The sequence below is a fragment of the Dreissena polymorpha genome, chromosome 10, assembly GCF_020536995.1.
Source record: "Dreissena polymorpha isolate Duluth1 chromosome 10, UMN_Dpol_1.0, whole genome shotgun sequence".
In the NCBI taxonomy this organism is placed as follows: domain Eukaryota; kingdom Metazoa; phylum Mollusca; class Bivalvia; order Myida; family Dreissenidae; genus Dreissena; species Dreissena polymorpha.
In genome coordinates this window covers 60,415,474-60,487,562 of record NC_068364.1, presented here as the reverse complement: position 1 = coordinate 60,487,562, position 72,089 = coordinate 60,415,474, and the positions used below count along the sequence as shown (strand labels likewise).

The 72,089-nt window shown below is 35.4% G+C and overlaps 3 protein-coding genes across 13 annotated transcripts in view; 1 reads left to right on the top strand and 2 right to left on the bottom strand.

The window, feature by feature from the left end:
• Positions 1-28,559: 28,559 nt before the first annotated feature.
• Positions 28,560-38,356, bottom strand: LOC127848617 (uncharacterized). The gene is made up of 3 exons (XM_052381178.1): positions 38,044-38,356; positions 32,840-33,012; positions 28,560-29,636 (listed from the first exon to the last, which is right to left on the bottom strand). Exons 2-3 carry the CDS (start codon positions 33,002-33,004, stop codon positions 28,827-28,829), a joined length of 975 nt encoding a protein of 324 aa, XP_052237138.1. The 5' UTR covers positions 33,005-33,012; positions 38,044-38,356; the 3' UTR covers positions 28,560-28,826.
• A 105-nt stretch (positions 38,357-38,461) lies between these two features.
• Positions 38,462-55,996, top strand: LOC127847048 (uncharacterized). 3 transcript variants are annotated; one of them, XM_052378578.1, is made up of 8 exons: positions 38,462-38,583; positions 42,170-43,575; positions 44,660-44,811; positions 47,366-47,533; positions 47,901-48,036; positions 48,425-48,583; positions 48,896-49,081; positions 52,207-55,996. In XM_052378578.1, exons 2-8 carry the CDS (start codon positions 42,195-42,197, stop codon positions 53,100-53,102), a joined length of 3,078 nt encoding a protein of 1,025 aa, XP_052234538.1. In that variant the 5' UTR covers positions 38,462-38,583; positions 42,170-42,194; the 3' UTR covers positions 53,103-55,996. The 3 variants fall into 3 exon arrangements, with proteins under 3 accessions (XP_052234538.1, XP_052234537.1, XP_052234539.1); XM_052378577.1 differs by having other exon boundaries at positions 48,422-48,583; XM_052378579.1 differs by lacking the exon at positions 48,425-48,583.
• A 2,006-nt stretch (positions 55,997-58,002) lies between these two features.
• The window catches only part of LOC127847049 (phosphonopyruvate decarboxylase-like), a 57,869-nt gene continuing 43,782 nt past the window's right edge, over positions 58,003-72,089 (bottom strand). For 8 of the 9 annotated variants that reach the window (XM_052378582.1, XM_052378583.1, XM_052378584.1 and 5 more), the window contains 3 exons: positions 68,551-68,656; positions 66,089-66,289; positions 58,003-61,594 (listed from right to left, as the gene is read on the bottom strand). In XM_052378582.1, coding sequence (XP_052234542.1) covers positions 61,412-61,594; positions 66,089-66,289; positions 68,551-68,656 — 490 coding nt within the window. In that variant the 3' untranslated portion in view covers positions 58,003-61,411. The remainder of the gene's footprint in view (positions 61,595-66,088; positions 66,290-68,550; positions 68,657-72,089) is intronic. The other variant, XR_008033797.1, reaches the window with a different exon arrangement.

The following is a 72,089-nucleotide window of genomic DNA, read 5'->3' as shown; positions in this document are numbered from 1 at the left end:
GACATGACGTGACTTAAGAAGATTGATGTCCATGGAAGCAAAGAATGTATATCAAACTAATGTTTATCTACTTCGGTCAGAACTTACATTTTGTAGTTCAAATACACAGTTTTTATTTTAAAGGGACTTTTCACAGATTTTGGCATGTATTGAAGATGTCATTTAAAGCTTTATATTTATAACGGTAAACGTAGGATCTAAAAAGCTCCAGTAAAAAAAAAGAAGAAAAATTATAGTAAAAAAAGTAACCCTGAACAGGGCTCGAACCACTGACTCCTGGAGTAAACGTCCAACGTTTAGACCACTCGGCCATTCGTGCTCATAGAAAATATAATGGATTTTAGACTTTGAATAAGCAATCATCGTAGTGTCACAAAATATATCGACAACAACAGAACACTCCAAATTATTTAATCGTTTGGCGTTGCAACTTTTATAATTTTCAGCTTTTTAAATCGTCAAAAAGATGCACAGAATAGATATTTTTGAGTATATTAAATGTTAAGTATTACTGTTTCCCTACAAATATCATAATTACAATTAACGTTTGCGAATCTGATTTTTTTGTTTCAATTGTGTCAATTTACCAAAACGTGAAAAGGCCACTTCAATATTTAACAAATAATTTTTATACGCCCGTATAAAATACGGGACGTATTATGTGAAACCCCTTGGCGGCGGGCGGCGGGCGGCGGGCGGAAGGCATCACTTTGTCCGGACTCTAATTCAAATTGTATTCATCCGATCTTCACCAAACTTGGTCAGCAGTTGCATCTAGTTGATATCTAGGCCAAGTTCGAATATGGGTCATGCCGGGTCAAAAACTAGGTCATAGGGTCAATAAGTGCATTTTCAAAGGGGCCACTTTGTCCGGACTCTATTTCAAATTGTATTCATCCGATCTTCACCAAACTTGGTCAGCAGTTGCATCTAGTTGATATATAGGCCAAGTTCGAATATGGGTCATGCCGGGTCAAAAACTAGGTCATAGGGTCAATTAGTGCATTTTCAACGGCGCCACTTTGTCCGGACTCTAATTCAAATAGTTTTCATCCGATCTTCACCAAACTTGCTAAGAAGTTGAGTCTAGACAATATCTAGGCCAAGTTGGAATATGGGTCATGCCGGGTCAAAAACTAGGTCATGGGGTCACTTAGTGCATTTCAAGGATTTCATGGTGTCCGCTCTCTAAATGCAGTAGTTTTCACCCGATCTTCACCAAATTTGGTCAAAAGTTGTGTCTATATGATATGTAGGTCAGGTTTAAATATGGGTCATGCCGGGTCAAAAACTAGGTCACGAGGTTACTTAGTGCATTTCAAGCATTTAGCATGGTGTCCGCTCTCTAATTGAAGTAGTTTTCATCTGATCTTCACCTAATTTGGTTACAAGTTGTGTCTAGATGATATGTAGGTCAAGTTCGAATATGGGTCATGCCCGGTCAAAAACGAGGTCACATGGTGCATTTAAAGCATTTAGCATGGTGTCCGCTCTCTAATTGAAGTAGTTTTCATCTGATCTTCACCAAATTTAGTCAGATGTTACATCTAAATGATATCTAGGTCAAGTTCAAATATGGGTCATGCCAAGTCAATAACTAGGTCTTGAGGTCACTTAGTGCATTTCAAGCATTGAGCATGGTGTCCAAAACCTTCGAACGGGCGTATCTTGTGACAGTTTGGCACTCTTGTTTCCTTTAGCAATGATGCGTCATATAAATAAAACAAACATAAAATGATAATTAGGACTTATTATAAGTGGTCTTTTCAAAAGAACTTATATAACACATAATGATATTATGAACAATACTTTAGATTACAGAGAGTAATTACTACACATTTTACATAAAATACAACATGCAGTGTTGTATGTTTACAAGTTACACATAATTACATCAGGCATAGACGAAGTTTTCATGCATAGACAGAGAACATCGATGAGAAAGATTCTCAGGGTGAATAGTTCACATAAAATAATAAAGGGATAAAGCTCAGGCAATACAAAAAGCCATATTACCAACTTAATTACATTGAATTTTTATTTGTTTTTGCTTTGTTATTTTTGTTAAAACGATTATGGTTTTCATTTTTAAAATCCATTCAATTTATTTTATATTAATGTATTAAAATGTACATGGAATTGTATTAAAAAACAACAACAGAAAAAACAGTTTTGTATTTAAGCATATTAAAACACATTTAAATCAAAACAAAATTCAGTTTTCAATTTGTTCATTGTTTTAAATTAAAACATTAAAATTCAAGAAACAAATATTAATTTTAAATATATCCATGGCCAAGAAATACACACACAATAATACTGTACACATTTAAATATTCAAACCACAGTTGCCATGACACTGAAGTGATTCTTTACACAATGTAACGTTTTCTTTGACAACATCGCCAAAATAACATCTCGTCCTACAAAGAATATATAATCACACTGTACCGACACGCTTTCTAGATCATTGAGGTGTCCATTTTCTGTGGCAGGATAAGCAGAGAGCGACCCTTCAGCTACTCTGTGTAATCCTTGATAGAGTGAGCGCTCTGGGATGCCTCTAAATAATGAGAGATCAAATAAGCCTCGTTCTCGAAAACTTGTTTTCATGCATGTGACTAAAGTGTCGCCCCAGATAAGCCTGTGCAGTCTGCATATGCTTTTAAGGAACAACACTTTCCGCCTAAACTGGATATGCGTTTAGAAAAGATTTTTTTTAAACAAAAACTCTATGCGGAGAGTATATCGTCATTGATAAGCCTGAGCCAACTGCACATGCATTCAGCTTGGTTACCCAAAACGTCGCTCAAAGTAACTTACAAAGGTATGGTCTGTAACATGTTCTTGGTTCCCTTTGCAAAATCAAGTTCAATGACCATAATATATACACAGATATACCTGATTGGTACGATGCATGTACTTGGTTCCCTTGGCCACGTCGCCCATAATTAACATGATGCTGTTGATGGGAGGATTGAGTGCAGCAGTGAATGAGAACGAATGGTTTACACGCTGTTTACAAGGCAAGGTAAAATACACCGGATCACCTGTTGTTAAGAAGGCAATTACAAATACAGCGGTTCAACTGCTGTAAACAAGGCAAGGACAAATACACCAGATCACCCGCTGTAAACAAGGCAAGAACAAATACGCCGGATCACGCGCTGTTAACATGGCAATTAAAAATACACCGGATCAAACGCTGTTTACAAGGCAAGGAAAAATACATCAGATCAACTGCTGTTTACAAGGCAAGGAAAAATACACCAGATCAACTGCTGTAAACAAGGCAAGGAAAAATACACCAGATCTTCTGCTGTAAACAAGGAAAGGAAATATACACCGGATCATCCGCTGTAAACAAGGCAAGCAAAAATTCACCGGATCACATGCATTAAGCCTTTTTTCCTAGAGAACGGCTTCAATATTACTTACGAAGGGATTTGCCTGCAGTAGATGGACACTAGTATGATCCACGGCCAGAAGCAGGGTGTTGGGCAGCGGTGATGTGGGAGAAAATGAATCATAGATTGTTAACACTCAATTAGCCTCATTCATGGAAAATTTGTCTTAGGGCATGTGCGTTAAGTGTTATTCAAGATAAGCCGATGCAGGGCACTTTCCGCCTTCACTGGATTTTTTTGTCTAGAAGAGACTTTCTTTTAAACAAAAAATAATAAAAAGGGGAAAAGACTTAATATGCTTATCTGTAACAACACTTGATACGCGCCCAGTTTTCCAGGAGGAGGCTTGACTAATGAACAAACTCTGTGGATGCTGAACAGTTGTTGGTCATTTAAACATAATACAAAGGTTGCTACATTCTTATTCATTTACTAAAAAAAATATCAACATAATTTTACCAACTTTAATACAGTAATATACGTAAGAGCTTTTAACATTGATTATAGGTTGTAAACATGCTCGTTAAAGGCACAAGGTTTTGTGGTAAAAGAGTTTCAGGTACTCACTCCTTTACAGGGGACAAATTTTCACTCAAGTTCTAAAGATCTTTTTTTTATTCCTCAAGTAAAATACTGCAGCATATGTATTAACGGGTAGTGTTACAAAGGCAAAGTGAAGAACATCTGTATGCTAATTGCTTAAAGTAACGATCACGCTCAAAAATATCGAATATTTTGTTAAATAAAGCTAACCCATACACAAAGCAGTGTTCCTTTTAGTAAAATGCTAAATTTCAACGTTAGATGTTTTCTGGTAACATTGATTTAAAGAGATACAAAATGCTCGTTCGTATATGGTTGTGTCACAAATAATTCCATTTTTATTTCCCGCAAAATATGCGAACGCGAGATTGGATACGGTCAGCATCGGATAGCTTCGGCAGCAGATTTCTGGGATAGCTTGTATTAATTATGCAAATGAACGAAGTCCGAACGATTCCGATCCGGACTCGATATCATCCACAAAACAAAAGTATATGACATCGTGGAACGATATTTAGATGCTTAATAGATGCCGAATGTTTGTATTTTTACTTCTTTTTAGGGTCTTCCTATTGTAAATAACCATCGTATGGTACTGTTTGTTGTTGAATTTTTATATTTAGCATAATACAGTACATATGTGGTATTGGTGAGCGTGATAGTGACTTTAACAGCTTCAGCAACCTTTTTATTAAATCCAACATCCCACAGACGTGGTGGAATTCTTACGGGTATTTCAAACACAGAAGCAACCAAGAGCAGCCATTGTTTATATAGCTCTATTGGTTGCACACCGGTATTTACATAAATTTAAAACATGGCAGCACTTAAGAAGGGGAATACATAAAGGACCTATATCGATAGCAACAGATATTTCAAACAAAAGAGTACCAAAGAGCTGTAATTGTTTGAGAAGTTCTATTCAAACGCAGAAGTACCAAAGAGCTCTAGCAGTGGCATGCATACAGGTAATTTAAACACAGAATCACCAAAGAGCTCTATCGGTCGCATATTTACAGATATTTCAAACACAGAAGTACCAAAGACCTCTATCGGTCGCAGGCGTACAGGTATTTCAAACACAGAATCACAAAATAGTCCTACCTGTCGCATACTTGCATACATTTCAAACACAGAAGCACCAAAGAGCTCTATCGGTCGCATACTTACAGGTATTTAAAACACAGAAGCACCAAAGAGCTCTAACGGTCGCATACTTACAGGTATTTCGAACACAAAAGTACCAAAGAGCTCTATCGGTCGCATACTTACAGATATTTTGAACACAGAAGCAACAAAACCCTCTATCGGTCGCGTAATTACAAGTATTGATATTTCAAACACAGAAGCACCAAAGAGCTCTATTGGTCGCATACTAACAGGTATTTCAAACACTGAAGCACCAAAGAGCTCTTTCGGTCGAATACTTACAGGTATTTCAAACACATAAGCACCAAAGAGCTCTATCGGTCGAATACTTACAGATATGTCAACCACAGAAGTACCAAATAGCTCTATCGGTCGCATAATTACATGCACAGATAGTTCAGACACAGAAGCACCAAAGAGCTCTATCAGTAGCACACTCAAAAGATATCTTAAACACAGAAGCACCAACGAGATCTACCGGTCGCATACGTAGATATTTTAAACACAGATGTACCAAAGCACTGTCGGTCGCAAACTTACAGAAATTTCAAACACAGAAGCACCAAAGACCTCTTTCTGTCGCATACTAACAGATACTTCAAACACCGAACCACAAAAGAGCAAGCTCAACATTCAAGGTAGCAATACTAAACATTTACACAAATGACAGTTTATTGCTTCGTAAATCAAGGTTTATGTATCTCGATGATTATTTTGCAAATTAGACACACTTACTTTCTTGATAGTAACAATAATCTACTTTGCAAACAGTTTGGTTTATATAATGGGCTTTGAACTTTTACAACAATCGACCATGCTGTCCTATTAAACTTCTTGTTGAAATTTGAATGGTATAATTCATTATTGTGATTGTAAAAGACATGTTGGGTATAAGTTTAAGATGGTATCCCATTCCAAAATCTGTATTTAAATAGTTTCTCTTTTATTCAATTTACAGATATTTCAAACACGGGGGCACCAAAGAGGTTATTGTTTAAGACCTCTTTAAACTATTCAATAAGAAAACAAACATGAACATTTTATAAAATGCAACTATGAAGGAGTAAAAAAAATCAATATGGTTTTAAGATATTTAACAGTGACCTTAACCTTGATAAAACCCATCCCCGGTAAAATCCTGGTATTGTATAAAAGGAATGTTCATGTAATGTGTTTCTTTATTTGTTTAAGCTTTTGAGTACAAACAATTCTTCAATATCTACTAACAGTAACCTTGACCTAGACCCTACTCATCCCCTATAGAATCCCATTCCAGATCTGTGCCATTTAAATACAAATATAGCTCAAATTGCTATGGAGTTACTGAAAATATTTATCTATAATTAGTAACAGTGACCATGACTACACCTGTAATTCTAAATAAAGTTTAGTTTCGTTAAAAAAATAGCTCAATTTAGTTATGCAGATGTTCCCATTTCTGGGAACTTGCTTACCTAAAAATGCCTACACCACTCTTTAGCGAGAAGAATAGCACTCTATTCTTCAAAAAAAACTATAAATTCTTACAGTAGATAGTTGAGTTCTTAAACTCCAGACGATTCTTGTTTTCAGTGCGAATGTAATATAGGCTAAACATGTTACAGTATATTGGTTGAGTTTAAACGCTTTGACATTTCTAGTTTTTGTGAGTGCAAATGTAATAGAATGAAGTTAACAGTTAACCCATTCATGCCTAGCGTCTAGAAAAAAAGGCCTTGAAAAACAGCGTCGACCCAGATGAGACGCCGCATGATGCGGCGTCCTCTCAGGGTCTGCGCTGTTTGCTTTAAGGAATTTCTGTAAGAAATATTCTAAACATAGAAATAGATATACTAGACAACCCTAATTTTGGAAATAAATTGATCCAATATAGAAGGATGTGAGAGTCCACTTATCATAAATTAGTTAAAGCACCAAGTCCTTTGATAAGTCAACCTCAAAGATGCATAGCCAATGAAAGAGTTTAATGTTATAAACTGCATTACAGACTTTGAGTTATGATTCAATATGTTCATGAGATCAAACAAGTCTGCATTTCTTTGTGGGCTCAACATACAAAGCTCTACAATAAAATAACTCGAAGCTTGTGAAAACGAGTATTTTCTTCTTAAATTTTATGGTATAAATAATCTTGAAAGCTATTCATTCTTCGCAAAAATGGTACAATAAAAGTCAACATGAACTGACAAAAAAAAACTGCTGATTGAATCTTTTAAATTGGAACAGATTCGTTTTGAAAATATCACCCATTGATTGCTTTTATATATCTGCATGGGTGAAAGTACAAAAAATGGAAATATTTAAGCTGGGGGCCAGGGGACCGCAGGTCCCCCGGTTTGTCAGGGCTCAGGGGTCTGGTCATGAGTTCAGGGGGCCGAAGGTCCCCTGGATACTCCTGAAGGATAGCAAATTTATTTGCAAATATGGAGCGAACTCAAGTATAAGACCAACATATATGTTGACATTAATTCTTGCAGCTTACTTAACATGCATACAATGGAAAACAGACAATGGTCATGTTTGTACATGTACAATAACTTTATTTAGTCATTTCATCTATTTTTTTATTAAGCATACACTATTTAACTTTAAGAATTACTAGTAAGTATGAACACTAAAAAATACAATACGCAACGCCACACACATCTATCTTTTTAAGCCAATCCGTCCATTTTGTTTGTCGGCATTGCTGGACACATGGCCTACCCCCCCACCCCCCCCCCCCCCAAAAAAAAAAAAATCTCATCGGATTTCATGATTTACAAAAGCGACCTTTGAGAAGCCAAAAAATACAGAAATCAGTAATAATACGGAAAAATTTCAACCATGTATCTAACATGTTTATGGTTGCCCTTACACTTCTTCTTAACATAATAAAATTGTGACCCCTGATAGTAAAACATTGATACTACAGCTCCTTTATTCATGAGCATAGTGTACACTCATTAAAAAAGCACGCTTGAAACGAAAATTATAAATAACATGAACAAACGGTAATGGTACTTTTTCAAATGGAAAGACAAGGGCTGACTTCATTTCTAGCTCAATAGGTCATGGTACTTTCTTGAAATGGAAAGAGAAGGACTGACTTCATTTCTAGCTCTATATGTCATGGTACTTTCTTGAAATGGAAAGAGAAGGACTGACTTCATTTCTAGCTCTTTAGGTCATGGTACTTTCTTGAAATGGAAAGAGAAGGACTGACTTCATTTCTAGCTCAATAGGTCATGGTACTTTCTTGAAATGGAAAGAGAAGGACTGACTTCATTTCTAGCTCTATAGGTCATGGTACTTTCTTGAAATGGAAAGACAAGGACTGACTTCATTTCTAGCTCTATAGGTCATGGTACTTTCTTGAAATGAAAAGACAAGGGCTGACTTCATTTCTAGCTCAAAAGGTCAGGGTACTTTCTTGAAATGGAAAGAGAAGGACTGACTTCATTTCTAGCTCAATAGGTCATTGCACTTTCTTGAAATGAAAAGACAAGGACTGACTTCATTTCTAGCTCAATACAAGGTGCCTTTAGCGCGTGATTTTGTATGCTTTGTGTGGGCCAATCTAATGTAAACACTTCGTAGCTTCAGGTAATATTTTCCTAGTTTTCTCTTTAAAAACATAATATATTTGCACCAAACAAAGACTAGTGCCCGGGCATACTCGATATTGATGGACATGAAAAAGTTTCTGGTTGATTAGTTAAGCAAATATTACAAACACTGCGGCCATGTACGTACTTGAATTCAATATAAATTGACATGCTATGTGTGGTATCTTTAAATTTAATCGTTAATATAGTTCATTATAGTGCTGTTTGTTAATCGCAACATACGGCGGAAATTGTAATTGTTAGCAGAGAAACACCACAATAAGTTTATTTGCTAGAGTACGCCTTATTTTTGATTTCATTGAAGCTTCCGCGTAACTGCTATGTGTGGGCCTCAAAATGAAAATGCTATGTGTGGGATACAACTCTCTACATATCGATATGCATGTATAGTACTTTCCGAAAATATTAAAGAATAACTATTGAGTATGCATTGCAAAGCCTTCAAAAAATGTTTTCCTAATAGTTCTTTTCAATTACAATTTCAGGGCTTTTCTTTGTTACAGCAGCTCTGTATATATTAGAATCAATACACCAGGAACAAAGTGAAAACATTTGCAGTGTGGAGTTGTGGTGGGTCTTTGAGATCGAAGTTTGGACAATCCAAAATCAAGATATTGACCGTTAAAATAACATGATTTAAAATTGTTGTAAATTATTCAATGTAATAAAAAATCATATTGCTACTTGTTATTTAATTTTGTTTAAATCCAGGTTTTATAGAGTTTTGAGCTATAAAATAATTGTTGTAAAATATCATGATTATGGTATTCGATTTTGAATGCAAATCATTATAATTAAAACAATGATAACAACATATAGTCGGTAAAAAAACTGAATTCATTACAGACTTCCGTTAAACCGTTTAAATATACATTTTAGGTAACTTATTGCCAAGAAAAAAACCTAATCAAATAAATATTCGAGAATAAATAAAACATGTCAAGGTTAGAAAAACATACTGACGAAAACAACAAAAATGTAACCGTCTATTTAGACATTAAATGGAATAAAAATACTAATTCCAAAGCAATTAATTTAGTCCATGACAACCACAGATATTCAGACACAATAATACGAGCAGGTGTGTATCCTTTAAAAGCAGGAACGTTAAGAAAGGTGACTTAAAATTTTCAATTCTTCGCCTAAATAACTAGGTCAGTCACCTTTTTCGTGAGTAATAAGCTCACAACTGATGCAGACCAACCGAACCTTACTTGCTCCAAACTACAAAATTACTTAGGAGTAACTTGACGCTACGTCAGATCCGACGCCGCATTACTCACGGTTAGAACTAACAAATTTGAATTTCTCATGACATACATTTACATTTTACAAAATATGTATATACTAAACTTTTTTTCAGATAACAACATTAGCCTATTTATATTATGACAAATATTACGTCGATTACATTTTAAATTATTTGAAATTCTACATATCAATATAAGATATGTATCTTTATATATAACTACAGCCAGTATAACCCGCTAGAAAAACAAAAACAAATGACCACGTGCAACTCGTTCAAACCATACGGACCGATATTAAATTTAGGACACCACCGAAGCGTCTAATTTATGTAATTAATAATAGAATTCACGAGTACCAGGTGAATATTGTCGAGCTATAATACAACTTTAAATTATGTGTCAATTTGATCAAATTTGAACTTGTCAGCTTGTCGGCTATGCTTTATTTATCAAACCACTCTTACGCCAAAAACACATTTATAAATAATTACAATTACCATTGGTTTCATTATTTTACATTTAAATATACTGATTGGCTAGAGAGGATATCATGTGTCTGTCTTATATTTTTCGATGAAGTAAGTTGCCTCCACATACGCGGAGCACGAGGAAATCGAGCGTGTGACTACTTTAAATGTTATGGTACGTGCGAGTTGTAAATGGCCGATACTGTGTACTGGAAATGGGAGTGGTTATGCGCGAATAGATCCTATGTTACTTTGTCTTTTTAGACAAATCATTGAAAACATATCCACAATCGAAATACATGTAATAGTTGTTACTTTAAGAATCGAAACGTTTTTCTTCGCTTCATCGATGCATGAAAGTACAATTTTGACATCTTATTTATTTATAAACGATTCGACTTTATGCATATTAGATGCCAAAAACTTACATTCATATATCGACGAAGCGAAGAATAAAGCGTTTTAATTTAAAAATTAAACGAGACTTATCGTGTAAGGTGAAGTTGAATTGTAATTCTATAAGTCATAGAGTTACGAAGGGGTTAAATGAAATTGTACCCGCCCCGCATGCGCATCAGTCTTTAAAGCAAAAATGTATTGCATTACACTTTATTTTATAGGCAAGTATGAAGTACAAATACTGCACATTTAAAATAAGCTGGGTGGGGAGGGAGGCATTGAATCCCTCCGTAATTCTATGACTAATAGAATTACAATTCAACTTCACCTTACACGGTAAGTCTCGTTTAATTTGTTAATTCTATAGCGTAATAATTACTTCGGCATTAAATGAGCATTGAAAGCAGGAATGCAAGAAATTTGTTAAAGAAATATTTAAGTCTCTACCTAACATTCAAGGACTGCCCTGCTAAAAGAATCCTTGGGCTGAACATCCTTCTGGTAGAACTAAGAAAATGTACCAACATTGGACCATCCTGCAGCATTCATTATCTCACTAATAGGCACTGAACTAATCATGGCTTTCGAGGAAGCTGCTGCTCGCACACTGTGGGACTTGTACACTGACGTGTCAATACCAGCCCTAACCATAACTGTCCGAATCCATCTGCTGATGGTATCTCTAGATACTGACGCTTAAGGTTTCACATAACTTAAGAGTAGCCTTTTTGATTTATTGTTTTTCCTTACAGTTTTAGTTCTGCTTAAATATTGTTTCATTACTGTTTAAACACAAAGCCTCCTGTCTGGAGGGTATGCGTGTAATTCAATATATGAAACTGTACACGATGGACGACTTTGCTTCAAGCGGTCGTCAAAATACAGAACAAACTTTGAACTGAACCTCTGAACATCAACAATTGACAAATACTGAAGTGTTTGTACTCTGGCCGCATGTGTTAATGCAATCAACATTGTAACTTTTAAAGTAAGATCTTTTAATGATAGCAACTTTACAGGAGATAACTTCTTGAGATTGCACAATACTATGTAAACATCTCAAATGTTCTGATATTTGGACTTTGGAGGTCGCAAATTGAAGACATCCTTTAAGAACCTCACAACTATGGGGCGCCAATCGGCTGGATACTTATCAATTCTTAAATTAATGGAGGATAAAGATGAACGCGCTGTATTTATGGCACTGTTACTATAGTCTTTCTCAAAAAGTTCTGTCAAAAACTCTACAACATCTTTCACAGAAGAAATGTGTCCCCTACTATATACAGTATCAAAAACCATTTTTTAATATAACACTGCTTTTGGCCATGTCTCTGGTAGTTTTTTTTTAGAAAATCCCTGTTCTCTGAAGTGATGCCGGATACTCTGCATGCCATCAGTGCGAGTTTCTGTGACATTGGGTGTTCCCTGTTGGAATGTGGAAGATGAAAACTACGATCCACTTTTGGAATAATAATAGGAATGTCCACTGATGTTCTCATTAGAACCGGAAACCACTGCTGAGTGGGCCAAATCAGAGCCATTACAATGCCTCTTGCTCTGTCCATCTGTAATTTCTGAACACTATGACCGAGCAAACAGAAAGGACAGAACATATACATGCTGTCAAAATCTGACCAATCAATGTTGAAACAATCAATAAACTTTGCTCCTAGATTTGGTTTCCAGGAGCTAAACACTGACACTTTTGCATTTAATCGAGTGGCAAATAGATCAATGGAAGGCTCTCCCCAAAGTCTACAAAGTTTTCTAAATATATCTGAATCCAATGACCATTCTATCTCATCCTGAAATTTCTTGATGGTTCGTCAGCTAAATTTGACACTCCTGGAATATGCGAACAAGCCAACCATATATTGTTGTCAATACAAATCTGCAAAATTTCTTTAGCAACATTGTTGCAATCCTGCGACTTGATTCCTCCAAATTTAGAGATATAACTCACTGCTTTTGGATTATCTGACTGAACCAGGATATGCTTATCTTTAAGAAATTGTAACAAAATAGTAATGGCTATATTTATTGCCAGCAGTTCTAAAACATTAACGTGCAATTAACATTCATAAACTGACAATCGGCCACCAATTTTTTGATCCTCAAACACGTTTCCCCAACTATGAGATGAAGCATTAGTCTGAATTGTTACTTGTGGGTTACCATGACATATTTTCCTGTGTTGCAAGTGAACATTTCCAATCCACCAAAACAAATCATCCTTCATTCCGTCAGTGATCACTATCTCCAAATCATAATTGCCATGACTAGTGTCACGTAATGAAGATAAAACAAGTCTCTGATGTCTAAAATATTTCTTTATTTTACTCTATTCTCTAACATCAAAATTGTATTTATAGTTTAAACATTATTTTCTAAGTCTATCTGTTGTATTTTCCTAACCCAAGCGCAGAGTGCCGCTCTCCTTCCAAACATCCCCATTTTGTCCCCAATTTAATTTGCATATTTTTCTTTTAAACTTTTGATTGGTCCTCAGCTAGTATGGTTATTATTCATTGGTTGATTCGTCAGAATATTCTAGAAAGAACACTTTTTTCATGTATTCACTTGCTTGGCGGATATACTAAAATTTAATCAATGTATATTGGTACTAATCAATTTTTATTGGTATAGAGTAATTCTGTTACTTTCGTCAGTACTATGACTTTTGTACTCCAGACAATAGCAGACCTTTTCATCTGTGCTGTTTATTGACCATGATTGTTACTTATAATCTCGTATCTATATGCTGACTCTGGACTCAATGTATTCTTGTTTGGATTTAATCAGGTCTGACTTTCTATGTTATTGATTCCAATTATACCCCACCCTGAGTGTGTTTGCTTTCTTACTTTAAATAAATCTTAACCAGGTCAGTTTTGTAAATATCTCCCAAGTTGTATTATTAATTGTTCAGACTTTATCTTAACATTGCATGTATACATTCATCTTAACTTTTCATATACATATTACTGAAATATAAACTCATAAGAATAATATATTAATTATATTATACATCTACATAATCAATTTCTAAATTTCTAGGTTCTATTTCCTAAATTAGTTTGTTAATAATAATGATATATTCATTATAACCCATTACATTACACATCTACATAATCAATTTCTAAATTTCAAAGTTCTATTTCCTAAATTAGTTTATACAACAATAACACGACAATAACAATACCATAATGTACAATGAGATAAATTCTTAATATTATATATAGTATATGTACATTACGTTACACAACTCACCCTTTCAATTGAATTTTTTCTTATTTCACGATATGAAAAAATTATGATGATGTCAAAAATCTAATCCTGAGATCTGGACGAAGATAAGATTCAAAAAATATAATTTTTTTTTTTTTTTTTTTTTTTTTTTTTTTTTTTTTTTTTTTTTTTTGTTATTGTCTATTACCAAGTTTGCGTTGTTTGTGTTCTAGTAGTATTTGTCTGTATCTCTGTATGTGTGGTAACTTTTTTTTTTTATTGTCTATTACCAAGTTTGCGTTGTTTGTGTTCTAGTAGTATTTGTCTGTATCTCTGTATGTGTGGTAACTTTTTTTTGTTATTGTCTATTACCAAGTTTGTGTTGTTTGTGTTCTAGTAGTATTTGTCTGTATCTCTGTATGTGTGGTAACCGATGTGATTCATGAATGAGGGCTATATCTGGTAATGTCAACTGTGTAAAACAAAAAGTACATACATGTGCGTTGTTCAAAGTTCTGTATGGTGTGCCGCATGTTGGATGATATGTAAGTTTACAGCAAGGTGTTTGTACTGCTGCTATACTATGTTTTGAACAGAACTCACATAAAAGTTTTGATAAAAATTGATAACGTCTTTGCCGTTGGTGGCCTTGAGTGAAATATTGTTGGATGCGGTTATGCAATTGAGTATTATCTGTTTGAGCGAATGTGGTGATTGACATGTTGCGTATTTTGTTTGGGATGGATGTTGAATATTTTAATCGACGGAATGCTTGTAGTGATTCTAAAGAGTCAATGCCGTAGTACGTGAATATTGCTTTGCAAATTTGATAATTGAGAATGTGTTGTTCGTTTGTTAAATGAATGAGCATCTGTTGATGAAGAAGAGGTATGTTGAAATACGTAATCAAGAAAATCAATGTATCCACTTGAATTTCGCCAGATCTCATCATATAAGTAAAAATTGAAACATTATGTTCTTGTTTAAGGGTGGACATTTTTCAAACGTAGTTATAAAATAATGTATTTCTTCTAATTGAGTTTCTTCAATGGGTAAAGTAATGGAAACTGGCAATTGAAAATTAAATTCTTTGTAGAATCTAAAAAATGATTGAAAGAAAATCGAATTAGTAATCCAAAAGGCAATGTGTACAAAGAGGTCAACGAGGTACATGGTTAATAAATGAAATAGATAGTTATAAAAATAATGAAATGTTTATATCCGTTCCGTCAGTGGGCAGCACAGTTCTTGTATGTTGTTTTAGTGGACAATAAAGTTAGTGTAGTTGGGCGTCGGTGAAAAATGTTGTTCTTGTAGAGTTGGCGTCAGCGGTTGATGTAGGTCTTGTAGACTGGTTGATATTGGAGCTTCTGCAGACTGGGTGTCGGCAGACGATAAAGTTTGTGAAGTTTGGTGTCAGTGAACGATGTTGGTCTTGTAGAGTTGTTGTCCGCGGATGATGGGTTTCCGGTAGATCGGGCGCGATGTTGGTCTTGTAGAGTTGGTTCCCGCGGATGATGGGTTTCCGGTAGATCGGGTGGCCGCTTCCGGTAGAGTCACTCTGCGGTAGAATAACTCGTGGAATCAAAATCATCGTTAGATACAGTTCATGGTGTTGACATTAGTCTTGGTAAATTATATACAATGTGGCGATAACACATATTTCAAACGTTCGTTGTAGATTATACGAGTGTTCAACGCATCTTGGTTAACTATAGACAACATCCTAATAATACATATTCCAAACGTTCTTTGAAGATTATACGAGTGTTCAACGCATCTTGGTTAACTATAGACAACATCCTAATAATACATAAAAATAATGAAATGTTTATATCCGTTCCGTCAGTGGGCAGCACAGTTCTTGTATGTTGTTTTAGTGGACAATAAAGTTAGTGTAGTTGGGCGTCGGTGAAAAATGTTGTTCTTGTAGAGTTGGCGTCAGCGGTTGATGTAGGTCTTGTAGACTGGTTGATATTGGAGCTTCTGCAGACTGGGTGTCGGCAGACGATAAAGTTTGTGAAGTTTGGTGTCAGTGAACGATGTTGGTCTTGTAGAGTTGTTGTCTGCGGATGATGGGTTTCCGGTAGATCGGGCGCGATGTTGGTCTTGTAGAGTTGGTTCCCGCGGATGATGGGTTTCCGGTAGATCGGGTGGCCGCTTCCGGTAGAGTCACTCTGCGGTAGAATAACTCGTGGAATCAAAATCATCGTTAGATACAGTTCATGGTGTTGACATTAGTCTTGGTAAATTATATACAATGTGGCGATAACACATATTTCAAACGTTCGTTGTAGATTATACGAGTGTTCAACGCATCTTGGGTAACTATAGACAACATCCTAATAATACATATTCCAAACGTTCGTTGAAGATTATACGAGTGTTCAACGCATCTTGGTTAACTATAGACAACATCCTAATAATACATATTCCAAACATTCTTTGAAGATTATACGAGTGTTCAACACATATATACAGTCACAATAGACGAATACGGGTGATATATCGATCGATGTGGTAGTGCACTAAACAATTGTTCGTAGATTTTAGTTTGCAAGTATATCGTTCTGTTCATTATTGACGATAGTAGGTAATATCCAGTAAACAGCCCATGGTGCTGTTTATGGTTCACAACTTGGTTGTTGACAAGTTGTTATCGTCAAGGATCATCCTGATGTTGTCGTCTGGAAGGGTTTGTTACCCTCGTAGAGACGGGTATAGGGATGACAGTGTTCTCGGTCGTTGCGGGGGTGCTGAGGGCTTGTTGACCTCAGACACGAGAGGTTCGTGCGCCACATCACAGGAAGCCACGCCCACATAACCCGGGGGACTGATTTCTCCCAGGTGCATATCATCGTTGGCAGATCGGAATTGGGCAATTATGGGACGATTAGATCGGGTCATACGTTTACATTTACAGTAAATAAGGAGTGCTGCACCAGAACTCAGAGCGGTCGCTACACCAATGATAATGTAACCCCATAATGGGAAGTCACCTGATGTCGTGTCAATGTCATTTAATTGTCTGATACTCTGCAGTTTTGTTATTAAAGCTTCCATAGGTATTTCTTTGATGTTTGATAGGTCATGAGGCATTTCGGTTTTAGTGAAATTAACGAGAGAGGTATGGAATGGTTTCCAAATGGAAGAACCCTTAAAGGTAGGTATGTCGAGTTTGTCGGTCTGAAGCCGGGTTTGACTGGAGTTAATGTACCAGGCATTTAATGTAAAGTATTCATTGTATGCGCGACAGTTCATGGGTACATTAACAATGTCTATGGGAGCGATAGCGCGAGCGGATATTTTATTTTGGGAATGATCTTGACATATCGTCACGAGGCGTAGGTCTTGTCTAGAGACTATCGCCCAGTTACCAGATCCTAAATATTTGGCAGCAGGTAAGACGGTGTTAGGGTGTATGATCACCTTGCAATAATCCTTTATGTGCTGAGTGTTGTTAATCATAATGGCTATGACGCATAATTTAGACATGTCTACTTGGTAGAATGGGGATTGTACGTCACATGTACGTCGTGCTTGACAAGTTTTCAGTTCGTTATTTGTCAATAGGCAGTAGTGATTTCGCGCTTGATCAATCAAGAAGCCTTTAGTTTCCAGTTCGTATCTAGCGGACATGTTATAGTGGATCTTATTGTCATTGATAGTTTCGTTAGCGGGTGAGTAGGGCATATCGAAATTGAATACTTCATATACCTCGAAAGAAGCTCCTATCTCGAGGAGAGGGATGTCCATTGTAATGATAATAGTAGTAGGTGACATTATGACGGTCGTTGAGGTAGATTGGTAATAATGCCATAGGTCGGTCTTGGGATTAGTTGGTAGTTGTAAATTATTAGGCAATTTTGTCGCAATGTCTAATAGTACGTCTTTCAGGTGAATAGGTGAAATAAGAGATGGAAAAAGTTTGCCAGTGCTGAGCATATTAAGTTGTCCTTTAAAAGTTTCTAGATATAGTGATGCGTGGAAAACAGCCTGACGTAATTCATCAACCATGACCTTCAGGGAGTTGTAATTAACCGTATAATCTTGAACAGCATGGGTCATTGCCTGTAAACGTTCATGTGTGTGCATGATTTTTTCGTCAAGTTGTCTGAGGGTAGATATCAGAGTGTTAATGGAGTGGCGGTTCTCAGTTATGTGTTGTTGGGTAACATTGAGAATGGATAAACTATTTTGTAACACATGGATAATAGTTTTCTGGCTTTCTTGAAGTTGATTAACGTGCGTTTGAATATTACGGATGTCAGAATCGTCAGCTGTGCCGAAAAGAAATTTAAAGAATCCGCCTAGGGGTAACAATGAGCGTTTCTGGGTATGACTGAGCGTTTTATAATCTAGATAGCTGTCAAGTACGTTGTCATGGTCAGAACGGATGTATTCGATTTCCGTATGGAGTTGTGCTAATGATTGTTCAAATGCGTCTGTTTGTAAAAGTAGATCATTACGTTTGAATTGGAACATCATGTCTTTCGTGGTATTCGTGATATCGTTTAGTCTGGTTTCAAGTTGGGTAAGAAATGTAGAGAAGACGTTGGTATCGAGAAGGAGGGCTATTTGCCAATGAGCTCTGGTCACAGACACTTCGTTAACTTTTTGAAATATAACATTTTCGTTAATCTCAAGTCCTCCGATCATGCGCAACGATAATATCAAAACAAATGATGGCAACATCATCTGAAATATTACAAAGAAGAAGTATATTATCCGATTTGGTTACTAACTAAATGCTATTTACATAACTTGGGGTCATTTAAGCGTATAGACGTCAACGTTGCTCGTGTGGTCGTTATGGTATATATTGCATATGATCAGCTATTGCCTCTAGGCACGTGAAAATCACTTTCTTAATAGATTTATTAGATCTTTGACGTTGTCGTATTGATTTTCTTTTTTTGTGCTTAATAGCTATTTCATCAATTTGCATGTGATGATCGGTCGAATCGGTGTCCGATTGACGCGGGGGTGGATATTGTTGTTCAGCCCTATCGTATTGATGTGTGTCGGATTCGCTAGAGTTTGACGCATTGTATTTGAATTGTTTTTTCCGTAAATGTTTTTGTAATTCTGCTAAGGGGATGTCTTCCTCCTCATCAGAATTGTCCCGAATTTGGCGGGTTTGCCTAGTTATGATAGGTAATCCGTGTATTGACTTATTTAAATCGCTATCAGACTCACTATTTTCGGCAAAAGCTAAATTTGCTTTCCTTATGGGGCGTCCTATATTAGTATTTGATATAGGCCACTCATTTATGTTAGCATGTCTTATTTGGTCAGCATGAACTTTAATAGTTGAGTTGTCTAATTGATTCTTTATTATGTATGTTAACGGTGATTTTTGTTCGATAATACGATAATATGGTCTCCATTTACTGTCTAATTTATTTGTACGATGTAAGTTCTTATAGTAAACGGGGTCGTTAATCTCAAATTTGATATCTTTTGTATTTTTATTCGCATATTCGGCTTGTTTATCTTTAGATTTTTGAATTTGTGCACACACCTTTTTAAATGATTTGTGTTGTTCTTCTAATATTATTTTATGATAATCCTCGCCGTGATATTTACGCCTAGGTTTTAACAAATTGTCTATTGGTAGAATGGGGTCTCTGTTAAATACTAAAAAGAAAGGCGAATGTTTTGATGTCTCTGAATGGGAAAATCGCATAGCTGCCAAAGACATGTTTAAATGTAAATCCCATTGTTGTACGTTTTCTTGAACGCGTTTTGATAGTATATTGTTCATAGTCGAGTGAGAGCGCTCATTTTTACCGTTAGCTTCTGGGTGATATGTGGACGTTTTGACGTGTTGGATATTCATGGATTTTAATGTTTCTGTAAACGCCGTACTAGTAAACTCTTTACCATTATCGGTAATTATCCTTATGGGACATGAATGACGACAATAAATCTCGTTTACTAACAGGTGTATTACGCTATCAGATGACTTATCCGGCGACGGAAAAGCCTCTATATATCCGGAAAATTGATCCACGAAACATATTATATATCTATTTCCGGAAAGCGTTGTTGGGTATGGTCCGCATATATCTATGGAAACGACCGAGAAAGGGAATGGTGGTATTGCGGTTTCTGATGATACGGGAGCTTTAATTGCTTTCAAGTTTCTAGTTTGACAGACAATACATTTCGACACGTAATCATGCAATTCTTTGAACATTTTAGGCCAATAATATTTCTCTTTTATGGTATGAAAAAGTCTTTGAGAACCACCGTGTCCATTTTCGTCATGATATTGATTAATAATTAAACCTGTCAGGTGTTTAGGTACAAAAAGCCTAAAGGTAGGTTCTTCATCGACGCTCGATATATAGTATAATATCTCATCAACCATAATGAATTTTCCATCTTCGTGTTTGTTTAGTTTCCCTAATTTTAATCTCGTTTTAATCTCAGATATGTGTGGGTCTTTTCCTTGTTCAATTTCCATGTTACAATCATTTATTTTATCGGGTTCGATTGTCTCGTTATTTATAACCGTTTGTGGGATCGTGCTATGATCAATTACTTGTCTGTGATCGATATGCGTAGAGTCAATTACATTAATTTCGCGCGTCTGGTTTTTTCCATTTATTTCCGAACTAATTGTATAATGTTTATCGTTAATATCTAATTCTATTTCTGTTTGTTCGTCTCGTTCATTCGTTATTTTGGTGTTTGGTGGTCGGCTTAGAAAGTCGGCAATTATGTTCTTTTTTCCCGATATATACTCAATTTTGCAATTGTAACCTGCTATACTTAAGGCCCATAATTGTACTTTCTTGTTTTGCATCGGAGATTCAAGAAGGAATTTTAACGGGCGATGATCCGTTTTGATAACAAATTCGGCGTTGTGTAAATAATGGTGTAATTTATTTAGACTGTAAAATATGCTGTAACATTCTTTCTCAATAGTACTATATTTACATTGCGTCGGGTTTAATCGGTGCGATAGAAAGAATATCGGTTTTTCCCCTACATAATCTCCGGTTTCATTATCCCCGCATTTTTGAGTTAAACAAGATCCGATGCATTTATCCGAAGCATCTGTATACAGAATATAACCTTTATTCGGGTCTGGATAGGAAAGGTAAGGAATTTGTGTGAACGAGTCTTTTAATTGTAAGAAACTATCTTCGCATTGTTTTGACCATTTAAATGGGACATTCTTTCTCGTGAGATTAATGAGAGGCTCTACTAAACACGTGTCACGTAATGAAGATAAAACAAGTCTCTGATGTCTAAAATATTTCTTTATTTTACTCTGTTCTCTAACATCAAAATTGTATTTATAGTTTAAACATTATTTTCTAAGTCTATCTGTTGTATTTTCCTAACCCAAGCGCAGAGTGCCGCTCTCCTTCCAAACATCCCCATTTTGTCCCCAATTTAATTTGCATATTTTTCTTTTAAACTTTTGATTGGTCCTCAGCTAGTATGGTTATTATTCATTGGTTGATTCGTCAGAATATTCTAGAAAGAACACTTTTTTCATGTATTCACTTGCTTGGCGGATATACTAAAATTTAATCAATGTATATTGGTACTAATCAATTTTTATTGGTATAGAGTAATTCTGTTACTTTCGTCAGTACTATGACTTTTGTACTCCAGACAATAGCAGACCTTTTCATCTGTGCTGTTTATTGACCATGATTGTTACTTATAATCTCGTATCTATATGCTGACTCTGGACTCAATGTATTCTTGTTTGGATTTAATCAGGTCTGACTTTCTATGTTATTGATTCCAATTATACCCCACCCTGAGTGTGTTTGCTTTCTTACTTTAAATAAATCTTAACCAGGTCAGTTTTGTAAATATCTCCCAAGTTGTATTATTAATTGTTCAGACTTTATCTTAACATTGCATGTATACATTCATCTTAACTTTTCATATACATATTACTGAAATATAAACTCATAAGAATAATATATTAATTATATTATACATCTACATAATCAATTTCTAAATTTCTAGGTTCTATTTCCTAAATTAGTTTGTTAATAATAATGATATATTCATTATAACCCATTACATTACACATCTACATAATCAATTTCTAAATTTCAAAGTTCTATTTCCTAAATTAGTTTATACAACAATAACACGACAATAACAATACCATAATGTACAATGAGATAAATTCTTAATATTATATATAGTATATGTACATTACGTTACACTAGCTTTTAACGCTATAATTTTCTGTGTTTCTAGTTCCCGATCGTGCAACTGCCCAAGCTGAACGGCCGAAAATGAGGCAACTAAAAACCCAATGACCTGAGCTTCTTTACGAATGGTAGCTCTTTGTTTGCTTGCTAAGAATTTACATTCGTTCAAAATTCTTGTTTTCTTTTCATCTGGTAAAATGAATTATCATTCATTCGGAGTCTTTTACGTTTCCTAAAAGTGTTAATGTTGTTGGCGGAATGAAAATTGATTTGTATTCATTTTATGACAAAACCAACTTTGTTCATCAATGACTTGGTGTCTTTTACATAAGTCACACATTCATTAGTCACAGAGCATCAATAAAACTAGAGTTTATATGCCCCATATTTTTCAATTTGGAGTAAACAGGTTTCATAAGCTTGGTGAATTTTCTAGGACAAAATGCCAGATATTTTTAGAAAGCATGTGAACTGGTATATTTTATGTTTTCAAATAAATCTGAGGAAGATTTGATGCTCCTCTGCTATTGGAACGCAGTAGTTTGCATTTTTTAAGTCAATCAAGGCCATGCACATGCCTCGTTTGATCAATGTAAGTGCTTGTTCAAATGTTTCCATTCAAAATGATGATACGGGATATAAGAGTTCAACTGTTTCAAGTTTAAGATCATGCGATATTCACCATTTTTCTTTGGTCTGAGAAATATGTGTTATATTGAAAACATGATGTGTTTTGATGGACAGGGTCTACATAAAAAGAATCATCTAGCTCAATTTGACAATGTTTAACCATGTCTAAAATGTTGAGGTCACTAGTCAACTTTTCCCATTTATGTACATAATGTTTTATTCTACCAGCAAACACACAAGTGTCAGCACTCATGCACCTGTTTTACTGTTTGGGATTCTTTTTGCTTGATCCCCGTCTGGGGAAGTTTTTTGGCTCCTGGTATGAGCGTTCTTGGAATCCATATGGATGGTATCTACCAGTCAATGTGTCTCTGTATGCACCCCTGCCTCTGCCTCGGAACCTTGGTCCTAGCGGGTAAAGCCTGCCTCGATAAACGCCACGGTAGTTGCGGTTAATTTTATTAGAGATCTTGGAAGTGTCTTCAATCTCTTTTGACGTTTTACTGACATCATCCCCGAATAACTAACTTGTGAAGAGCAGAGTGTTATTGCACATGTGGGCATATTCTTCTTTTAACTTAGGCTTCGCTATGTCACGCCTAGCCCATTGAATTTGACGGTTTGCTTGTCCAAGTAGAGCAAGACGTGAGTCACTTCTTTATATTAAGAAACAATTGTCAACGAGTTCCTTGAATTTTGGATTTTCAGTTTCCATCTTAGACATGTTGTCTACTGTCTTGACAAGGATAGTTGCTGCTTTGACAATGGAAGTTTTAATGTACAGGAGTCTACGATCATTAGATTTTGCAGTAGAGTACATAGCGTAAAACACTAATTAATTCATTTTCACTGTGACAACTTCGTCACATTTCCCTGGCCTGGGTTTTTTCTAAAACACCACCATGCTTATCGACCCCTGAAGGCTGGTAATGAATTCCTTCATTTCTCTACGCATCAATTTCATATCAATGTTAGTTTCATCCGGGGTTTTGGTGAACCCGCTATTTCAGAAGAGGGTTTTGGTGAACCGTCTTTTTTAGAGGAAGACGCAATGACCTTTCCCTTCGTGGAGGATGACGTAGCTTTCTTATTTTCATCCTTCGCACTATCACCCGTACATGCCGAAGTGGATGTGGTAACCTTCCATGGGAAAGTAGCTTTATTATCCATATTAGCTACGATGCGTAAATCGATATACTAAATACGTTATTGTACAAGAAGCTGTGTATACACGCGTTGAAAATGATTGATAAAAACGTTGCAGTATGAGAAAAAAGAACGATTAAAAAGGATTAAAAAATGGCGACGTCTACGCCATGCGTCGATAGTACACTGATGCGCATGCGCGGCGGGTGCAATCTCATTTAATGCCGAAGTAATTATGACGTTATAGAATTCTTTATCATACGTGTTTATGCATATAAATTGTAAGATATAATAAATTACCCGTTCATGACGATTACAAAACGTCTGCGGGTAGAACAAAAACATGGTGAGTACATGTCAAAGATGGTTCATCATTTCACAGCGATGAGTTTGTACACAATGTAAAACATGTATATATCAGAGCGAAAAACTATGATGCATTCAGTGCTTTTATTACTTCCCAGAGGGACCGTTTACATTCGAATGAATATGATTGCATAATCATAATTCCATTGATGTGCAGACAAAATATATTATGTTTGGTAGGTAAAAAGGGTCATTTCTGACAGGATTGTATGCTGAAGCATTATGAGTTGTATTTTTTGTATGTAAGATTAAATACCATTTGTGTTATTAAATAAAACAAGACATCAATTAACATCATGTTAACATATTGTATCAACGTGATATAATTGGAACATATAACGTGTCCTTTTGCTTACCCATAACACTCAGATGATTTAAATTGTATAACTTTAACAATTTGAATTTGTATACCACACATAGCATTATAATTTCGTGTCCCACACATAGCATTTTACTACTCTTAACAAAAATAATCAAGATTTAAGTTTAAAAAAACAACAAGCGTCTTGCTGTGTTTGTATTGTACAAATTATAGGTTCCGTTTCACAATATTAAATGCAATATTATTACATTTATTGGCGACAACAGAAAAAAATACAACACATAGCTTGTCAAATGTATATGCGCGGTTTAAGTTTTTGCAAATAATACGTAATTTCCGTGCAAGATACTTCTAGCATTGGTGTATTTTCACTATGATCGGGCTTTTGTCTTTGTTTGATTGAAATCGTTTAAGCATTAACGGAGAAATTATAAAAATGACTTTGGATGCGATGGTTTGTTTACAGTAAAATGTCCCACTCATACTGTCATAGCATAAAATGACACGTGGTACAGGCACCTTGTCAATAGGTCATGGTACTTTCTTGGAATGGAAAGACAAGGACTAACTTCATTTCTAGCTCAAGAGCACACAAATCTGAATCTATACTACAGAATCGACCCAGGCACACTCATTGAATGAGTTTATCAACATATGTAGCCAATAAACTACAAACAACATATCGAGTCATAGTTTACCAGATTTCTTCAAACATTAATGTGCAGTTCAAGAAGTGATTATAAGTCCCTTTGTTGACGATGCTGTTTCAGCATCGTCTAAGTTACTATACCATACAAAAAATCTTTGCAATGGCGACCTATGTGAAAGACCGAGCCAGTCCGATTGAGATAACTCGATTTTTCTAATCGGAATACCTCGCAGCGAGGTCGATTAGCAGTCAAAACGGCCCCAGGTCAAAAAGGTCCCTAGTCAAAACGACCATGTTTGATTATTTAACATGTATATCGTCTAATTAATACAATATTAAACAAAGTTCTTTGTTACAAGTTGGAGCCGTTTTGACCAACTTAAAAACTTTCTTTGGGGACGTTTTGACCAAAGTGGGGCCGTTTAAACTCGTTTTGACTAGGGGCCGTTTTGACCTGGGGCTAAATACTTAAATTACTATTCTGAAAATGATATGCCTATGACTGCTACTTCACTTGTGTGATCTCCTAAATTATGTAGTATGGTTATCCAAATTAAAATGCTGCATATTTATTATCTTTTCAGCAATGGTCAACAACATTGGTGGTCCAGGAACTTTTAATTACTTTTTGCCAACACTGAATGTTCCAATGATAAGTTGAACTTAAAGAAAATGGAAATACATGCAGGTAGGACCATTCATCAAGTGTCAACTATCACCTTTGTATCAGACAGGCTTATAAGATGCTTAATTTAGTAGGTATTTCACTGATTTATGTGATTGTTAATGTAGAACCAGTGTTTTAAGTAATAAATAAAATGTAACGTTAATAGTAAGTTTTATATCCATTTGGGATAATACATGTATTTGGTATTATTAACATTTGGATGAAGAATGTATTCAAGTGCTTGTTTATTTGACATCTGTATATGATTGTTTTGTTGAATAACATGAAGAAAATGTTGTAAAACTTTGAAAAGGCTTATTGAAGCCAAATAAAAATGAAAATACCAAATATTTTTATTTTAATAAATAAAAATGGTCAAAATTATTCATACACAATTTGCAATGATGCATAATTTTCTTCGACTGAAACTTTTTGAAGTTCTTATGTCTGCCTGAATTAAACTACTAGGCAAATATCAACTTCAAAGGAACAATGGTGTTATCTTTTCAGTGTTATGCTGATTACCTGTGCAGGAGGAATTTTCCTTGAAGTCGTAGACAGTGCTAAATATTTAGGTGTTTCCATTTCAGATGATCTTTCTTGGAACAAACATATTACCAACATTACAACGAATGCTAATAAATCTCTTGGTTTCATCCGCAGGAATATACAGACTAAAAATGAAAACATCAGAGGAGTAGCCTATAAGACCTTAGTTAGACCCCAGTTAGAATATGCGTCCTCTGTCTGGAGTCCACATACCAAACAAAATAGTGACAAAATAGAAAAATGTACAACGTAGAGCAGTCCGCTGGGTGAAAAATGACTTCTCATTCTACAGCAGTGTTACCGGTATGCAGACTGAACTTGGCTGGCAGACTTTGAAGGACCGACGTGACCTCTCCCGACTGACCCTTTTTTACAAAATTGTGTATGGCTTGGTAGCCATTTCGCCGCCATCATATCTTGAGAGGCCTATGAGGATGACTCGTCATATGCACCCACTCTCATTCAGACAAGTCCATACATCAGCCAACCACTTTAAATATTCCTTCTTTCCTTACACCATAGTTCTTTGGAACGGCCTACCAGCCTCAGTTGTACAGCAGGCAGACCTAGAGGGGTTCAAGCGTTGCCTTAGCCCCACTCTACTCCCCAGTCGTCCCTGAATGCACAAAACAGTGTTTTTAAACAACTTTTAACCTATAAATATGTTTCTTCTTGTTTAACACTATCACACTTTTATCTTCACCTCACTTTCATTCTTTGAAGTCTCCCTTTCAATGCTTTTAAACCTTTTATTCTTGCACTGACACGCGCACCTGCCAATAGTACCCGCAAGGGGGTTCCGGCAGTATTGAAAGATAGATAGATAGATAGGAAAATGAAACCAGACAGATTATGGAATCAAATTCAAGCCAGAAACAAGCTAGGAATTTGCAGTCACCACGTGTTCTTGTTTACAGTCATGTGTTCAATGCTGCAACAACATTAATATTATAGCTGGCTCTAGACTCAACCTTATGCATCTTAAAATGATCTTTGAATGTGACGGTCTCAAGAACATTTTCATAATTAATAAATCTGACGGTCAGCCCAGTGTCACCAATATCAAGCGTCTTTTGGAGACACTTATTCCATCCTGTAGAAGTTCTACAAAAACTACCATGATAATCATGTACATGTATTTGTTTTGTTTATCATAATAAGTGTAATGTTATCACTAGTATCTGTTCTCATAGATAAATTGATAAATCTATTTACATTAAAACGTGTATGATTGAGTGATAAAATGTGCCTTGTTACTTAATTTTTAATGTTCTTATTTCCCTGAAACATTTTCAAGTCTTATTTATACAAGAACGCATTTCACGTGCAATTTCAAACTAGGTAAGCAAATCTTACTGCACTGATTAGATTACATGTCACACATGATATATGAGATGAATGTATGTTAAAATGTTTATGAGTTTATTATAGGCAGAGGCTTTTCCCCTATTTATCTATTTATAATAATTTTTAAACATTTAGCTCATCTTTATGCTCACATATAAAAATCTCAAATTCAGTATGGCGTTTCTGGGTAAAAGGGGGTACCCTTGATTATAAAGCAGGAACTTTTCGTTTTCACTGGTGACCCCCATTTGTTTGTTTATTTTTCATTCAAGCATATATCCATCCTCTTCAAAAGCATCGTCACACCAGTACTGTCAGTACTTTGATTAAGATTCTTATGGAAATGTTCGTATTCAATGGCTATTGTAATTACTATTTGTACTTCCATAAACAATATATGATTCTTTATACAAACTTACACTGGCTCAACATGTTCTTTATCCCCATTTACTACAGCACATTTTGGTTGTTTTATTATTTCATGCAAAACGTTGTAGCAAAATTGTTTTGTAAGCGAAATTTGCAGATTTGTAGCTGTTTGCTTATTTGGCAAAAAGCAGATAAATGAGAAGTTACAAGAACTTAAACTGCCCCCAAAACGTTCTAAAATCTTCATTCAAATAAAAACAGAATAAATAGAACAATAATTTAATGTTAGAAAGCACCATTAATGTATACAAAACTGTTACAGTATATAACATCGAGAAGATGAATTAAAAAGGTACAGCTATAAAACCTGTGATTCACTTTGAAAATTCTATTACACTATTCATGACTTATTTCATTCCAAGCAAATTATTAAAATCCCTGAGGTTGTCATAATATGTACATATAGTACATAAGCTACAAACAACATTTTGATTCATAGTTGAACAGATTTCTTGAAATAATAATATTCAGTTCAAGATTTATTTTTCACATACTTAATAAGCTGTCTTTGCCGTATGGACCAGCCATACTCAGACTCAGGGGTATCAGGTGCCAGTATTGTTTGTACTTTAGTTGGCAATTTTTGAGATTGCAAAAACAGTAACCTGTCAGATCTACGAATGTGTGGAGATTTTGTCTCTTCTTCACTGGTTTCCGATACATGGGTATCTGAGTCCAAAACAGGGTGTCTTGCATCATCAGTACGTCCAGTGTGTTCTGTTTCCATGATATTTGCTTTTGCCACAATTTTTGGTATGCAAATAGAAGAGGAAAACGGAATGTTATCACTGAATAATCTTTTTACTGGAGCGCCAGACTGTAATTGCTCCTGATCACTTACAGCCATTCCATTCTTCTTCCTTTTTAATTTGGGTTCAAGAGATGCTGTTGAGTGCTTGTTATATTCGGCACTTCTGGTCCTACATCTAGTTATTCTCCTCTTAAAAGCATCCCAGTTTATTTCTGGGCTGTCGTTTGTTATGTCATCTGCACCTGATTGTGGAGCTTCACTTTCTGAAGCAGTGCTATAATGATCATTTATTGTCACTTCAACATCTTCTATCACACTCTGCACAGCTGTCCTGTCTCCGAGAAATTTCAGTGACCGGTACTTCCTTAGTCTATTCACCGTCTGATTATGTAATCTGTTTTCCTTGTTACATGGTTGAAGGTCTGATACCAGTGGAACTTTATGGGAAGCTATGCTGTGACGGCGGCGTCTTGTATGACGTTTCCCACAATCACTTGTACTAGCAGCAGAGTATCGAAACTGAGGGGAGACCTGTAACAAAAACACAAACAGTGTAAGAACTGTTAGAAAGAGAAACAAATATTTGCATCCCATACTAACCTTGTAGGGAAGAAATAACACAATAAGCCACAACAAGACAATCAGTTTTTTATAGACAAGAGGGCCAAGATGGCCATAGTTCGCTCACCTGAGAGGAGTCAGTTCATTCAATCTTTACCTAATGTCATACATGATCTAGATATTGACCAGACAAACATCCTGGTCAAGTTTCATCATTATTGAACCCAAAACTCTAGCGTAGGGAGTGTTTTTGTTTTTGTAAGATTTGAAATGGTGACCTATATTTTGAGTTGACTAAACATCAAACTTTGCTTACAAGGTTTTTGTATAATATAATGAAAATTTGGACAATCTAAGGGCAATAATTATGGCATTAATTATGTGATTTTGCTCATCATCAAACTTGAATGAGATCTTTCAGCAACTTTGATAAAGAATGCTTGAGAAATGTGAATGCTAGAGTGTTTACAAACCAAATGTGGACGGACGGACAGCGGACAAAGACCAATCCTAAAACCTCACCTGAGCAATCAGGTGAGCTAAAAAGTGTGTTTCACCGATCTGAGCCATTTTCCAACTTGTCCAAGAAATCAATAAAACAAATGTAAACACGATGATTAGGCAAAAAATATGACTTCTTTAGTGTTCGATCACAAGGTTTCTCTCTATATAGTCACATAAGGATAACTTCCCCACCCCCCTGGCAGCCATGTTTATTGACCCATCGGGACCATTTGCAAACTCATCTGAGATATATACAAGGCTATTGTCAAGCAATATGGTCCCCTACCGGCTACACCATTGTCAGCAATTCCACCATTTTCAGAATTTTTTTTTTGGTTGCCATAGCAGCCACAATTTTTGACGTAGGAACAAAATGAAATGATGTGCATAATGTCCATATTGCCATCTATCCATGTTGCAAAATTCATGAAAAAATATAAAGAACTTTTAAAGTTATCGCAGGATCCAGAAAAGTGTGACAGACAGACACACAGACAGACTCACAGACAGACGCACAGACAGACTCACAGACAGATGCACAGAGGCGCAAACCACAAGACCCCTCCGGTGAAACCGGTAGGGGACAATAAAACAAATCTATTCACCAAGTTTCATGATGATTGGGCAAAAAAAGTGACTTCTAGAGTGTTCACAAGCTTTTTTAACTATATAAATATAAGAAAACTGCCCCCCCCCCCCCCCTCCCCGGCAGCCATGTTATTCTAACTCAACTCTCGTATCAAGGAAACAAATGTTCTGACCAAATTTCATGGACCATTTTCGAACTCGTCCGAGAAATCAATAAAACCAATGTTTTGACCAACTTTCATGATGATTGGGCAAAAATTGTGACTTCCAGAGTGTTTACAAGGGTTCTCTATAGCCAAATAAGGAAAACTGCCCCGCCCACTGGCGGCCATGTTTTTCAACGGACCGGAACCACTTTTGAACTCAACCAACATATCATTAAGACAAACATTTTGACAAAGTTACATGAAGATTGGGAATGAAATGTGACTTCTACAGTGTTTACAAGTTTTTAATTTGTTTTTACCTAGTGACCTAGTTTTTAACCGGCACGACCCAGTTTCGAACTTGACCGAGATTTCATTGGGACGAACGTTCTGACCAAGTTTCATGAAGATCAGACAATAAATGTGGCCTCTAGAGTGTTTACGAACAAATGTTAACGGATGGATGGACGGACGTACGACGGACAAAGACCAGTCACAAAAGCTCACCTCAGCAATCAGGTGAGCTTATAAAAAATAGGAGTTTTTTTTTTTCATTTAACACAAGGGATCGCAGAGAGCAGAATGAACAAAACAATTACATAGTTTGTCCATACCAATGGAATATTTATGTCATACACATTCTAAGCTTTACCTATTTGTCAACAATGACCTCTCCATCAAATGGCCCTGTTTGCCCTTGAGTTTTGTAAGTGATTGTAAACTATAAAGCCATGATGGGCCTTGAGCGCTTAAGTGAGTTGAAGGTACACCAATTGTCAAAAATATGACTTAGTGACTGATTTTTTTTTATGCAATCTACCAATACTAAAACAGGACCTTTATAATCTCAAAAACAAAAAAATTCTTTATCAAGATTGAGTACAAGAGGCTTCAAGAGTGGTAATACGGTTTCTTTAAGATTTTACATGGGGACATAGTTTCTGACACACTTAATCAGGGTTCAAACTCGGCTTGGATATTGTCAATATATACATTCTGACCAAGTTTCATCGAGATCAGATGAAAAATGTGGCCTATAGAGTAGTATTAGGTAAGTAACCGAGCACACTTCAAACCACATACAATGTCACACTGGATAAAATGTGGGCACTATGTGCTCAGGTGAACTTAAAACTAACCATGACTTGTGTGTAGTTTCTACTGTCAGACTCACTCAGATAAACTTAAGGCAGAGTAAATAGGATACGAGCTTTGCCATAGTGTCATCTTTGATAACTGGAATGCTGCCATATTGTTACCGTTCATTGAGACTTAACTAAAACATTGACATGTATGTCATGCACATGCAGACTTGAGCAAACCAAAATTATTAGAAAAGTAACTTTTCTGTAAAACAACAGTTGAAAGAGAAGATTGGAGACAGTGGGTGCCATTAAATTGCTTCAAATTCATTTAACAATTTTCAGAATCGCCAATTCCAGCAAACATCTTATCAATTGGATGTGCATTTATCACCCGAAAAACATAGATTTAACAAAGATTTAACAAGATACAAAATGCATTTTTTTTGGCAGTACAATATATTCAACACATGTTCATGTTTCAAATTAGTGTTCGTGTGTCATATGAATAGAAATCGTTGCGGAAATTAAAATGGAATATATAGTGCCACACAAAAATAAGAATGAGCATTTTGTATCTAATTAAATTTATGTTACCAAACCACATCTAGCATTTACATTTTGGCTATTGCTATAAGAAACATTGATTGTTTATGTGTTAACGTTATATTTTTGAAATATTAGTTGATATTGAGTATTAATGTTACTTTAATAGAGATAAAATACAACATTCAAATTTTGTACAACATAATTCAGTTATCAAACAAATATCTTTACTAATAACATTATCGACATAACCATACAAGGCCACAATGTACATGAGTAACAAAAAAGGGACAGAAGTCCTGCATACCCAGGTAAGATGTTGTAAGTTCTCGACTGGCACAGTGTCAGCAGTAGGAGGGTGCCTGGCACACAACACAGGCGTTGGCACATTATGCTGGATATGCAGTGGAGATTCAAGGAACAATAGCGAGGGTTTCTTCTCCAGTATGGACTTTTTCTTCTTTCTGGGCATGCTTGTGACTACAGAATAATGTATACATGTATTAGCTATAAACATACATGTGTACTTACCAATCCTGAATTTCTGTGGCATATGTTGGATTATATCAAACATCAGGATAATTGCATAACCAATATTAAATCAAGTATGAGTTTAAGATAAAACAATTACCGTAGATCTTAAACTTACTTATCAAGCACTCTTTATTTGTGTGAAAATATTTGTCCAACAAAGTAAACATAACAATAGCTGTTATAAAGCAGAGTACTCGACTATTCTTTCACTTGTTATGCACAATTTACATCAGTTAATTTAAATGTTAACTAGTATAAATTATAATGACCACAACACATGTTAGAAATTAAATATATGTAGTAGTTAAGTAGTATATGAGAGACAAAAAATGTAAAACTTCAAACATAAAATGTTACCATTGCAAGAAACTAAATGTTGTTATTCATAGGTTTTTCGAAATAAAAAAGCTGAATGTAAATTAATTTGAAAGCCCTGTGCTCAAACTCAACTGCATCAGCCACCTACACATGAAATTACCTCCATCCCAATATAAATGAGCCTTGTTCTGAGAAATCTGGGCTTAATGCATGTGCATAAAGTGTCGTCCCAGATTAGCTTGTGCAGTCTGCACAGGCTAATCAGGGAAGACACTTACCGCTTTTATGGTATTTGTAGTTTCAAGGCAGTCCCTCCTTACCGAAAATTAAGTTTAGGTGGACAGTGTCGTCCCTAATCTGGGACGACACTTTACGCACATGCATTATGCCCAGTTTTCTCAGAACGCGACTGAAATTATCGAGCAAAAACCATGAACCTTGCAAGATGATCTACAACGCATGTGAGAAATTTCAATTGAAAATCCATGGTAGTAACAGAGTACTTGTTGCATGCAAAACAAACACATTAATTTCAATTTAAAAACAATACATAGTCTGACTTTCATACGGACAAAAGGGGGAATAATCCTATGTCAAGGCTGGTAAAAGGTATTGATCAGTGACCTCATGAAATCACCACAAGCACATGTGTAAGTACATGTAAAAATTACCTGCAAACACCTGTAGCAGAACAAAGGACATTAAAATGTTGCATGTTTAGTGGCAGTGATTTTTTTTGCTTTATATGTTACATCCTGTGACTTTTTGATTAGGAAATAAAATGCAATAAACCATAAAATTGGGAAAAAAAAAACATTATTTCCGGTAATATGATAATAAACAAGGGCTGTTTGTAAAACATGCATGCCCCCCATATGGGCTCTCCGTTGTAGTGACAGCCATTGTGTGCATATGTTTGTTGTCACTGTGACCTTGACCTTTGATTTAGTGACCTAAAATCAATAGGGGTCATCTGCCAGTCATGATCAATGTACCTATGAAGTTTCATGATCCTAGCCATAAGCGTTCTTGAGTTATAATCCGGAAACCATTTTACTATTTCGGGTCACCGTGAACTTGACCTTTGACCTAGTGACCTCAAAATCGATAGGGGTCATCTGCGAGTCATGATCAATGTACCTATGAAGTTTCATGATCCTAGGCATAAGCGTTGTTGAGTTATCATCCGGAAACCATTTTACTATTTCGGGTCACCTTGACCTTTGACCTAGTGACCTCAAAATCAATAGGGGTCAACTGCGAGTCATGATCAATGTACCTATCAAGTTTCATTATCCTAGGCATAAGCGTTCTTGAGTTATCATCCAGAAATCATTTTACTATTTCGGGTCACCGTGACCTTGACCTTTGACTTAGTGACCTAAAAACAATAGGGGTCATCTGCGAGACATGATCAATGTACCTATGAAGTTTCATGATCCTAGGCCAAAGCGTTCTTGAGTTATCATCTGGAAACCACCTGGTGGACGGACCGACGGACCGACCCACATGTGCAAAGCAATATACCCCCTCTTCTTCGAAGGGGGGCATAATAACAATACATGTACAGTACAGCCAACGCGGAACAAACATAATCCTTGGTCACGCCACGGCCAGAATGTAAGTACTCGGCGGCCACGTCATGTGTTTACGCTGCGTATCGTTGAGGAATCCGCGTATCTCCGAGGATCGAGTTCATAGATATATACCTACATGTACATTTGTGTAGCGTAGAAACCTAGATTTACACTACTTTCATAGTTATTATTTTCACGTTTTAATAAGCGTATATGATTTTTATATGATGCTTTAAAGACTATTTATATAATATCAAGTCCTCAAACATATTCGACACGTAATGCGCCATAACAAATTATCGTTGAATTAATTACACACAACTGTAAATGTTTTGTCCGATTCTCAAATGAGCATTATTCAATTTGTAATCCGAAACAGTACGCTTCCGATTTGGAAATAAAATGCAATAGACCATGATGATATTGGGAAAAAATATACATTATTACCGGTAATATGTTTATAAATAACAATACATGTATACTGATTGCTTATAAGTGCATGTTTAAATGCTTTCTAAAGTTTGTATTATATAGTGCTAGAGAATTAAATTGCTGACAGCCCTTGTATTATAATCTCAACGAACCAATTATTGAGTTAAAACTTTATTGGAAAAGTTTGGCATATTTTGGGGGGAACTTTTAATGGCAAGATTTTTGGGAAACTATTACTTTTTACCACTGGGAAACAGTTTTGTTTGCTTTTGGCAAATGGGAAACAGCTTGTAAGAGGCTGTAATTTTGGGGGGAAAAAATCACTCACATGGCAGAATTCTTAATAGGATTTTAAAATTGGAGTCCTTTGACTCCTAACTTGGAAAAATAGGAGTGCCATTGAATATTTCACACGTCTTCAAATGATCAGCAAAAAAATCCATTTAAATAAAGAATACCACTCATTTTATTCTTTATATTGTTACTTAGATAAAAAATCGTGTAGAATTTTTTTTTCAACAACTCTCACAAGGCAAATGTGCATAAAAGTGCTTAATATATTATAATATTTACAAAGACACCCTACTATTATACATCTACTATTTTCTAAACAAAACATTTTAAATACCTAGCAATCATATTTCCGTTTGGAACAATAAAACCAGTTAAATACACAAGTCTTTGACAAATGACAACAGTGTTACCAGATCACATCAATTAAACCTATGCCTAAAAAAAAATCAGCCAGTTGTTGGCAAGCATCAAAGGCCCTTGACGTGAATCCATAGTTGGGGCCAGTTTCAAGGAAGTGCACATCAGCAAGTGGCCATTTCAAATACCATTAATCAAATATTTCATTACTGGAAGCATGCACATACTGTCAGATACAGCATCCTCCATGGAGGATGGAATGTGAGAAAACTATCAGACATTTTAGAAAAATTATTTCATTTGTTTAATTGGATTTTAAACAGATGTGAGGAAATAAATTGTGTTAGCTTGAATTTAGATAGGATGCTTTTCAGGTATTGTTTTTAGCTCTACTGGCCGAAGGCCTGAAGAGCTTATGTCATGGCGTGGTTTCCGTCATCCGTCCATGCGTTAGACTTTTTCTTGTTTACGCAATTAAGTCCACAGTTTTCATCCAATTCTTTTCAAATTCGTTCAGTGTCTTTATATTAATGAGGACTCGAACCCTATTGAAAATGGGTTACATCAGAGTAAAAACTCCAGAATTATCTTACCTTGAATTTGAGAAAATTGTGAAATAAGGCTTGTTTACGCAATAAAGTCCAGTTTTCATCCAATCATTTCCCAACTTGCACAGTGTCTTTATCTGAATGATAAGTCAAACCCTATGGAAAATGAGCAATATCGGAGTTATAAGTCCAGAATTATCTCCCCTTGAATTTGAGAAAAAACATAAACATCTGTAACATTTTGCCATAACTTTTGCAATATTGAAGAAAAAGTTATGCCATATTTGGCATGCATGTGTATCTCATGGAGCTGCACATTTTTAGCAGGAAAGGTCAAGGTCATCCTTCAAGGTCAAAAAAAATAATCAAAGCAGTGCAGAAGGGGACATAGTATTTCCGACAAACGCATTTCTTGTTTGTTTACATATAAAGTTCTATCCTTTTGAAACTTCAACGGATGTTTTATATCATCAAGGGCCAGAACACCATTGAGAGTGAAGAAAATTTCTCCAACTTATTGTTGAAAAGGAGCCATTTGAAGTTTAAATTTTACGTTTCTTCTTGTTTATGCAATAAATTTCCCATTTTGGGTCTGTTTATTTAAAACTTACTCAAATTGTTCATACTATCAAGGGCTTGAGCCCTATTGATTCCAGCCAGTAGAGCAATTCAGGCCCTCATGGGCCTCTTGTTTTTTCAATGTTAATGTACTGACTTAAAAAACCCAGTAATGCAAAAAGGTGCGCTCTGTGGACCCTCAATTGGTTTCAAATAAGTGTAATTTTTCAAATGTAAGCGTAGAAATAAGCTTGATTAAGCGCTTCCGAAGCACTGCATGGTCAGATCGTTGATGAGTAGGTCACACGAGTTGTGTATGGTATTTTTTCTTAAAATTTGAACAAACATTTGCAAAACATATAGCAAGATATGTACATTTCCAGAACAGAAATTCATTTCTGCGTTAAATAAAAGTTCAAGATGGAGTTTATGGAAATCGCTGCACAATTGATGAAGTTATGGCTGGTTATAGCGATACGCCCTGTTTTCAGGTCTTTTTTAGTTAAATACCTTTCTATATATATATTTAATTGTGAAAATGTTTATGTTTTTTTCAGAGAATTTTATTTTTCATTATAATTTGATTATTTTTCATTCAAAATTATTTTTTACAAATTAATTTCATAGCCACATGCAAACCACCTGAGATGTACACTATTTTAAATTAGTGTTTTCCCTCTAGGTCAGATAAATCAATAGCATTGTTTAATGGTAAAGGACAATTTTCTGATATAACAACACCTCAGTTTATGTGTTTTATTTAAGATCCATTCAATTACAATGAATGGATTTTTTATCAATAAATCTATTGTGGTGATTATGTTTCAAAAACCGAAAGCCTACTGAGAGCCTATATTTAGATATCAATGACCTATACAATGCTCGTTAGTTACCTTATGTAATTCACGTTTCGCTTAATATGGAGTTACATGTAAACATGGTAAGTGGTAGTGCCAAAAGTTAAATTTTCTCTGGAATTCTTTTTCAATCTAGGCAACAACGGTTGATGTCTCTTAAGACGGACATAACATATAATTTACGCATATCCACTGTAGCAAAGATTGTTCATCATTATAATTAATGACATGAAGGCACTAAATAATAGTTATTTAAATAAAGTTCGCGCCATGTCAGCCGAACTTTCATGTTCAGACATATTTTTTTATTTCAATGGAGGCTGCCATTTGTAAACACAATATTTTTTGTTAAAATATCTTTGATTGGATAAAATTAAATGAACAGCCAATGGACGATGTTGTCACAAAAGAAAATGCAAATCTCGTTTCTTAGGAATTCACGCGATATTTGTTTGTACAATTTCATTGGCTTGTGGCAAACGAGGGTTCGAAATTTAAAAATGGTTGACAGCTTGTTGAAACATGCAGAAAATTTTCCGGTTCTTAGCTGCATGAACAGACACAACTAATTCTATTGTATTAACGCGTTCCATCTTGTTTTATTTATTTATTTTTACAAATCTTTTCCTGTTCAGCCTGTAATTCTAACCTAAATGTACACATGCCTGTTCACGCAACATCCAAATATTGAAACACTAAGTCCTGTCAAATTACAAAAGAGGTGCCATTTATTAACGAATCATATTTTGTTTGAATGAAAAAAAAACACAAGTTTTCATATATTTTATGAAATCATGCATTGTTTATATTGCACGTTTACATAAAAATATTCTCTTTGTTTTTCAAATAAAATTATTTCCATAATATTTATGTCAATATTCTGTAAAATTGCCTCTTGGCTCTTTATTATCGAAACTCGTACTCAAAAAGCATGTTGAGGAAGGTATTGTTCTTAGAGATTTTTTTTCAAATTCCTTAGCGTGTTTTAAACTCGGTTACAGTCAAAATTGGCCGGGTACTTGTTAGTATATTTTCCGTACCCAAGGTACATTTTAGTATACTTAAGAGTGCGCTAGGTACATGTAAGTAGCACCGGAGCGGACCATGGCAAACCAAGCTTTTATGGGTACATACATGAATGTACATCCCAGCGACATGGAGGGTCAATAGCTGGGAGTTGGATTATTGCAACTTAGAGCTTTCAACTCCCCTTTAACTTTTTGGCAGATCTCACTAAACCCTTCCCAAATGGATAACCTTAAAGCCAGCATATACATTCTTAGTAATGTTTGTTTATAACCAATTTAATGTTAATGTATCCCCAACTGTGTTTTAGCCCTTTATTTTTGTCCTATTTGAATAAGGTCCCTTCCTCCATGCATGATAAAAAACTTGACATATAAATTATAACTGTTAAACATTCATATTAATTTTAGGGAGATAATATGTAAATTATAATGAACTATACAAAAATGTTGCAATGATATCTGATATGCTACATATCACACCCCGCTTGCAGAATTGTATGCCAAAACAGCAAAGCGTGCGTAAAAAAGCCCTGTGTAAAATTCATTTATGGTAGAAAATTTGTTGATATTCAGCTTTATTTTTATCTTGGCTGTTTTCTGAGAAAACATTTGCTCTAAAATCAAAGTGCTTCCACCTACAACTTTGAAACTTTATATGTAGCTGCACCTTGATTATTTCTACACGCCACACCCATTTTTTGGTCACTAGGTCAAAGGTCAAGGTCTTTATGAGCTCTAATATAAATTCTAACACGGCACCGCACATGACTTGTTTTCATAATATACAAAGAAGGAAATCAAGTGTGGGTTATTCTGCAATAAATTATGGGCGGAGCTTTACGTTTTGATAATAGTTCAGAATAAATAAAGCAGGGGTTTTCAGCCTTATATAACAGAGGCCTATTAAAGGCCCCTTCCCAATTGAAAATTTCTTTAAAATCATGCAGTTTTCCCAAAAATACTAACTTACACCAGCTTTTTCATTTCCCAAAGCAGTTATATTAGCGAGTATTCTTACCAAAATGAGCAATTTCTTCCCAAAATCCATAGGCTAGGGCCTCTTCCCAATGAAGCGAGGAAAACCCCTGTAAAGAAAATATTGCAGTAAAATGCACATGCTAAAACCCACTCTTAAAGAAATGTAATAGATGTAGCATGTATATAAATGTACTGAAACAACAAATTGCATATTTGGTGTCAGCTTTTCAGTAGCATCAATAAACGTGACAACATTTAGTTCCTACGATTGGTGTTCTCAATGAAAGTGACGTCATTTGCAAAATATTTATAAATGAAAACGACGTCATATGTTTGTACAATTCAATGACGTCATTAGATAACAGGGTTCGACACTAAGGCACGTCCGACAGACATTGTCTAGTAAGATCGGTGGTCGGGCTAGTAAAACTGCGGGCTAGCTTGTCCGACTGGTCATCCATAAATTAAAATAAATCTATACTGATTCATATAACTATAAATAACTGCTGTGAAAACCTTTACTTTTAATGTGTAAAATTACTCTTGTATCCGTTATTTACATTAAAACAAAACTAGTATATTTAAATAAACGCGGAGCATTCACATAATTAATCGCTATTTTAGACGCAAAGGAGAGCTTCCTGTAGAAATTGCTTGTTTTAATTGGTCAAGTTGTCATGAATATTAATGATTTTCTGCAGTGACGTAAAACTGTAGAGCATGATTTTACGACTTCTATCGAAAATCGGTATCGTCAATGTAAACATTTTGTGCGTAGCAGACAAGATAATGTAATTTAAAGAATGGCTGTGTTCAAGTTCGGATTTTTGTCTGACAAATCAGTTAAAAAAAAGAATCCGACGCTTAACTGACACGAAACGTAAATATGAAGAAACACGAAAACGTCAATTTTATCCTAAATGGAAAATCGAGTCAGTTCCAATGGCTTGAATTTGACGAAGAATAGCAAAAAAAGGATTATTTTATTGTTTTACTCTATGCATAAAAAATCTGGTGTTCACTGATTATTTACTGATAAATCCTGATTAAACAGTTACATGACACAATTGTGTTCATTTTGCTATGTCATTTATGGTCTAGTAGACATCAGGTTCGGGCTAGTACATTTTAAGAGGAGCTGGTCCGACGGTCTTGCTGTAAAAAAAGCTAATGTCGAACCCTGGATAATGAACTTTGTACTAAGAATGGCGGAGTGTTGAAAAATATAATTCACATCCAAAAGCTTGAACCAAATCAATCAGAATCGTGTAAGAATCAAAATAATATTTTTCTATGATGGTTTGTTGTCGAATAACCCACAGTAAGGAGTATAGATGCGTGTTATCAAATCACTCGTGCTTCGCACTTGTGATTTAATTCCTATATATCTACATGTATACTCCTTACTGTGGGTTATTCGACAACAAACCATGATAGAAAAATATTATTTCTTAAACTTCTTGCCACTTACCTTTCTTCCTTTTCTTCTGACAAGCTTTCATTTATTCAAAACTGCACCTACAACCGAGTGTTGTGCTCTTGTATTATTAGCTTTATAAAACTGTCTTTTAAATGTTTATTTATCTAAATGTACAAAGGTTTCCCCAATGGTAGATTGATAGGGCTTTTCACCCTTATATACCAGGCCGTTCTCAATTGAAAATAAGGTCATTTTTTCCAAAATTGATAGAGGAATTTCCCAAATTGTATTTTTTTTTTTTACTTAGACATATTGGGCATCTCCCAAATTGAAAGCAATGAGCTCTAATATGATTAAGAATGCACCACAATGTGTCTTTTAAAACTTCTGCACAATGAAAAAGACCCTGTTACAAAAACGTTTAAAAACGCAGTATTCCCAAAATGAGCACTTATGGCGCATGAAATTCCCAATTTGAAAGGCTAGGGACTCTTCCCGATTTCCTTATGAAAGGCTCTGATTGATATGACTTGATGTGGTCAATTGTAAATGGAACTATAACAATAACACAGCGAAATTAGCTGAGATAGCATTAAAATAATCTATTCAGTGGCTGGCTTGTACAGGTCAAATACTTGTGGAGACAAATGTCTGAGTTGTGTTAAATAAGAAGTCAGTATTTGTCTAGAATGCTACATTACCTTTTGAATTGTTTATTTGTTATAATTTATTGTAGAAACTAGATGAGTTGGAGATGAAACATGCATGAACCCAGCAAGGAAAAGTCATGTAAACCTTCAAAGATTCTGGGAGGGACAGCAGAGTCTTTTATACCCCACGGGCAAGTACAGAAAATATCACAGGAGGGCAGTAAAAGTACATATATGATTATCCTTAGAAAGGATTGCATGAGCTCAAATTTATCAGATATAAAATCAACAGGATCAGGACAAGGTGCAAGCACTTTTCAGGATTATTGCGCAACAGTGGTTGAGGAGCCAAGAAAATCCAAGCCTAAAGTTTGTGACCGGGAAATCGATTCCCCAGCTGAAAGCGAAATTTTGTTGAGTAGGAGAAAGCCATGTCACAAGCCAGAGGACGTCAAATTAAACTTGTCAAACATTGATGATGAAGAGTATGACAGTAATCAGAGTGCTAGCAGTGTATTCCTTCGACAAGAGTCTGGCTATGTTGGTCAGGATTCTGGAATAGAGACTGATATTTTTACTTATAATTTTGCGCGTGTCAGTGACAAAGGTGCAATGAATACCTATTTCTTGAAGTCTCCTGTGTCTGCACCGCAGACAAGAAAGCCAGCCATAGAGCAACATCCATTACCATTGACTTTACAAGATATTGGCTTTGTGAGGCCAACAACTAGTGACAGGCAATCTGCTGCCAGGAAAATTGTTCTTGTAACTCCGACAGCAGCTGACGGTGTAACTAAAAGTGTTCTCAAAAAGTCCGTGACCTACACCCATGATGCTGTGCCAGTGATTGACAAGTCATCCAACCCATTTCTTACACCTGCCACATTACTGCCAAAAAACAATCCCAAAGCGGTGCCAACATTCAGCAATATTTCACCAATTAACCAGCAATTTGTAAGGCCACTTACCAGCAGATTTATACCAATAAGTCCTGCAGATTCATCCAGTCACTCTACCTCAGCAGGGCCATTAACATCTACACCAATATATATAGAGGCCAAACGGCGAGCACATAGCAAACAGGACTCGGACACCCATAGACCTGTGTACATCATACCATCGCCATTTACTCGTCAAAACACACATTTTCTTACACAGCATAGTTCTTCCCCTGTGAATCCTGTTTATACGCCAAATTTAAATAACAGTTCAGGCTTCATCAGTGGCAGTAGTAGTTTGGAGACCCCTGAATCATCATGGTCCTTTGAACAAACAAATGTCTGGAGCTCAGACCCGGTAAATAATGGATCATATAACGTGGATAGTAGCAATGAAGCACTTGAACATGTTCGTCTTAACAGGAAGTCAAGCCTGGAAGTTACAGATGGCTCAGGTGGTGTGGTCATTAGTATGGACAATGAACTGGAAAGTCTGGATCTTGGTATGGAATCGCTCACCAGTTCACAGGAATCTTCTGATAATGGAGAGAGAAGTACGTTTTATTTTACCAAATGTTCACAGCCTTAACGTGCACATCGACAAACAATTTTCAAGAATATGATTACCTTTTAATTTGTTTTTTAACAATTGATTTATTAACTAATCAGGGGTCTCTGTCCCTGTCCATCCCATCCTGTATGGAACTAATGCATTAATTCTGTATTTGACAGACTTCAGTATGTGCATGCTTCCAGTAATGTAGCATTGATTAATTCTGTTTGAAATGGCTACTTGCTGATGTGTTACAAATTTACAGTTTTAACTTCCTAGAAACTGGTCCTAAGTGCGTATTTACATAAAGACCTTTGATTTCAGCTGACAGCTAAAGCTTGCAGTTTTTTAGGCATGTGTTTAATTGATGTCATCGGGTGACACTGTTGTGGTTGTCAAGGACTTGTGTATTTAACTGGTTTTATTGTTGTTTCAAATGGAAATATGATTGCAAGGAAGTTAAAACTGTTTTTTGTGTAGAAAAAAGTAAATGTATAAAATTGGGGTGTGTATGAAAATATATTAAGCACTTTCATGCGCATTTGCCTGAAGAGAGTTGTGTATTTTTTGTTGTTTTTCTGCATCGGTTTTTTATTTAAGTAACAAGTAATAAAGAAAATATAATGAAAGAGATTCCTAATGTAAATTTTTTATTTGGGTTTTTAATAATGAAACCAACAATAATGTTATGTGTTATTTTATATTCATTTTTTATTAGAATGGATTTTTGCTGAAGATTTGAGGAAGTGTGCGATGTTCAATGGGACTTCTTTTTTTTCTTTTTTGACTCGTACTCTTCGCCAAGTAAGGAGTCTAATGAAAGAATTCTGTTTTAAAAAACTAGTGAAACCGGCACTGCTCATGTCCCTTTAACATTAACCAGGCTCTAAGGATTTTGGTAAGTGTGACCCAAATAGTCATTTTATATCTGCTGTTGTTGGCGAAATATTTTAGACGATTGCTTGATTGTTAGTATTTCATTTATTTGCAGAAGCTTTAAGGGAAGATATTAATTATATTTGACCAAGGAATTAACTGTAATTAAGTCTCACGCATTGAAGATGTAGTAAATGTTGATATTTCAGGCAGTGGCAGCGTGCTTAATCGCTCGCTGACCAACATTCAGTGGTTGAAGGGCATGCAGCTGAAGGAGAAGGAAGAGCAGGCAGCCCAGTCCCAGCCCAACCCCTACCAGAATGTGCAGTGGACACTGCTCTCCAGAGAGGAAATTGCAAAGGTTCACACATATATTGCATATTCAGGGCTGTCGCTGCCATTCGCTATTGTTGCCAAATGCAAAAGTTTTTGAAAAGCGGCAATACATTACAATCTTTCAATTTGCGTAAACAAGTGGCAATTAAAATCAATTTGATGTGTAGAATGGCTGGTCAAAACAGCAGTCTATGCCATTAGTTGTCCCATGTTCAGGTCATTCAAAGTTGAACAATTAAATGGACAATCAGGAGACTTTAGACTTCTTGAAATTGTTCTTAGATGATGCCTTGACAGCGTTTTTTTTCGTTCAAATTTGGAGCCAGTATTCCCAATGAAAAAAAGGATATTGTTACATGTATATAGATCTCAATATTTTTTTCAACTCCTGTCGAGCATCTCCCATTAAACCTTAGTGAACATAATATTGAAAGCACTTGTATTCCTAATTTTTGAAGCACTTGTTAGCGAAACGGCAACAAACTAATTTCACAATTTTAGTAAAAATAGCATGATTTTTCCCATGAATCCAAAGGGACCTGACCCCATTCCCATAATGGTGAATAAAAAACGCTGCTAGATTATTTGCCTTGTGCCATCTAACTAGACCTCCTCAAAGTTAAATGGCTAAGAAAACTCAAGAATGAGATAAAAGGAAGAGGTAAACTCTGCTGAAATAAAGGTTTTCCTGGCACTGGCAATAAATATAAGGCTCCGGTTTCAGGTCAGCTTTTGAATCTCTGCTGTTTAATGAGATTTTAAATTATTATAAAAATAAATAAAGATCAGATATTTGTAACAAAATACATGTTTGATTCAATGTTAAATTGTTTTTGTCCCCTACCGGTTTCACTGGAGGGGACTTATGGTTTTCGCTCTGTGCGTCCGTCGGTCCGTCAGTCTGTCACACTTTTCTGGATCCTGCGATTACTTTTAAAGTTCTTAATATTTTTTCATGAAACTTGAAACATGGATAGATGGCAATATAGACATTATGCACGTCATTTCATTTCGTACCTAATTCTGGTTGCTATGGCAACAAATAGACTAGAAATACTGCTGAAAGTGGTGGTTTTCTGGATCCTGGGATAACTTTTTAAGTTTCATTATATTTTTAATGAAACTTGAAACATGGATAGATGGCAATATGGACATTATACACGTCATTTCATTTTGTTCCTAGGTCTAAAATTCTGGTTGCTATGGCAACAAATATATTAAAAAAATGGTGCAATTTCTGACAATGGTGGAGCCGGTAGGGGACTTATATTGCTTGGTAATAGTCTTGTTAAATTTACAAGGAAGTAAATAAAAATACTGATTTAATCACTATTTTTTTAAGTAAATTTTCCTGTACCGGTCAACAACATACACATTTTAAAGTTCCATACAATCAATTAAAAATAAGAGAAAGAAAGGTTTTATTTACTAATGTCTTGTAATAATTTAAATGCAGCCTGTTGAAATCAACCACCCATTTCAGCCTTTATTATAGAAATTAATCAGATATTACATATTATTATACCTCACTTTAATTCACAATGCTAAACTCCCATTTGCCATCGTGACATAGAAATACTGTCAGAGAGACCCAGCGGTAAAAAATTACTGTCCAAAAAATACAGTCGCCCGCTACCTTGGCAATCACGTGCCACCAGCGGGAAAAAATTTACTGTCACAAAAATTCTGTATCCCGCTGCCTTAGCAATCACATGCGGAATGTTAAAAAATTAAACTGTCCCATTCGCCCATGCGCAGTACGCAGATGTCCGTTGTGTTTGGATAATTAAAATATCCATTGCGCTGAAACTGTGTTGTAGAATAGATTAATGCCATTATTTAAGCTTTTACAGGAGTCATAAAAAAATCAGATTAGTATAAACGACACGCTTACCTCAATGGCAACTTCGCCTTGGTTGACAGTTTTTCCTCAAGTTGACAAATTTACTGTCACCCATGTAATATTTATATACTGTTACATAGCAGATTAACGGTTAAATATATTAATGAAACTAAGTTTAATACACCAATAACACAACATTTACACTTAAATGTGTTTGTTTAAATTGTTTATATTTTTTATGTTTTCCCTAAACTGCCAAATGATGTTGTTTCTGATTAATAATGATTGGCATGATGTCACGAGGGGTTGGGGGCATATGTCTCTGACCGCGGAACTCTTGTTTGTTTGTATTGCTCAACAAACTTGATTAATTTTGTTCAACTTCAAAACAATTTATGTTCTTGTAATGCAGTTGCCAATACTGTACATATAATTATTATTTCTGTTAAATTATAATACTGATGGCTGCTCTTTTTTTTCTGAATAATTAAAAAATATGTGACATGTATGTGAACATTTGTGTAACAAAACTCATAGAGAATGTAAAATACTGGTGAGAGATTATCTTTCACAGCAGTTATTGTCAGTATTCTGCAGTGTTCATAGATGATTATTTGATATAATATTGTTCAACAATCAATTTATTTTATAACAGCAATACTACTTTTAGGCACAAATAGAAAGTATTTAAATAATATACATGTATAATGCGATCAAAATCAGGACTTCTTTGTAGATCTGTGGAGAGTTCCTTGAAGAGAAGCGTCCCCCATTCTCCTACATGGCTCTCATTCAGATGGCTCTGTGCAGCCAGCCGGACCGCAGGATGAAGCTCAAGGAAATCAATCAGTGGATTGAGAACACATTCCCCTACTACAAGCAGAATGAGCGTCAGGGATGGAAGGTACAACTAAAAACAATGCCATTCTGACCTCATGTTCTTAATTGTTATATTGTTCTTGTGATAAGATTTGTTGGAAATCAGTAGCAAATGTATACCTGTTTGTAAGAAAAATGCATCATTAGCAAATTTGTGTTGAAGAAAATGTTTGAATAATTAAACATTCATAAGATCTTAAAAGTTATTTCTTCATTGTCAACTGTTACATAACTGTCACTGTGTAATCATGTTCCTGTACCATGGACCAATTGAAGTTGGCAGAATAATTTGTATTGTAATTTATATTGATTATGATTGAGCTTGTTTTAAAAATGTATAATATAAATTATCTTAACATTAAAAAATAAGTCTATTTTGTTGTGTCTTTCAGAATTCAATTCGTCACAACTTGTCTTTGTACAATATCTTTGAACGAGAGAAGGGCAAGAGACATGGCTCCTATTGGACACTCAAGTCAGATGTGGAGCCCAAGACGAAATCCTACATGAAGCTTAAGCCCTCAAATGGTGAGAATGTCATAGTATAGTGGGCAAAGCTTCACTAATTTTGTGAAGGTTACAAAAATGAGTGAAGCTTGATAGGGGTTATAATGGATTTTGTATCTGTCTGCACAAAGGGGGACAAGGTTGTGGAGTGACCTACTTCCACATTTCTCATGCATTTTCACGATTAATTGAAGATGTGCATTAACATGCTTCTCATTCACACTGATCCACACATTCCTTATTTATTTGTTCTGGAAAGAACTGACAAAGCAGTCTGTATATATTCATCACGTTTGATACAACGCTCTTGTTTCAGTTGTACTTTTTTGTGTATCATGCATGTAAATCAAACAATATAAAATTACTTCCTTCTGAAAACTTCTTTACTTTTTACCTTAATTTCCAGCAGAGACCCCTGACGTGCAACGGTCAACGCCTTCCCTGCCCTCTCAGATTCCCCTGATCCCCCTGCACACCTCAGGGAGTCAGTTGTCTGCCATAACACCCCAGGCCTTCCATCAATCACTCAACCTGCCCCTCCCCATGTATTGTAACTCAAAGAAGAAAGGTGCGCCATGTGCATTTTGTACCTGTTTCCTCTACCAATGTTTAGTTAAAAATTTCAGTAAATTATATTTAATAGTGAAGAAAAATGCTTCCCCTAGTGATTAAGTTAAAATTCTGTATGAAAATTCAGTGTTATAAACAGGAACTATTTACAAATTATGTATTTATCAATTATGTGGTTAATTAATAAGTTGTTTGCGTTTTAAATGTATTTTAGAAGTCCAATGCCTTTGCTTGTTGGTCTATTTTATGTGCACCAACATTGCTGCCCTTATAGCATATCCATATACCATACATAATGTTGATTTTGCAGGCCCCCCTCCCATTCTTCCCCGCCCCACATCTTCCAATTCAGCGCCATACCCTGCCCCCCAGACGTACCACCTGATCCCCCTGGGCAACATGGGCGATGCATTCAGCCCCTTGCATGCCTCAGGGCACATGTACTTCAACCTCAGTGGCCACACCTCTGCCTGCCCCAGCCCAATCATCTCGGAAGGTAACGGCAAGAAATGTTCTTTTTGTTTTGTGCAATGAAAATTTTCTCACTGCATGGAACATGTTTGTGTTAAGAAATGTATGTAAAATACATTAATACAGACCATACAATTAATGTTAAAATGAAAAAAAATGCATTCACTTTTTTTAATCCATTTAAAACCAAATGGAAACCCAGAATGGATCACAGAAATATTAAAGGGTATGCTACAAGTTTACAAAACTTAGATTTGATACTTTTTGTCATGCGCAATTTTCTGACAGGTGATACATTGCTTTAGTTTTTGCTCATTGTAAACATGTATACATAAGTACTTGAACATTTAATACAGTAATAAAGACCAATTTAATGCGATATGGCTGGGAACAAGATTTTGACCCATCTGATCAATAATGACTTTCGGTTAAGCATATATTATGAAAGTGCTACATCTGACAAATCAAAACCTGAAATTTGAGCATCCAATTCCTAAAAATGACGAAGTTATGTCCTTTTTGTGTTTCCTGTCAAAACACATAAAAGCGTCATTTTGAATAAAATGACGTTATTAAATAAGCATCAGTGCATATTATGCTCATCAGTTTATTTTGATAATAACACCATTACTAGCATATGTCGATGAACATAATTGATAACAAAATACAGAATTAATTGTAGTATTATAAATCATAGATACTTGTGGTTGCCATGGAAACAAACATCATCTTTTTTCATATTCACAGTGCCCCAGATAATTATTTGAGAAATAGGGTTTCCACCCATTGATTTTGAAAAATAGGGTGATTTCCTTCTTGAAATAGGGTGAAATGATTAATAAAAATGCATACCTTTATATCACTGATGTTTTACCTTGTGGAAGATGCTCACTTGTATTGATTCAATAAAACTTTAAACTATCATAATTAACTTTAATAAACTGATGTTTCATAACATTTTTAATCATTGAAACTGTCCTTAATATAAACTTAAAACAAAAAAAATCGATAACACTAATGATCATTTGGCTCATGCTTTCTAGGTTCGAAACAGTTTGCGATAGACTGATATTTTTGCGCAACAATAGCGGGCGTCTTTCGACCTCTCTTAGATATTTGTATTTCGCATCGTTATAGAAACTGAAAGAACAGGCGCTTTATAAATACATGTACAATGAGCGACGGATAAAGCCAGATTAAAAACGCATGTAAGTCGAGGAAAATAATTTGATCAGACGCTTTATTTAACTATGAAATCTAGAACGCAGAGTTTGAATAAAGCTTGACTGTTTTCATGCTCCGTCATCCAGGCGCTTGCTTAATAAAGACGCGTGACAATAATTATTTCAAAGAGAAAATACCGAAAATAAGCAAAGCATTTTCGATTGAAGCTATTGTGTCGTACGCATCGAATTTGACAAATATGCGTACAAATCAAAATGGTTGCGTTTTCAATACGCATGTTATTTAATTTCTTTGCGTTTTTAGACATTTTAATAGGGTGAAAGACGCAGATACGAAGCTTATCTGGGGCACTGTATTCATTACCATTTTAAAGAATTGAATACAAAAACATAACAGCAAAATCACAAAAATGCCCTTGAAAGATATGGAACATCATAAACATGTTTATAATTTAAAAAAAATGTAAGCACATTTTCTGGAAATAGGTGTGTATTCAGAAATTGAACATTTTGTATAACTACGAACTTGAAACACAAATGAATAACTGCTCATGATACAATTTGTGATGTGCATCCATACTGCCAGACACATATTTTTAGTCCCCTACTGGTTTCACCGGAGGGGACTTATGGTTTTGTCTCCGTCCGTCACACTTTTCTTGATCCTGCGATAACTTTTAAAGTATTGAATATTTTTTCATGAAACTTGGAACATGGATAGATGGCTTTATGGACATTATGCACGTCACTTCATTTCGTTCCTACGTCAAAAATTCTGGTTGCTATGGCAATTAATAGACTAGAAATACTGCTGAAAATAGTGTTTTTTCTGGATCCTGGGATAACTTAAAGTTCTGAATATTTTTTCTTGAAACTTGAAACATGGATAGATGGCAATATGGACATTATGCACGTCATTTCATTTTGTTCCGACGTAAAAAATTCTGGTTGCTATGGCAACAAATAGACTAGACATACTGCTGAAAATGGTGGTTTTCTGGATCCTGCGATTACTTTAAAAGTTCTAAATATTTTTTCATGAAACTTGCAACATGAATAGATGGCAATATGGACATTATGCGCGTCATTTCATTTTGTTCCTACGTCAAAAATTCTGGTTGCTATTGCAACAAATAGACTAGAAATACTGCTAAAAATGGTGGTTTTTCTGGATCCTGCGATAACTTTTAAAGTTCTTAATATTTTTTCATGAAACTTGAATTATAGATAGATGGCAATATGAACATTATGCACGTCATTTCATTTCGTTCTGACATAAAAAAATCTGGTTGCTATGGCAACAAATATACTAGACATACTGCTGAAAATGGTGGTTTTCTGGATCCTGCGATTAATTTTAAAGTTCGTAATATTTTTCATGTAACTTGAAACATGGATAGATGGCAATATGGACATTATGCATGTCATTTATTTCATTCTGACTTCAAAAATTCTGGTTGCTATGGCAACAGATAGACTAGAAATTCAGCTGAAAATGGTGGTTTTCTGGATCCTGCAATAACTTTTAAAGTTCTTAATATTTTTTCATGAAACTTGAAACATGGATAGATGGCAATATGGACATTATGCACGTCATTTCATTTTGATCCTAATTAAAAAAAATTGGTTGCTACGGCAACAAATATATATATAAAAAAATCTGGAATTTCTTACAATGGTGGAACCGGTATGGGACTTATATATGGCTTGACAATAGTCTTGTTAAGAAGTCATATATCTACAACATTATCAGTGATTTTATTTTTAGAACACATACCAGGCATACAATACAATACATGTATATATTATTCTACTCAGCAATTTTTTTCCTTGTTTATAAAGTACTAGAAAGCAGTACTTTTCCAATTTGGAAAAAAAACTACAAATTTCCTGATTGCTGTATTTTCAATCTTTATGAACAAGCAAAAACAAAATGATAATACAAGCACCATACATCTGTTTACAGTATCGGCAGCTGTTGCCTCCATCCAAGTGTCTAGCGCCAGCCCTGTCCCCCCTGAGCAATACTGTGATCCTGCCTCGCTCAGCCAAGAGCATATCTACACCAAGAAGTCTGCCAGCATAGTCAAACAGGCCTGGATACATAGTCAGACTATGGAGTCTGCCTCCTCTGTCGACAGTGACAGTCTGCCTAATGAAACAGCCAGTTCCAGTGATGTGGCAAGTTCTGCCGAGCTTAGTGGCGCTAGAAACAATACCAAGCGCCCCAGAGTGAGGCCTGGCCTGCCAAAACCAATGATGTATAAGAATGAAGCTAATAATAAGCATGCCAAAGTGCCTGGATCAAAGCGTAGGAAGCTGAATGCCAAAGAGCTGCAAGAGATGGAGCTAGAGAGTTCGGATGATGAAGATGGAAGTAAGTTTATTTCAAAACTAGAGAAAGAAATCCTGTCCTGCACCTATGACTCTGCTGATAATGAAGACGTTATTGATGAATTGCTAACAACGTCTACACCGGCTGTCAAGAAGAGAAGGCCCCTTGACATCCAGTCATCTCCAATCCACTCCAACACTCCAATCAAAGGAACGCTCTTCGATGACAGCTTCTTAGATTCTCTTGGTGAAAAGAAAGGCCTCTCACCAAGTTTTTCCTCAGAATACACAGAAATGAAAGCCAATGATTGTCCCATGTCTCCCCTGTTAGATTTCGAAGCACTGCCCTTTTGCTCTCCTGATAAAATGCATGATGGTCCGGGCCACGAAGACAACCCAAATCTTTCTCGAATTCTCAATGAACTGGATGATGTGAACCCGGAAACTTTTCCAAATCTTAACTGGAGTGTCATCCAACAGATGGTGGACAGCATGGATACTACTGAATCTCCTGATGAACAGATATAGGCACTTGGTATCAGTATTGTTAACAGTATTTGTGAAACCAGTACTGGTTTACGCTACAAATGTTTAAAAATAATTCAGCTGTCATATGTTAAGCACGCTATTTATTTTATTCACATGTCTTTGAATGTTGGTTTTAAAATCTATACAATTGTTTGTTTGATTTGGATTTGGTTGTGAAAATATTTATTGGTATGATTGCTTTCGGTAGGCTTGTACATTTATAGTGTTGAAATATAAAAAAGCATTTACATGGAAACTCAACTGCCGTCTTGAGAATTTATCACCCATCTTGAGAATTTACTTAATCATTCAGTAAAAAGGAAATCCAGCAATGTTCAATATAATAAAAGTTCCTTGTTTGCTAATTGAAAACAGTAATGCATTATATTTAAACATAATCTCATGATAAGTAGATCAAATATATTGTTTACAATATACCCCGCCATAGGCGGAGGGATATTGTTTTGGCGTTGTCTGTCCGCCCGTCCTTCCGTCCGTCCGGCACTTTTGTGTCCGGAGCCATATCTTGGAAATTCTTTGGCAGATTTCATTGAAACTTGGTATGAGTATATATATGGATTAGAGGATGATGCACGTCGAATGGCATTGTACACCATTGAATAATAACGGAGTTATGGCCCTTTATATTTTGAAAAAATGCTTTTTGTGTGTGTCCAGAGCCATATCTTGTGTCCAGAAGTATAATGGCGGGGGATATCAATTCAATGAATTTGCTTGTTCATATTCTACTTACATTGATCATTTTATTGTCATACTATTAAACTATGAAATTTATTTTGTGATATTTATAGATCTTCTTGTTATTGTTTTATTTGTTACCTGTGTGCTTGTAAGTATTCTCATTTGATTTATATAGTTTGCTCATGTTTTTGGCTGGGGATATTTTTCAAAGGCACACTTGTTTTGTTGGAACAAACATTGTATTGTGTATTATATTGTTGCCAAATAATGCATACACACATATATAAAATAGCATTTCATGATATCACATCGATGAAAATGTGCTCAGCATAGCCATACACATAGGCTAGACCTGTGTATCCCTGTTTTGGCACTTGACTGTGATATAAAAAAAAACGTGTATATATAAAAAAAGTATAATTCAGTTCGTTCCTTCTGTCTGTTTGTCAAAGAAGATCAAATAACTGGTTTGTAACAAATGCTACCTCCACAAACAACCTGTTTGTCAGAAAAAGTACATTTATCAGCCCCAAAGATTAAACTAATTTTATTAATGAATTAACCAATTTCAGTGATATTGTTTTATTTATAATATACTGACAGACTTAAATGTCAAGCCCTTTACTTGATGTATGAATTGAGTTCCATATGTGTAGTTAAGTATTTGACATGCACTCTACTGCCAAGTTGTTGTTATGAGTGAGTCAGCACATTGTTTTTAAAAATAGCTTGGGATAGTTGTTATACTATACCAGCTGTTAGTGTACAATTCAAGACTAAAGATCCAATATTCCAGGCTAAAAATATTTTAAGTAAAATAACTTGAGGTATTCTTTAAAATGGAACAGTATTAAATTATATTATATTTTCAAGTACAATTCATGCACTTCTTCACTCTACAAATACTTGAAGTAAATTTACAAAAGAATACTTAAATTGAAGTATATTCAAAGAATAATTATTTGCTGGTACATATATCTACTAGTATTAAACAATCTTCTGCTGAAATGTATTTTTAAATGTACTTTTGAGCATTTTTCGGCACCATTTCATAGTTTCAAGTATTTGATAACACCAGGTACATGTACGCAGGCTATATTGGAACATTTGGGTATTTCATCTGTGTTCAAATTTAATGTTTGTAACATTGTCGTTTTAAAGACATAAATTATGCCAAGAGAAAAATATCTTATGTTATTGATGTATTTGTATAAAGATCATATCTGGAAAAGTTCTGGATATTGGAAGTGCTGGTGCAGCAATTTTGACAGTGTTGTTGATTGATAGTGGTATTGAATTGTCCAGTTGCTGGATCTCGTATAAGAATATTAATTTAAATCCATGGAAACAGAATCAAAGCAGTGCTTTGCGCTCATTCATGTATTAACACCAAAAATAAGTGTTCTTGGTATTTTTAAATAATAATTATTTACTGTTATAATCAATCGCCACTACTACATAACGGATATAACAATTCAATAAAATTGTAAGAGTTTATGATTTCTTTTTAAGTTAGACTATTTGAGTCGTGTTCTGAGAAAACTGGGCTTAAGGCATGTGCGAAAAGTGTCGTCCCAGATTAGCATGTGCAGTCCGCACAGGCTAATTTGGACGACACTCTGCTTTTATGACATTTTTCATTTAAAGGAAGTCTCTTAGCAAAAATCCAATTGAGGCGGAAAGTGTCATCCCTGATTAGCCTGTGCGGACTGCACAGACTAATCTGGGACGACACTTTACACACATGCATTATGCCAAGTTTTCTCAGAATGCGACTCATTTAATAAAAGTCTGCTTTACTACTCGACCAAATGTTGACGTCTGTGTATTTCTCTGGTAAAGGTTTATTTGCATCATCGCCATAGGTATATGTGCACATCTCCATATCACTGTATGAACTACAGGTATTCCATTTAAATTTAAAACAAGTCCTGGGGCATTGTGTGATGTCACTGACAAAGTTTCATTCAAATGAACTGCAATTGAGTAAAATAATGACCCTTAACACTAAGAAATTTGATTAAGGTAAATGTTTAACACATATCCATATTACTACAGGTATTAAATTATAACTTCAAATGTGTTTGGGGTCATCTTCTGATGTCACTGACCAATTTCTATAACTCTGACCTGCAATTTAGCAGAATCTTTGTTCTCCAAAAGAACATGATCAATAAAAGGGAAAAAAATTGTGCTCTTGTTTTTATGAAAATCATCTTAAAGATTTTTTTAAACTTTTCTTTTGAAAAACAATGAAATCCTAACAAAATCCAAGCACATTTATTGTTTCATAGTTAAAAAAAATGTGTGTCCAGATGCAATTGTATACTGTTTATAAAGAAACTGATTGTAACCTAGTCCTTTGATATTAATTATTGAAATAAAGACATAGATACTTTATTTGGATGATAGAAGCAGTTTCCGTAGTAACCTTAATTTTTTATGAAACTTTTTTTTTACCCTTTTAATTATATCACTCTCAACTAGTTTTTGTATATTGATATAATGTGTAAGAATGAAGTGAACTGTTCATATAATGACTTTATTCTTGAAATGAAGTGCAATAAACATCAAAAGGTTTCAATTTCTCGTCCTATTTTTTGATCTGCAGAGAGTTCATATATATTCATACATATTCAAACATATAGTTGAAAATAATGTATATTGGTTTGTCTGATACTATAGTTACTAAATGAAATATTGTCACAAAAACGAAAAGAATGTTATGCAAGTCATTTAGTCTCTGCACAATAAGCAGAAATGATGATTCAAAGCACTATACATTTACAGTCACTTCTGAGTTTTATTCAGTAATTCTAAAATATGATTCTATTATCATTATGCGTTTCAATATATATGACTATATTTGCTACATTCTAAATAAATAAACTGATTGAAAGCCATTAATACGTTGTACATGTGACTACATGATGTATGTATAATGTACTAGAATAATCACATCTCTAGGCAGTCATTTATCGGTATACTTTTAAATGCTTTGATGTGGCATGGCCAGTGTGCAATTAAACAATTATTTGCTTCCTTAGCATGTGGAAGGCGTGCAGACTTAGCATAACAAGGCTATTGTAAAGCAATATGGTCCCCTACCGGCTCCGCCATTGTCAGAAATTACACCATATAAAAAAAATTGGTTGCCATAGCAACCACAATTTTTGACGTAGGAACAAAATGAAATGACGTGCATAATGTCCATATTGCCATCCATCCATGTTGCAAGTTTCATGAAAAAATATTAAGAACTTTTAAAGTTAGCGCAGGATCCAGAAAAGTGTGCAGGATCCACCATTTTCAGCAGTATTTCTAGTCTATTTGTTACCATAGTAACCATAATTCTTGATGTAGGAACAAAATTAAATGATGTGCATAATCTCCATATTGCCATCTGTCCATGTATCAAGTTTCATGAAAAAATGTGAAGAACTTTAAAAGTTATCGCAGGATCCAGAAAAGTGTGACGGACAGACGGACACACAGAGCGAAAACCTTAAGTCCCCTCCGGTGAAACCGGTAGGAGACAATAACACTCATATGATACCACTTTTTCCTTTCTGTAATTGTTGGATGAAAATAATTCAGGTTGTCAATAAAAAACCATTTTACTTCTGCTTCAAACGAATTTTACCAAAGCAACCGCATTAACACTTGTTTTATTTGAAGAGCAAAAAGTCTTTAGATGAATAAGAATTTTATATAAACTTGTCTTGCAATAGTTAATCAAGGAGACCAGTCGTCAACTTGCTGGAGTAACCCCTAAAATATCTATATTATATAAGGACGTGTATAAAATGGTCTATACTGGATTTACATTTTGTATGGTTGCTCTTTGTTGGGGGGGGGGGGGCGTATAGATTAGTCTATTTCGTCATTCCAATTGTCCGTGGTATTTTGTTGCCTTCAGTGTTGAAACTTTACACACGAAAACCAGCCTGCCAAACTGGAGCAAGTCCATATAATGTACTCAACATAACCAGCGTGTTTGCCTTTTTAAACGAACAAAAAGTTCACATTCTTTAAATTGGGTCATATGTTACTAAAAAGTAACAATAGAGCTTTAATTAATAGAATTATGCAATTTGATGATACTTTATTATGTACTTGCAAATTGACAGTAGAAGTGATCATTGACAAAATGTCAAAAAATCAGATAATAGTGGGGTATTTAGTGAAAAGTCAAAAAAAACAACTGTTATTTATTATAAATCCATAATTGAATGCAATTGTCAATTGAATTATAATTGATTGAACTTGGAAATAGATTGATGGAATAATCATCAAGCAGGTTTGAAAGTGGTTTGCTTTAGTTATAAACAAAACAATTCAAGCAATATGTAAAACAAGAAAGACATAAATAATTGAGCCAGTTTAATGGACATCTAAGCTTCATCCATGTGCCCAAAATATTGCCAAAGATTAAACTGTGCAGTCCCACATGCTTATCAAAATTGACACTTTCTTCTTTTAATGAATTTTGTTTTTCAAAGGAAGTCTTTTATATACAAATATTCAGTCTCAGCAGACAGTTTTTATCCCTAATAAGCTGCAGCGGACTTAACAGGCTAATCTCCAACTATACTTTACATGCATCAAATCTGGTTTTCACAGAGACCTCCGTTGTATTTACCAATTACCCTAAAATTTATAGAAACAAAAGCTACATTCATCTTACAAAACACTCATAATCACTATTTATTTCCTATATTTATGCACATACAAGTGTAACACAAGTATAATTAATACGGCAACTATATTTTAGTGTCATACTTTTAAACAATTTCACTTCACTCACTAAGGACAAATAAATAATACAGTTGACTCCTTGGATCATATTGCTATTTTCAAACATGGCTTATATATCATTAAAACAAAATTAACGTTCATAAAGATTTGACAAAAAATTGACTTTTCAAGTGTTAAAAGGCTTTATTTTATTTGAACAAGTGACCAAAATCAATCTAAGACAAGATTTCATTTGGGCATATGTTCTTCAAAGAATGTGTCTTTTAGAGTGTAACAAAGCTTTATTACGGCCATATGAGAAAAGTTGTCCCGCAGAGTTTCATGAAGATCGGACAAAAATGTGGCATCTTGATTATTAACACGATAAATGTTAAACCTTACAGTGCTGGAACCGAATTTTTAAGGCCTTTGCACACAGTTTGGATCCAGATGAGACGCCACAGAACGTGGCGTCTCATCTGGATCCAAACTGTTTGCTATTCTTTGAAAAAAATCGAAGAAAATGCTAATTTGAGTAATTCAGCAGATGACATTTTAGCAGATGACAAATTACCCAGCATGCAAAGGGTTAACCATACACAACACATGATTTATATGCCGTACAATAGGCAATCATACAAGTTCACAATGAGCACATTGTTCTTAGATGAGCTAATAAAATATACATTATAATTTAAGATTTGCTTTATTGTCACTAAGATGTGAGAAACGTTATATTGTTTGGGTTCTAAATAACCAAGGCACAATTACTTGTGATTTAATGGCAATAAATATTGGATGTAAGTTTTTTTACTGGCATAGAAAAAATAGTTATAGTTTGATACATGACAAACAAAGACGATTCTACACAGGACACAAAACACATTATTGTTGTAAAATAACAAAATCAACAACAAGAAAAAATAACTCTTAAAAATAAACAATACATTTTAACTTAAAAAGCAAAGAATGTTAGCAGATCATGTCATCAAAATAATTGCAGCTTGTTGCACTTTAAAATAAAAGAGAGCAAAAATAGGACAACTGCTTAATTCATGTTTGTGAAGTATCGTTAAGCCTGGCACATATAAGAGAGCCTTAACACACAGCCATTGAAAGAAAAGACTGGAGTCATTATATTAAAACTTAAAACACATATATATAGCAAAAAATATAAACACACACACATTACACTCATGGCTATAGTTTTTCCCATACATCTGACTGAACAAATTCCGCTTCTGTTTGTGACAGAATAGTTAAACACATTAATGCTAGCTATTTATTGTGCAATACAAAAGTGAATGCTGGTAAAATTTTACCTAACTTTTTTTCACATTTAAAGTATACTTATAGTACAAGCACAGTTTTTTCTTAACCCATTTATGCCTAGCGTCTAGAAAAAAGGCCTTGGCAAACAGCGTAGACCCAGATAAGGCGCTGCATGATGTGGAGTCTCATCTGGGTCTGCACTGCAGTTTCCTTAAAGCAATTTCTGTAAGAAATATTCTAAATATAGAAATAAATATACTAGACATCCCTAATTTTGGAAATAAATTGATCCAATTTAGAAGGATGGGAGACCCCAGTAGGTTAATGTCAGCAAAAATAGTCGCATGTATAGAACGTATGACTGGTATCCCGAAAACGGGGGTTTCCCGCCAAGATAAGGACATATGGCATGCATGATTGCGTATCCGGTAAAACCTCTGTTATTAGACAAAAATCATAATCACAGAAACTAACAAAAACAAGAGGGTCATGATGGCCCTAAATCGCTCACCTGACTAACCTTGCTACAGCAACTTAAATTCTATCATACCAATATACAATCCCAAGCCCCATTTCATTAATTAATACATTCTGACAAAATTTCATTAAGACATGATGAAAACTGTGATCTCTTTCATCTACACAAGGTTTTACTAGAATTGGCCCGGTGACCTAATTTTGACCCCAGATGACCCATATACGATCCAAAATCAGATATTATTAAGATAAACATTCTGACCAAATTTCATAAACATCTGATGAAAACTGTGACCTCTATTGTCTACACAAGGTTTTTATATTATTTGACCTAGTGACCTAGACTTTGACCCCAGATGACCTAAATACAACCCAACCCAGATTTCATCAAGATAAACATTCTGACCAAATTTCATAAAGATTGGATGAAAACTGTGACCTCTATTGTCTACACAAGTTTTGTTCTATTATTTGACCTAGTGACCTAGTTTTTGACCCCAGATGACCCAAATACAATCCCAACCCAGATTTGATTAAAATAAACATTCTGACTAAATTTCATAAAGATTGGATGAAAACTATGACCTCTATTGTCTACACAAGGTTTTTATATTATTTGACCTAGTGACCTAGTTTTTGACCCCTGATGACCCAAATACGATCCCAACCCAGATTCATCAAGATAAACATTCTGACCAAATTTCATAAAGATTGGATGAAAACTGTGACCTCTATCGTCTACACAAGGTTTTAATATAATTTGACCTAGTGACCTAGTTTTTGACCCCTGATGACCCAAATACAATCCCAACCCAGATTCATCAAGATAAACATTCTGACCAAATTTCATAAAGATTGGATGAAAACTGTAGCCTCTTCTGTCTACACAAACAAATTGTTGACGGAAACACGCACGCACGCACAACGGACGCCGGACATCAACAGTCAAATAAGCTCACCATGTCACTTCGTGACAGGTGAGCTAAAAATGGATGTTCAGTTGTTTTACATTTTATAAAAGGGTATTGCAGATCTTGTAAATAACTTTTGTGACAAACAACTTAATAAAGTAATTAAAAGGAGTTTGGAAAAAAGTATAGATTTGATGTACGAGATCAAAGTTATTTAGATAGCGCTAAGAAATGCATAAAGTCATCTTTATTTTCTAAAGGTTTTGTTTTTGGTCGCCCCAGATCTTTCCTGGCCCCTGTTCTTGTCTTGATTTCTAGCAGCACTGGTCCTTTTGCAGCCCTTAACTTTGCAATTCCTTTTATTACCTCCTCTTGAGTAATGGCTACAAATGCCTGTAACAGTAGTAAAAAAAGACAGCTTGTACATGTAACAGGGGAATAATAGGCTGCTAATTAGTGTCTCATAAATCATGATGTTATACAAAGCCTAATATGTAGAAGAGGCATAACTTTTGTAACTTAAGACATACAAATTGCATGCACTGCTTCATATCATACAGAACTACAGAACCATTCCTTACACTTGCAGACAAGTTTCACGGTGTAGATGCATATCGGTGGCCTCTGTCAAAATGCTGCCTCACTGTTCATTCTCGGCTGCCTCTTTGTTATAAACATGAAAGATACATATGCATGCCAAATATCAAGTTGCCATTTTCAATATTGCAAAAGTTATTGCAAATGTTAAAGTTGGCGCGAACCAACCAACAGACCAACACACCAACCAACCAACCAACCAACAGACAGGGCAAAAACAATATGTCCCCCACTATAGTGGTGGGGGACATAAAAATGGATGGTCGTTATTCACAAAACAGATAAGAAAATTTAAAATTAAAACCCGTAAACACATTTGTGCATAAAAAGCGGTGCATATATCCAGCTACAGGTTTACAGTATTTCGCAGGTCCAAACACTTATCACAAACTATATCGAAGATGGAATGATGACGAGGGTGTGTTAAAAAGTCATCAAAGTGGCATGTATACACGATTGTTCCACCACCCTTGTCATCATTCCATCTTCGATAGAGTTTGTGATAAGTGTTTGGACCTGCGGAATACTGTGAACCTGTAGCTGGATATATGCTTCAACTCATGGACCACCTCTTTTTATGCACAAATGTGTTTACGGGTTTTAATTTTAGATTTTGTTATCTGTTTTGTGAATTACGATCATCTATTTTTCATGTTTATAACAGAGAGGCAGCCGAGAATGAACAGAGAGGCAGCATTTTGACAGAGAGGCCACCGATATGCATCTACACCGTGAGTTTGTGTCTATGTACAGATGGAGAGACATAAATGTACATAGTGGTTACAGTTTACATCCATTTAGTTTGTAATTGATGGTACAGTAGACTCTCTGTAAACTGGACGGTCTGGGGACCGGCCTGATCGTCCGAATTTCAGAGAGTTCCGTTTTACCAAGAGTAGGCATAGTGCCAAAATATATATGGTTTGCATTGTGTACAAAATCATATATGAATACAACAAACCATATACATTTACATGTACCTTGTGATCACTGTACTCATGTAATGTTTATGTTTAAAAGGACTGTCAACCACGAATAACGAAAACAGACAAGTTATAAAATACCTTAATCTTTTACAATTATTAGTTTATATTGATTAAAATATCACGACTGCTATATTTCATTACTTGAGAACATTTCTTATTTTCAGTATATTCGGTAATAAACTTTCCCGATGTGAAATCGAAAGTACATCGCGAAAATAGGTGACATAACGATATACACACTATAAATAACGCAAGTAGATTGATCATTTTATATATAAAATATATACAATTCACAACACATGCACAATTTGCATTCCTGGGTTTACCACGTGACGATGATGATCAATCTACTTATAGTTAAGTAGGTACCTGGTAGACATACCCAGTAAAATATATTACCAAATATACTGAAAATATGAAAACTTAACAACTTTGTTCAAGTAATGTAATATACCAGTCGTGATATTTTAATCAATATAAACTAATAATTGTAAAAAAAATACCGTTTTTATTAAAACTTTTCTTCGTCGTCGTGGTTGACAGTCCCTTTAAAGTATTGTTCAAAAAATGTGTTTTCAATCGATTAAAAGCAAAAAAACATTCCATACCGACTTGTTTTTATTAATCCCAAAGTGAGCGTGGTGTTTTATAAATGTACCTACATGTACATGCGTACGTGACATTTGTCATATAGGCGAGTGAGGTGTGTTCGAGTTCGCTATAAATAGCTCTGAATTAATTAAGTTTTATTTGTTACAAATAGGAAGTGCCAAACGTCATAGACAATTTTGATGAGTTACAACACAAATACGATTGTTGTGGACACACGATTTATTATTCAAGACATAACACATTTCACAAAACATATACACAAAAAAACAACGTCATATATTTAAGACATTCATAATCTCAGCAAGTCTTGTCAAAACCTACACTTGCATGTAGATTTTAGATAACTATTACGGAAGATACGTTTGTAATTACGAAAAGGCCATGAATGAATTTGCAGTCAGATGGATGGATATTTAATGGTCATATTTCTCACAGTTTTATCTGACAAACAAACAAACAAACAACCATTTAAGCGTTTAAAAAACGGCTATAAGATCTTTTAAACTACCCGAGACGATCGCAAGAATGTGATCGTCGCAACGACATGCATTAATTTTGTAATTAACTTGTTTATCATAAGCTTAATAAAACAATCGCGTGAATCACTGTTTGGTGTTACCGCACGTCTATAATAGACATTCACAGTTTGTCTTACAGTATTTAATCGGAATTCAATAGCGCAGTAACGACTTGACACCTTTATGGTATGTTTAATCCGATTATTGATAAGTGCGCGAGCGGAATGTGTGACACCCCATGTGCTGTACTGACTAGGTATTGTAATTTACACACCTTGCGCATCTTGAGAATTCGGACCGTCTGCTGTACTCAATGTATTTTAAATTAAAAATGACAAAATTCAAGGAGATATCCGTTTGGTTTCCAGTTTTTAGAGTTCGGTATACATGTATTCAACATTTTTTAACAAAGAATAGAAGGGGAAAATACGGGACTGGCCCGACTGTTCGGAATCGGGAGATTTCCGTTATTCGGAGAGTCCGGTATAGCCAGAGTCTACTGTATTAATAACATAATTATGGGCCAGTGTAACTAAAACAAGAGCACCACCTTGCGGATGCAGACCGCTCATCTATTTTTCTTTTTATAGGTGAAGGGACCTTTCTCAATACTTCAATCAAAAAAGATGGAGGGGTGGGGTGGAAAGGGGTGTATAGTGTGGGGGTGTGGTCATTCATTACATTATCTTCCAAAAATAAGAAATACAAATGCCAAAAAAACAAAATTAGGGGGGGGGGGGGTTCTTGGGTGTGATAGTTGAACGGTCTTTCAAAAATAAAATAATAAAAATAAATATTTTGTTTTTTTTACTATGTTTCAAAAAAAGGGGGAGGGAGGGTCGAGGGGGGGGGGGTATAGTTAGAGGATGTGGTCATTTATAAGATGATCTTTCAAAAATAAAAAATAAATGAAAAATAAATATCACTTTTTTAGGGGAGGGGGATTCGACGGGGGGGGGGGGGGGGGGGGGGGGGGGGCATGGGGGATGGTTTGGGTGGAGCCTATTGTCAGGTAAGAGTTTTTTTGTCAAAGTGTCAATCAAATCTGATCATAAATAACGAAGTCATGGCAATTTTAGCAAAATTTAATTATTTGACCTTGACAACCAAGGTCATTCAAAGGTCAAGGTAAAATTCAACTTGCCAGGTACAGTACCCTCATGATAGTATGAAAGTATTTGAAGTTTGAAAGCAATAGCCTTGATACTTTAGAAGTAAAGTGGATGTAAACACAAAATTTTACCATATATTCAAAGTTACTAAGTCAAAAAAGGGCCAAAATTCCGTCAAAATAACAACCAGACTTATGCAACTTGTCCTGTACAGTCCCCTTACGATAGTTTGCATTTGTTCCAAGTCTGAAAGCAATAGCCTTGATACTTTAGGAGTAAAGTTGACCAAAACACAAAACTTAACGAAATTTTCAATTTTCTAAGTATAAAAGGGCCATAATTATGTCAAAATGACAGTCAGAGTTACAAAACTTTGCCTGCATAGTCCCCTTATGATAGTTAGTAAATGTCGCAAGTATGTAAGCAATAGCTTTGATACTTTAGGAATAAAGTGGACCTAAACACAAAACTTAACCAAATTTTCAATTTTCTAAGTATAAAAAGGGCACATAATTCTGTCAAAATGCACGCCAGAGTTATCTTACTTTGCCTGCCCAGACCCCTCATGATAGTTAGTAAGTGTACCAAGTTTGAATGCAATAGCTTTGATACTTTATGAGAAAAGTGGACCTTACACAAAACTTAACCGGACGCCGACGCAGACGCAAAGGTGATGATAATAGCTCATATATATATTTTTAAATAGATGAGCTAAAAATCATAATAATTAGTAAATTTACCAAGTTTAACAATAATTATAATATTTAGCTACTGAACCAATAGCAAAATAAATCAGGTCTGCTCTGAGAATACAGGGCTAAATGCATGTGCTTTAAGTGTCATCTAAAATTAGCCTAATCAGTTCACACAGGTTTATAAGGGATGACACAATCTTCCTAAAATAGATTTCTGTCGAAAAGAGTCTTGCTTAAAACAACAAATATCATACAAGCGGAAAGGGTCGTCCCCGATTATCTTGGATTACACTTTACGCACATGCATTAATCCCCCTTTTTATAGAGCCAGGCTTAGATAAAACTATGACAACAGATAAGATCCTACCTCCCTATAACCACAGCCCCGCGCTATGGCCCCAAAGTTGAAGTTGTCATGGTTGCCTGCGTCTGTAGGTTGACCCCCCACTGAGTCGTGAGAGCCGTTGTTGATGATTACGTGCTTCAGGTTCTCTGGCCCATGCTGACCTATAGTCGCCAAGGCGCCCATGTGCATGATCACTGAACCATCTCCGTCCAGACATATTATCTATAAAAGATGCAAACAAACAACCAGACAGTTTATCCTTAGACGATGCAAACATACAACCAGACAGATTATCTGTAGAAGAAGCAAACACACTAGTTGTCTAACAATTACTGTTAATTTTTAATTGTCATTTATGTTTCTTCACACCATTGAAGTTTGATTAACTCATGGATTATTAATATATTTATATGAAAATCTCTTATTCTGTTATATAAATATTAAGCAAATGCAACAGCTGCATGCTCAAATATTAAGATTTAATGATGGTTGCCTGAATATAAAACTTTCATACAAATTGACATTTAAGGTTAAGCCTTATATAATACTGGTTAATTATACAATACTATTGTTTTATTATGTAAGCCCGCCAGCAAATAAATAACATGATTTATCCAGCCTCTGTTGCAAACATTGACCAAAACAAGATGTGTTTGTGAAACACAATGTCCCCCTATATGATGTTTGACCTTGTAGGATGACCTTGACCTTGACCCTTCACCACTCAAAATGTGCAGCTCCATGAAATACACATGCATTTCAAATATAAAATTGCTAGCTTCAATATTGCAGAAGTGACATTACATGAGCAATTTTGACCCATATATTTGACCTTGAAGGATGACCTTGACCTTGACCTTTCTCCACTAAAAATGTGCAGCTCCATGAGATACACATGCATGCCAAATATGAAGTTGCTCTCTTCAATATTGCAAAAGTATTCATAAAATTAGAGATTTGGGCCACATATATTTGACCTCTGACCTTGAAGGATGACCTTGACCTTGACCTTTCACCTCTCAAAATGTGCAGCTCCATGAGATACACATGCATGCCAAATATCAAATTGCTATCTTCAATATTGCAAAAGTACTCATAAAATGAGCGATTTTGGCCACATATATTTGACATCTGACCTTGAAGGATGACCTTGACCTTGACCTTTCACCACTCAAATTGTGCAGCTCCATGAGATACACATGCATCCCAAATATCAAGTTGCTATCTTGAATATTGAAATACTGCAAAAGTGTACATTAAATGAGCGATTTTGACCCATATATTTGACCTTTGACCTTGAAGGATGACCTTGACCTTTCACCACTCAAAATGTGCAGCTCCATGAGATACATATGCATGCCAAATATCAAGTTCCTATCTTCAATATTGCAAAAGTTATTGCAAATGTTAAAGTTGGCGCAAACCAACCAACCAACAGACCAACCAACCAACCAACAGACCAACAAGACAGGGCAAAAACAATATGTCCCCCACTACTATAGTGGGGGACATAAAAAGCAGGGTCGAATAAACTTTCCTATCTCCAGTCAACAGGAAGTAGTGTATTCATACGCACGCTGTGACGATTAACATGTTCTAATTTTTTACCTTTAAATTTTTTGGGGCGCATCATGAATGTTAACGTTATATTATGTATCCTCCATTTTTTCTTCTTTAAAATATATTATCAAACCAGCTTTCCGTATTTATCATTTTCATTTACTTGATTACGCAATTTATGACGTATCGAGTGTAACGTCATTTCTTTGATGAAACAAACTATCTAATTTCTCTATAGATTTGAGGGAAAACTTTTGACATGGTGGTTTTAACAGTATTTTTTTATATGTTTAAATCATAGAATGAATCATAAACGTATTTCGGATTGTGTTTGTCATTTATAATTGTTTTCTTCGATATGAATAAAATGATTCACTACGGCAGGATTACGTTTTCGAAAAGCAATGGATTAAAATTGTCATTAAGGTAAATACAATTACGTTTTTGTTTTGCTGCTGCATTTGTTTTTCATTTTTAGCAAGAAAAATATCACATTCTCGATTTGTTTTTTATTTCTTCTGATATTTTCAATAGGAAAGTATTAAAAGGAACAGTTTAAAGTGGACCTATTTTTTACGAGACACAATCGGTAGTTATTCGGTCGTCTGGAATGTTGTGTACATGTAGGAGGCTCGACAAGAATAATTATATTGTTATGTCAATTTATCATTTGTCTGATAAAATGTGTCAACGGCATGAAGCTGGATAAATAGAGTACATGGTTGGGGCCGAGATGGAGAAAGTTTATCTGGTTCGGCCCGAAAAAGAAAAATAGGGCTAGCTAAAGCTTGCCGTATTTTCTTTTTCTAAGCCTCACCGTATAAACTTTCTCCATCTCGGCACCAACCATATATTCTCTATATTTTGTTCTGCATATGTGGGGTGTTATTAATCCTGAGTGTTTGTATAGGTGACCAACCCACCTGTCTGTTATGTTTCTGAATGGCAATGCCCAGGGCTATAGAGGAGGCGTGGCCCATCGAGCCCACGGTGAGGAAATCCCTCTCATGGCCGTCCTCCCTGGCCACTCTGTACATGAAGACAAAGAGGCAAATAAAAAATATGTGCATACAATGTTGTCTTGGAAACTTGGTTGAAATAGACAACATTGTATCTTACCTAAAACAAACAACTTCTTAATATTTCACTTGCAACCCCAGTTCACTTGGTGGCTCAGTATTGATTACATATAAGGTAAAGTAATTACTTTCAAAGTAATTGATATCATGTAAAAAAAAATCTTTAGAAAAAAAACTTAAGCTATGTCCCTTTCATAAACAAGATGACATTGTAAAAATAAAACATTAAAGTATCGTTTACTATGCAAAAGATTAGCACCCAATTAGGTTAATTCAGCCAGCCCAGTTGATAAAGTGCTGAACTAAAAATCAGAGAAGCACACTCCCCATATACCTGGCCATTCTCCACATATAAGGTAAGAAGGGAAGTTGGCAGCTTCAGGCAAAAGTATGTGCATTTAGTGAAGTTTTGTTAAAAACAGCAAACCATCCAACTAAACAAAACAAGAGGGCCTAAAAGGCCCAAAGTCCCCCACATGAGATACAAAGGAACTACCCATCTCTGTGCAGCCATAGATATCATTAGAACAAATGTTCTGACCTAGTTTCATGAAGAGTGAACTATACATGTAACGTTAAGAGTGTAAACAAGGTTCTACAATAGCAATATTATAAGGATAATTCCCCCCCCCCTTTGCGGCAATGTTTTTCAACAGACTGAAACCATTTTCAACCTCGTCAATGCTCTTATTTAAACCAAATGTTCTGACCATGTTTCATAAAGATTGAACATTAAATGTGACTTTAAGAGTGTTAACAAGATAGTTATAGCCATATAAGAAACAAGAGGGCCAAGATGGCTCTAGTTCGCTCACCTGAGAGGAGTCGGTTCATTCAATCTTAACCTAATGTCAAACATGACCTAGATATTGACCAGACAAACATCCTGGTCAAGTTTCATCATTATTGAATCAAAACTCTGGCGTAGGGAGTGTTTTTGTTTTTGTAAGATTTGAAATAGTGACCTATATTTTGAGTTGACCCCCCCTTACCAAACATCAAATTTTGCTTACAAGGATTTTGTATAATATAATGAAAATTTGGACAATCTAAGGGCAATAATTATGGCATTAATTATGTGATTTTGCTCATCATCAAACTTGACTGAGATCTTTCAGCAACTTTGATCAAGAATGCTTGAGAAATGTGAATGCAAGAGTGTTTACAAACCAAATGTGGACAGACTGACAGCAGACAAGGACCAATCCTAAAACCTCACCTGAGCAATCAGGTGAGCTAAAAAGTGTGTTTCACCGATCTGAGCCATTTTCCAACTTGTCCAAGAAATCAATAAAACCAATGTATTGACTAAGTTTCATGATGATTAGCCAAAAAATGTGACATCTATAGTGTTAGATCACAAGGTTTCTCTCTATATAGTCACATAAGGAAAACTTGCTCACCACCCTGGCAGCAATGTTTATTGAACCATCGGGACCATTTGCAAAGTCATCTGAGATATATATAAAACAAATCTATTCACCAAGTTTCATGATGATTGGGCAAAAAATGTGACTTCTAGAGTGTTCACAAGCTTTTTTTTCCTATATAAATATAAGAAAACTGCCCCCCACCCCCGACAGCCATGTTATTCAACTGACCGGAACCATTTTCCAACTCAACTCTCGTATCAAGGAAACAAATGTTCTGACCAAATTTCATGAAAATTGGGCCAAAAATGTGACTTCTAGAGTGTTCACATGTTTTCACTATATACATATAGAGAAAAATGCCGCGCCCACTGGCGGCCATGTTTTTTCACCGATCCCAACCATTTTCAAACTTGTCCGACATATCAATAAAACCAATGTTTTGACCAACTTTCATGATGATTGGGCAAAAATTGTGACTTCTAGAGTGTTTACAAGGTTTCTCTATAGCCATATAAGGAAAACTGCCCCGCCCACTGGCGGCCATGTTTTTCAATGGACTGGAATCACTTTTGAACTCAACCAACATATCATTAAGACAGACATATAGACAAAGTTACATGAAGATTGGGCATTAAATGTGACTTCTACAGTGTCTAAAAACTTTCCTCTTTTTTTTACCTAGTGACCTAGTTTTTGACCCAGCATGACCCAGTTTCAAACTCGATCGAGATATCATTGGAACAAATCTTTTGACCAAGTTTCATGAGGATCGGACAATAAATGTGGCCTCTAGAGTGTTTAGTAACAAATGTGGACGGACGGACGGACGACGGACAAAGACCAGTCACAAAAGCTAAAAAAAGAGCTGTCACCATAGGATGACATATGCCCCCTATAAACGCTTTAATAGGAGTTATCTCATTTTTCGAAACCTAAACGCAGATTTCTAAACCTAAACGCGGACCATACGTTCAAGGTCAAGGTCACAGGGGTCAAAATTTGTGAATGTATGGAAAGGCCTTGTCCATATAAACATGCATACCAAATATGAATGTTATATCTCAAGGGACATAGAAGTTATGAGCATTTTTCAAAACCTAAACGCAGATTTCGAAACCTAAACGCAGACCCTAAGTTCAAGGTCGAGGTTTGTGCGTATGGAAAGGCCTTGTCCATATACACATGCATACCAAATATGAAGATTATATCTTAAGGGACATTGAAGTTATGAGCATTTTTCGAAACCTAAACACAGATTTTGAAACCTAAACGCGGACCCTTAGTTCAAGGTCACAGGGGTTAAAAATTGTGTGCGCATGGAAAGGCTTTGTCCATATACACATGCATACCAAATATGAAGGTTATATCTCAAGGGACATAGAAGTATTAGCATTTTTCGAAACCTTAACGCAGATTTCGAAACCTAAACGCGGACCCCAAGTTCAAGGTCAAAGTCACAGGGGTAAAAAAATGTGTGCGTATGGAAAGGCCTTGTCCATATACACATGCATACCAAATATGAAGGTTATATCTCAAGGGACATAGTAGTTATGAGCATTTTTCGAAAAGTAAACGCAGATTTCGAAACCTAAACGCGGACCCAAAGTTCAAGGTCAAGGTCACAGGCTAAAAAAATGTGTGCGTAAGGAAAGGCCTATTCCATGCATACCAAATATGAAGGTTATATCTCAAGGGACATAGATGTAATGAGCATTTTTTGAAACCTAAATGAAAAGTGTGACAGAAAGACGGACAGACAGACGGACGGACAGACAGTCCGAGCACTACATGCCCCCTTTTCTTCGAAAGGGGGCATAAAAACATCCCACCTTGAAAAACAATTAGTACATAAATGAAACACAACTACACTGTATTACTATGAAAACATTAATAATCAAAGGGGAATAACTACTGTAAATGTAAATGCAATATTTAGAAGAGTTGTCTCACATGTTACATGAAGTTAATTCATGATTGTTTGCCAGCCTTTTTATTGTATAAATATAAGGA

Coding starts and splice junctions, on each gene's coding strand:
- LOC127848617 (XM_052381178.1), bottom strand. CDS start 33,004: ATGCCCAGAAAGAAGAAAAAGTCCATACTGGAGAAGAAACCCTCGCTA. Junction 29,637..32,839: donor ACTTACAACATCTTACCTGG/GTATGCAGGACT, acceptor TTTTTGTTACAG/GTCTCCCCTCAGTTTCGATA.
- LOC127847048 (XM_052378577.1), top strand. CDS start 42,195: ATGCATGAACCCAGCAAGGAAAAGTCATGTAAACCTTCAAAGATTCTG. Junction 48,037..48,421: donor GAAGCTTAAGCCCTCAAATG/GTGAGAATGTCA, acceptor CTTAATTTCCAG/CAGAGACCCCTGACGTGCAA. Junction 48,584..48,895: donor TTGTAACTCAAAGAAGAAAG/GTGCGCCATGTG, acceptor TTGATTTTGCAG/GCCCCCCTCCCATTCTTCCC.